A 72,089-nucleotide genomic window follows, 5' to 3' on the forward strand; every position below is an offset into this window, starting at 1 on the left:
ATTTGTCACAAAGTTAATTAAGTATACACAAACATGAAGCCAGTAATATAACCCCTATTATGTTATTTATACTACTATAAAATCTAAAAGTTACTAATTAAATATAAACAACATTGAAATATTCATGAGCTAGTCTATAAATCAATATAAGATAACATGATGAGACGGTGATTTGCTGAAACTAAATAACCATTTAAAACACATACAGAATGTCAACAGTAGCATGGTCTCCAATTCAATATGCTCAGTCCAGTACGTGGAACATGATGACTTCATTCCTGGATTAGTTTTAGTTTAATTTTCTAAGTTTTCAGAAATTGAAGCTTCAAGACTGTGTCATATGGTTCAAGGTCTTTATCTAATAAGGAAAGGTTATTTGCTTATTTGGTGACCCTATTATTTTCTCATTAACCCAAATCTATTTAAAAGCAAAATAATTTGTTGACTCAATGGAAAATAAACATGCAAGTAAATCTACTTAGAAAACTCAGGAAGTAATGTAGCTATTAAACTTATAATTATGTAGATATACAATAGTCACTGCATTGTTTGAGCATATAATCCTAGTAAATGAACATAGTAAAATACTCTCTGAGTATCTAATAATGTAAAAAAGAAACAGGAGGAGATGAGAATGAGGAGACAGAAAACATGAGAAGAAGGAGAGGGACATACTTAGAATATTCAGAAATATGTGAGTTCCCGAAGGACTTAGATTTTTGACTTGTGTATTTGTAACCAACATTAAGGTAGATCATATGCACTTTATCTGTAACTTCTAGTCAAGGTATTTGAACAACAAGTTGTCAATGGTAAAACTGTTTTGACAAACGTAGATATAGAACTTAAATATTTCCAATGTAATAGGCCAGGCTACAAGAGCAACTTTAGGATGAAGTTCAAGGGTACCGATGAAGGACTGCAAAGCAGAATGCCGATGTGCCATTTTAGTCACTAGCTTCTACCAACTATGATTAAAGATGAGCAGTTAATAGCAAACAGAAGAAATATAAAACAGCAGACTAAAAAAAAAATCAAGGAAATACGATTCTAAAGGTTGTTTATTCCATATTTTTAGTCCCTTCTTCATTATACCCTGTCTTCTGAATTCGATGAGTCATAATGGTGCCCTTAAAAGTATTAATTAAATATTTTAAATTATAGGTCATATTAACTTTCAGCTAAGTTTTCAATAATTATTATGGGGAAAGGTATGTTAATGCTAGCATAATGCCCATTGACATAACCCTTTATAACCCATCCTTGTGAAATGTAAGCAGTGACTCTGCAGTCATTTGTTCCACTTAAGTAGCCTATGTATATATAATAATTAGGGCAATATTTTACAGTCAGCTACAAGAAGCATGGAAAATGCTCACTCCTGATTGTATCCTCTTTATCTGTTAAGTTTTAAATCCACAGAGCTCAAACCATGACTATGAAAACAAAAAACACCTCAGTTCAGATCCACAGTTCAAGTGAAAAAAGCCAAGTGAAATTTTGTAGGCCTAAAATCACAGTCCTGGGGTGTGGATATTTGACCTCCTATATAAATGGTAGACACCAAGTACAGAGAGACTTAGTCTAAAAGAATGAGGTTTAGAGTGATATTGGAGTTGAGAACCCAGCCCCCTCTGGGCCCTAAAAGATGTCAGGATTGGGTATATACATCTGCATACACACATGTTCATACTTGACACAAAAGTAATTTTGTTGAGAACATTTCATTTCAACTCTAAATCACACAACAAATTCTAACATAATAAGGAAAAATAGCTTATTAGATTAAACTGACTTCATTTACAATGGAATTTGTTAATAGTACTTTTAGTAGGTGAAGAAAGATAAAAATAAATAGATCTGTCATATATCTGATATATATCATCATAGATCTATATTTTGCCTCCAAAATGAATAAATGATTTTCTTCATGAAATTTTTTATAGTAAATACTTTTGACTATTTTAAATATGCTTGTCACACTTTAGAAAGATCTTTGTACTATGTTAAAAATTAACACTGGACATAGAGTGAATAGCCATCATGAGGCATACTTTTGAGAAGAAAATATTTTCATGTGTGTCATAAATCACTTCTGTGGTTATGTGTTTACAGAAACCTGCTGCCTTACTATAAAAGTACATCCAAAGAGAAAAGGCTTTACTATTCTTGTGACAGGTCGTCAAAGTCACATTACTTTTGTTCATTAAAGTACATTCTTCAGTCCTTAGCCTTCTCTTGAAAAACTGATGTGTTTTGCTTTAAGTAATAAACTAAGCAACTCCATTGTGTCAACATGTTGACCAGGTGGCCAGAAGGATAACATGACAACTTTCAAAAGGCATTTCCTACTCCTTCATATTTATAAGCTATTTTTTTTTCATTTTTCTTCAAATGGTTGCAAATGAGCATGAATGGAAAATATCCATGAAAAACATGTGACTTTAGCTCTATCCTGCAAAATATGGCTAAAGATTTATACATCTTAGTCATTTAAGGTATAGCTAATATATGACTATTCACATTAAAGATAATTAATAGTCTTGTGACATATAAATTACTATGTAATATATAATTAATAAGGTATTGTTAAAGCCTAGGACTTTACACACACATACACACATACACACACACACACTGGCTTAAGTAACAAATTATTGGCAATACTTCAGTTTTAAAGGACCTTCCTGTATACTCGCATGGTACTTGAAAAGAAAAAAATAAATGGTTGAATTATGGAATTTTACTTTCCATTTTTCCCCATGGAATAGATTTTTTTCTTCACATACTCTAATTATGGATTCCCCTTAGTTCTAGAGAATGATGACGGTGCCTTCTAAAATGTCCTGAGGATATCAGTTCTTGATTTTCAGCTCATAAATTCAACATATTTACAACATAAGATCTTCCATTTGTTTTTAATTTTAATATGTTGTCTTCAAATTTGTATATGAGAATTATTAGAATTAACATGACTAGGAAGCAGAATGTCGACAACTTTTGACTAATAATGATTTTTTTCAAGAGATTCTCATTTTGGTCACTGGATTAAAACAAAAAGAAGACTACAACTGACATTCAGGATGAGGATTGATTATTTGAGAGAATATAATGTGGATTGTTTGTTTGTTTGTTTTGCATTAACCTTTCAGAGAAAGAGATAACACTAACAAATAGAACTGGAAGTTGGAAAGGCACAAATTCTCCCTTATGTATTGGAGATTGAGTATAGAATGACATACAGAGAGCAAATATCATGCTGATATTAAAATAGGGTGGTAAAATAAGGGAATTGTATGTTTGTGTGTGTGTGTGTGTGTGTGTGTGTGTGTGTGTGTGTGTGTAATTACCTCTGTCTCCTAGAAGATCAGTAAATTACTAGAGAAGGCAGCATGAAACACATAAACAGTATGTCCTTGACTGTTCAAAAGGTTGAAATAGATTTTAGATGTATATGAATTTTTCTGATGGTTTATTGGATCGTGGTGCATGAAGGCACAATGTCAATAATTTATGCAGCTATAATACTGAAAGGTAAGATCAAGTGAAAAGCAATAATTAGAGGTGAAGCATCTTTATTGGTGGTGAACCTGCTTCACATTTAGTCTACTAAAGGCGTGCCAATATTTGGAGCAGCAGAGAAATTGTTGTTTCAAAAGAATGTTGTTTGGGAGATATTCATACATGAATGTAGAAAACTTATATAATTTTCACCTCTTCCTCTTCCTCATCTACCTTCCCCTTTCTTATTTTCTTTTGTACTTACTACTTCTTTTCTGTAATTATTGTTATACACACACATTATACACACACATATGAAACTAAGTGTCTTTGGTGGTGCTCATATGTACAGTTCTTTGATGCTAGCCTATAAATTGACTCATTTTTATTGAATATTTATTTATTTTTGAATAAACTAGTTTTTTTCTCAGCAAACATTAGCTACCTTTTTACTGCTAATATATAAATGGTGCCTTTAAAAATTACCCTGATACCTTTTGTGATGTCCCTTGGTGTCCTTGTTATAAAGATCTTATTTAGGCAACCATATTGTTGAGTTTTCATGGATGCAGCTTCTCTGCAATTAGAAAGAGGAAATTTAAATTATTTTGGGACTTTATCTTTTTATTGGATATTTTGTTTATTTACATTTCAAATGTTATACCCTTTTCCGGTTTCCCCCCTTGAAACCTCCTATCTCATTCACTGTCCCCCTGTTTCAACAAAGGTGTTTCCCCACCCACCCTCACCTACCTCCCTGCCCTTGCATTCACCTACAATAGGGCATTGATTTTCAGAGGACCAAGGACCTCTCCTCCCATTGATGCCCAAAAAGGCCATCTTCTGCTACATATACAGCTGGAGCTATGGGTACCATCATGTATACTCCTTGGTTGGTGGTTTAGCACCTGGGATCTCTGGGGGGGGTGTCTGGTTGGTTGATATTGTTGTTCTTTCTATGGGGTTGCAAACCCCTTCAGCTTCTTCGCTTCTTTCTCTAACTTCTGCATCGGGGACCCCATGCTCACTCCAATGGTAAAACTGCTTAAAATAAAGAAAACTACTGACAACAAATATTGGCCAAGAGTAAAGAAAAGGGAATCACAAGTTTCTCATCTTCATAGTAAGTTATAGTTTATAAATGTTGTTGCTTCTGTGGCAAATAGTGAGGTAATGCCAGTATCTTTAAGTTTCTAGGAGAACATATGAACCATACTTCAGGTCTCATCTTCAAAAACAAATTACTACATAAATAATATAGAGTACTTGTTTATGTATAGGTAATTATCAGGTGGTTCAACCTTATATTACATCTCAGCAGGTATGAATGACAGATGAGAGTGCAGCTACTATGTCTGATACATTATGGATTGCTTGGAAGGAAAGAGCCTAGAATGAAATGGTATATAGATGGCCTGAAAAAAAGACTGGCTTCCACATACTGACAGGCTGAATAGAGCCGGCCAGTAAATGAATGACTGTGTAATAGTTTAATAACCCAATGTCACTTTTATAATGCTCATTACTGAAGTTTCTATACTAGAATAATGATGATGATGGTAAATGTCATTGGTCATTCTTCAATTTAATGTGAAAATAAGGACATAATTTGTTATTGTTTTCTATTAGATTTTATATGATTTTCCACAAATTATTAGTTTTTTAGGGAGAAATATAGTTAATCATTTTAGTGTAACTAGGTAGAAATTTTGATCAGAATTTGATAGATAATTTTAGCATTAATACTCCAATTACATTTATTATGAGATATATTAGTAACATTTAATTATACTATGGCAATAGCAATGAAAGAGTATCCTGCAATACAAGGTCCTAATTAACAATTCTAATTGCTCGTTAAAATAGAAATCTTTATAATTGGATGGTTAGCATATTGTGAAGGGATAGAAACTGACGCTAAATATAAAACCATAGAGAAATACATGGTCTATTGAAGTCTGTAGACTGGTCTTTGTAAGATAAGTCATGAGAACTGAACAATTCTGACTGGTTGATCTTTCTTAGTAATGAGACTGTAACTGAAGTTAAAAGGAGAAATTAATTGATTGGATTAAGTATATAAGCTGTACAGTTATGAAAAGAAGCCAAAATAACTTGATCACTACTTTTGCTATGATAATTTTATTGAACATATGAAATGTATATTGAGAAGTCTTTTTTATAATTAGGTTAGGTAAACAATATTCAAAGCTGTACTTTGACTGGCAGTTAGATTTTTTTCCATTGATATCAATGTATTTCAATTGGTTTATAAAACATAAATATATAAATATGCTCCAGATAGCTGACGATAATGGAAACATTAAATGATAGCTATTATTGAGAGCAAAACACAATCTAGAAATTTAATAATAAAAGCGGTAATATAAGACATAGAGGTAAGCTATTTATGGAATATTTATTAACAACAATATTGTTTGAGAGGCAAAACTACTGCCAATGGTAGTGGTATTAACTAAAATAAATCATATTCATCATTTGAGAAAAAGATTATTATCCTCTATATAGCTGTCAATATGCTGCTTATATTTTTGTGAATTTCACCAATACTGGACCACATATTATGAGAGACGTTCAACTGAGAAAATTCCTCCAACACGTTGACCTGTCATCAAGCTTATGGCAATTTTTTTGATTAATGGTGAATGTGGGATGGTGTAGTATATTAAGGGCAATACCACTCCTGAGCCAAGAGTTCCATGTTGTGTGTAAAAGAAAACTGCACAAGGTATAAAGAACAAGCAAATGAGAAGCATCCCACCTTGATGTCTATGTTAGTCCATGTCTCCAGGTTCCTGTTTTGAGTTCTTGCCCTGACTTCCTAGTGAAGGACTGTAGACAACAAGCTTAGTGACCCCTTTCTTATCTGTTTCTATGTGCTCATAATTTTTTATCATAACAATATAAAACAGGACAGGTGGGTACTAACTAGTATGACTAGGAAAAATCAGGCATTAATACACTACATGACATGATGACATGTTTGTAGACTAGAAGACAAGAATTTTGAGAAAATCCTGTTAGAAATGGTATACTAGCAAGTTCACTTGTTAATGAGCTAGACATAAGTGGTGTAAATAATATATTTATAAGTCACCTATTTTTCAAATGTCTTTTTAATTATGAATATTATGAATAATAGATCTTGATCATGGGAAAATATTGGTCTATGGAAAGCACTCAAACAGATATGAATAGAGGTTGATATGATTAATTCCTAGAGTAATTAATATTGGGGCTACTTGACTTGAATTTGAAGCTAGTGTAGGTTACTTGTTTTTCTTGAAACCTCGTAGCTACAAATAATGTCCTTAAAGCATCAAAATATAATTGAGGTTTGAATGGTTTTAATTATTGTTTTGTAAGGTGTGAAAATAGACTAATAGAAAAATTACCATGGCAACTGTAACTCCAGAGGAAACAGGACTGATTAAATGTTGGACTCCAAGGCAGAAGATCATCATGGGTGAGAGACGCATCATGTTCATTCACAGGTTACAGCTAATAAGAGACCACTTAAGGATTCCTTTTGAAATACTATTTTTTTCTTTATTACAACCATTTGCTGAGTGTTATTATCATGAATTAAGATTTGTTTTATATTATACTATCACTAGAACAAGCCCAATATCTCTACTACAGCTGTATAAAATGGCTCACAAACTGTCGTTTTAGTACCAGTTCAGCAATATCGTATACTAAATGATGTGACCATGCATATTATATCCAATAAAAATGAATTATGGACCTGGAGTGTTCTTCCGTGTTTAAGAGAACTAGCTATTCTTACAGAGGTTCGTAGCTCAGTTCCGTATACAAGAACGGTGGCTTAAAACCATCTGTAACTCTAGTCTCAGTGTATCTGATGCCCTCTCTTGCCTTTCATGAGCACTGAATACATATGTTATATGTAGACAAGCATGCTTTCAAAACACCCACACATATGAACTCAATATAAATTTAAAATTTTAAATATGTTTTTAGTGGTGACTAACATAGTAGTGACAAATACTTTGTTGGTTAAACACATAAAAGAAAACTACAATAGTTCCAAACTGTTTTCTTATCACATTAAAAAAAAGAAAAATTCACCACTTCCATTTGAATTTATTTGACCAACAGCAAAACAACTTCTGAATTCCTCACTTGTCTTCCGATGTCTTTTGTCTGTCCTGATAAAAGGCATTGCTCTGTATTTATTGAACATGGCAGGAAACATCTCATGGGACAGCAATGAGCTACAGTTTACAGAAATCTTTACCAGAGTTTTCAGATGTTAAGTTGCTTACTCTAAAACTTCATAACATTCAATACCATACACATGTCATTATCAAGTTATAATATCTACAAATGTTCTTTTCAATGTTTATGGTTGCATACTATTTTTTTAAGCCTGTTTTCTCCTTTCAGCAAACGATTAGCATAAAACATAATTAATACTTTGTAATTTACACTTTTAGTCTTCTAGAAGTGTGAAACAACATTTAGGGTTCTTTCCAGAAACTAGTGACAATAATTTTCAGAGAGTAACAAATGACTACAAATGTACTACCCTAATATGACAACAAACAAATCATGCACCTTCATGCTCATTAGGTCAAAGGCTGAGAGAGTTCTCACTGGGCTAAAATCAGGAGGAGATCAAGACTTATTGAACCTTAGTAGCTATGGTACAAGATGTTTCTTTGCCTTAGTAACTCTTTTGTTTGTTGGGTTTCCATTTCAAAATCATGGTGGAAGGAGATAACCATATCTCATAGGCATCCTCTCATCTCATATGAACACCTATCATGATGTATATAGCTGTCTCCCAAATTAACTACATGAGACAAGTTCTTTTTAATTAAAAATGATGCAATAAAACATTAAAAATTCATAAGTAAAAAGATTAATCTAGGGTGAATATATATGTTTTTACTGTTTAGTTTAGTACTGTTGATGTATATTTTCAAATTAAAAAGTCAAAGGTATGTTTTTCTTCTAAGATCATAATTGTTACTCTTGGTGTAGCCACATAATATATTTATCAAAGTTGTTACACCCTAACTGTCATTTGGCAAGTTGAATATGGAAGAACAAAATATGTGCTGAAAAGTTCTAGTATTGAATTGTTACCTAGTGACCTTTTATTATTAATCATAAGTGGGTATGAAGTTAATCTATATTTCATTGTATTTAAAATCCAAGTAACTCCATGTTAATGCATATAGCAGATTAAATATGATATATGATTTCAAACTTATCATATTATTATAAGCTTGATCTATAAGTTGTCCCAGCTCTACATAAGGTAATAGGACTACTTTGGTTACCTCAAATTATCAGAACACCTAATCACTTCTCAGTGGTCACAGGGATACAGAGAGAAATATGTTGAGACTAGCATGAGTAATAACAAGAAACTCAGTCTCCTTTTAAACTTTACTTGTCTTTAGCAATATTTTTTTTCCTAGTGAGTCAGTACTTTCTATGATATACTTTCTTCTTTGGTGCCAGTGGGAACTCCTGTAGACAAAGAACTCTTTCCCAGCATCATGGCAAGAAACAAAATTGTATTAGTTAAAATATGGAATGGTCTTCCCCTTGGGGACTGAAAGGCCATTCCGGGCAAAATCTTTTTGTACTATGTCATCTCCTGTGATAGTTTTAAGAATCTGAGTGTGTTACATTACAAATTTCACCTGATGGCACAGTATTGAGGTGACATATGGCCAAAGCATATGCACGGCTACAACATGACCTTGAACTGAATGAAAGTTGACAGTAACGATGAATGTTATTTACACTCCCATAGGTAGTAAGCAATTGGACTAAAATTAGATCTACTTATTATTCATGGAAGATAATCATGGAGTATTCAAAACACATGGTTTTTTTTATAATAAAGCTTCAATGATTTATGTAGTTCGCATAGGTAATTAATCCTTGTGAAACAAAGTTAATTTTCACATTTAATTATTCATTTATAGCTTACTCTCTACTGTTCAAAATGTTGCATCTCAGAAACAATGTATTACTAATGTTTATGTTCTCCACATTCTATGCCACTATCAAGCAATGTTCAATTTATCTACCACAAGTTAATAACAATATTGTTCAAGAAATAATAGGTCTTATCATAGCTAATTACTATAAAAAAGAGCAGTTTATTAGTAAATGTATTTAGTATAGTCAAGTAGTAGTAATTAAAGAAAATTGGTGAATTTTCTTATTATAAATGGAACATTTGAACTCTGACATTTTACATAAAATAATTCATTGATTGTAATTCAATACCCCATCATGTATTGCCATGTTCATTGACTTTATAAGATGAAGCTTACATGTTTTATAATTCCCACAATCATCAGGTGTTATCAAGATAATATATCTACAATTAAAATAAAAAGACATTTTGCATCTGGTACAGGGCTATAAAGATAATCTAGATTCCATCATAACTATTAACTATTAACTATTCCATCATAACTATTAACTAATTAACTATTGTCATCAAAATTTAAGTTCATTTAATTACCACTGCCATCTGATTAGTTTATATTTTGAATCAATTCATGATGTTTTTAATATTTTGTAGAGATTATCTACAAAAAATACATCGCTACTGCTCTTTCTTTAATATGAGCTCTTTTGTAGAAATCGTGTAATTAAATTTCCTTTTGTTAACTCACATGTCAAGTTTGTGGTTTAAACTACTATCAGTCAATATCTTGTGAGTTGGCAGTATTAACTATAAAATTCTTCCTTTGCATTGTCTTGTACAATATAAAAGAAAATTCAGGCTTCCTCAAAATGACCCCAAAAGGAATATATATGTATATGTATGTAACATGTAATATAAGTACATAATATATGTAATATATATATAATGTCTTATATTGTACTAGGACTAGGTTAATAAAGTCCATACCCACAATGACACACCTACTCCAATAAGGCCATACTTCCTTATGCTGCCACTCCATGGGCCAAGCATATACAAACCATCCCATTTCACCCCCTGACCCCCATAGACTTGTTTAAATATGAGTCTATGGGGGTCACACCTAGCAATAGCATAATGAAAAATACATTTAGTCCAACTTCAAAAGTCCCCATAGTCTATAGCAGTCTTAACAATGTTAAAAATCCAAAGTTTAAAGTCTCTTCTGTGGTTCAACCAATCACTTAACTGTAATTCCCAAAGTAAGACAGTAAAGCTGCTGGGCAAACTCCAAACTCGGCATCTCCATATTTATGTCAAAGTGGTCTTCAAATCTCCACCTTTTTCGTCTTTGTGGAATACCGCAAACTTCTTTCTCGTGGACTGGTTTTTACTACCTGTTAGCAGCTGTCCACAGCAGATATTCCACAGCTTTGGCATTTGAACATCTTGGGGTCTCTGAGAGCTTGAAAGGAACTTCATTGGTACAGCTTGTTGTTTCAGTGTCTAGGATCCACAAATCATCTCCTGGGTTCCTCCAAAGGGCTTGGGTCACTTCTCTACCTCAGCCCTCTGTAGCACTTTAGGCACTGGTGGACTCAAACCCACTGCTGCTGCTGTTCTTTCTGATCACCTCATGGTCCTGGCATCTCTAATACACTGGGTTCTTCAACTGCAACTAGGCTTCCCTAATTGCCTCTTATGCTATTGTTTTGTCCCAGGAAGGCCTTGAACTCGGAGACTTTCTTGACTTTATCTCCAGGGATTAAATTTGTGTACCAGAATGCCTAAATCTAAATTTGGCTCTCTCCATGATGCCAAGCCTCAACTACTTTGAATGACCCCTTCAGTGCTGGGCCATCAACTGTAACTCAGGCTGCACTTTCACCGATGGTCTTCCATGGCCTCTCACAGTGCCAAACTTCAGCTGTTCTTCATGACCCTTTCATGCCTTCAATACCACTACCACCTGTATGATTTTTATACATTACCAAGTACAGCTGCAGCATGAGGCACAACCTTAGCTATGCCTGGAACACAGCCTCTTTCTTCTCTGAAAATGCTTCTCAGATTTCACGCCAGTGATGCTGCTCTCTTCTTAATCACCACTAATTTCTTAGTCCCACTATCCCCTTCCATTTTTCCCTCTAAAACTAGAGCCACATGGCTGAAGATGCCAAGTTCTGCTGCTTGCAGGAGCTGGAACATGGCTGCTTTGTTTTATTAAATTATCACTTCCTTTTCTAACTCTGTCACTGCCTAAGACTGGCTGTCTTGGATCTTGCTGTGTAGAGTGTGAACTCAGAGATCTGCATGCCTGTCTCCTGGGATTAATGGTGTGTACCAGCATGCCTAGATCTAAATTTAGCTGGGTAGCATCTTGCCCCAAAGTTGCACTTCCTTAAAATGTTTCCCTCTAATATATAGGGTTCAGCACTTGATAATAGTTAAACCATACAATTTATATTTTTTTAATTTTTCAGCTTGTTCCTTTTCATTAAAATGTTCTTCATAAGAGTGAACTTTAGTAACCACACAACAGAATTTTTACCAGAATGTTTTGAAACTTCCTTGATCAAAGCAATTAATCTGAGTCTCTTCACCTTAGCCTCAGGCAGACTCTTGAGACAATGAAAAAGAGCAGCCACATTCTTCACCAAAATACCACAGAAACAGTCTCTATACCACATACTGACATTCTTCCCCATTGAAACCTCTGAGGCCGGGCTGCACAGTTCAAATCACTCTCAATTACAGGATTAGGCACATCCTTTCCCACAGAGGACAGACCCAGAAGTCCTTTGCTACATACGTGCTGGAGGCCTCAGACCAGCCCTTGCATGTTCATTAGTTGTTGGCATGGTATGTACTCATTGGTAAGTGGATATTAACCAAAGAGTTCAGAATACCCATGGTACACTCCACAGATGCAAAGAAGTTAAAAAAAGAAGCAAGGCCCAAGTTAGAACACTTGAATTCCACTTAGAAGTGGATACAAAATAGTCATGGGGGGCAGAGGGAAAAAGGCACATGGGTAGTTGAGGGGATTGCTCAAGAATAAAGGGGCAGAATCAGATATATAGAGAGAGACAGAAAAGAGTCCCAGAAGGCCAGGAGAATAAATAGAAATATGCAGCTACAGGGGTCAGTGGTAGAGGGATTCTCTAGGAAGTCTCAGAGGCCCTGGATGAGGGAGGCTCCCAGGAGTTAATGTAGGTGACCTTTGAGAAATGCCCAACAGTTGGGATATAGAACTTGAAGAGACCACCTCCAGTCACTAGAGAGGACTCTCAGTGGAGGGATAGGAACACCAACCCACCCACAAAATTTGAAACAAAATTGGTCCTGTCTAAAAAAAAAATTCAGGGACAATGATGGTACAGAGAATCAAGGAATAGCTGACCAGTGACCAACCCATTTTGAAACACATCCCAAGGGAAAGCATCAATCCCTCACACTATTAATGATGTTATGCTGTGCTTGAAGACAGGAGAGCCTATCATAGTAGTCCACTGAGTGGCTCTACTCAGCAGTTGACTGAGACAGATGCAAATACCCACAGACAAAGATTGGAGTGTGTTCAGGGTCCCCTATGGAAACGTTGGGAAGGATGAATGGGAGCTCCAAGAAACCACTGGCCTTCCTTTTATTATCAATCAACTGTCATATTGTGCAGAGAGAGAGAGAGAGAGAGAGAGAGAGAGAGAGAGAGAGAGAGAGAGAGAGGAGGAGGAGGAGGAAGAGGAGAAGAGACAAGACAAGATGAGAAAAGACGAGAAGAGAAAAGAGAAGAGAAGAGAAAGAAGAGAAGAGAACAGAAGAGAACAGAAGAGAGCTAAAATACAAAACACTATGGATATAGAAGAAATGGAGTCGGGGAAAATAGGAAGTAATAAAGGGTATGCCTATGATAAAAATAGGTACCACATAAATGGATGTTTATAATAATATCCCTCTGTACATCTTATATATGCTAGCAAAAATCATTTTATCATTAATGTACTTGTGCTGCCACAGTGTTGGTTTGAAACAAATCTTGCTTCTTCTATTTGATATAACTGAGCATTTTAAAAAGTTAAGTATCTTTTCCATGGTATGAGAAAAGTCATGGTTGAAGCAACCTTTCACACCCAGGTTAGTCCATTGCTGTTGTTTACCACAATAAAAACAAACTACTTTTTCAATCATAGCATGTTTACATCAGTTTTTGGAGTATTTTAAAAAATCATCAGTAACAAAGTTAGGATATGTAAAGCAGTGCATTAACTCTCAGTGAATCAGATATGAAAGTTCAGCTACGTAAGGTACCTTAGAAACGTAAGACATTGTCTGAAATTAACATGGTTGTGAAATTGTTGATATCTGCTGTTTATAATGAAAGAATACATGTTATACTCTGTGCACTTAACTGATTAACTCCTGATATTAGTATCGTGTCTGTATTCATAATTATGGAAACACAACTTAGCAAAGGGATGAAAGTACATAATGAATACACTGCTATAATATTAATTTAATTACATCAGGTTTCACCTGATTATTAATTGTACCATCTACTTTTATTATCAAAACTACTACATCTCCTAAATGCAAACAAATTGGAAAATGGAATGGGACAAAGAAGATGTTCTGGAGGTGAGAAATGAAATATTTAGACACATTGGATGCATAATAAAGGAGATTGCTACATAGAGATAATAAACAGAGAATAGATGTGAGATATATCACCGACGTTTTAGCTCCAGTTCTTGGTGACAAATAAGACAAATGAAGTGGATAGAACATCAGCAAACACGTGCTTAAGTTCTGATCCTATCAACAACTCTTGCTTTTTTAGGCATCACTGCCAGATGCATTGAAGATACATGTATTTTAGAATTCTGAAAAGAAGCTAAATTCAGAATAGTTACACAATTTCTTTTCAGTTCACTTAAGTCATCGTAAGCCTGCTTCAACAGAAAAAGCTGTATAAAAAACATATTTTGCTCCAGGCACTTAGAAAGTAGATTAAAACAAGGAGTTCTTTCACTTTTCATATCCGGGTTTGCATATTTTTAGGTTTTAATCCCTAAATCAATCACTTAATACTTTTGATTTTTTTCCATTTATAAATAAGTGTTTAGCAAGTATTATCACACATTTCCTTTTACTAATAAAACTATTAACGTTCAAGATTAATACATGTTTAACACATCTTAAACTATAATTTTAGTGAAAATCAACTAACTATAAATAATCATAGGATTTCTTTGTGCAGACTCCATTAGCTGTTTTTATGGAGCTAAGTGTTGTAAATAATGCTTACCATTTAAGCATTCTTCTCATACATCCTAAAATATAAAACCAAAAACAAAAGGAAAGCTATAGATCTTTTTTTTTTTTTTAATGTCTGAACATATACTGCTGAGAATACTGATGGTTTCTGAACTTGAAGCAACACATAAAAAAGACAGTAAATAAGAATTTGAATTGCTGCTATAGATTCAGCATCTCTGTTTTCTTTAATTCCAAAGTTAAATTGTTTTTGGAGATTGAATAAAACATGCAATTATCATATGCAAATGAAAGCGAAGGGATGAGAGATAGAGAAGAGACTAAAATAAATGGAAAAGAGGAGTAGATAAAATTTCTAAACTTGCCTGTACAACTTTTAATCATGACATGAACACCCTCTGTCTCTTTTAGGTTTTGCAAAGCAACTAAAATAAGTGACCTCTCATTAATGGCATGCCTAAAATAAATATTCATTGGACAAAATGAGGGCGGATATGAACTTAAGAACAGTTCACAAAACACAAAGTAGAAACGGAAAGCAGGGGTTGAATAGAGTCAATTGCATTCCATAGAATATTTCCCTTAGTTTAAATGAGTTCTGGAAAACTAAAACATATTGGAAAGTTCTTCCATGGCCCAAAGTGAATACTTAAATACTGTTTACTTACCCAGACTGTGAAGATGATAAAATACATACCACAGGCTTTAAGAACAAATGGTTTCTTCTTCAAACATTAAAGCCTCCAGTGATGGGCAGTGCTGTTTGCTTTCTGTAAATTGCAGGATAAATGAATCAGACAGTTAATGAAACCTAAGTTCTCCAGAGGTCCATACTCCCTGAGAGTTTACCATCAGAGATGACAAATGGAATTCTACCCTCAGATCCCATTAAAATGGAGTAATTTCACTGATTGTTTTTCAAACGTTGTAAGAATGCTTTTGTACAAAAGTTTTTTTTTTTTAAAAAAAAAAGAAAAATATTAAAACTAAAAACCATCCACAAGGTTTATATGGCATCCTTGAAGAAAATCTTCTCTGTCCATTTAAAATCCAGATTTAACATCTGGTCAACACTGAGCTGTAGGATCAATATCAAATTAACTTAACTCATAAATAAGTGATTATTTATTTACTCACAGTCATATGTGTAACCTTGTAATTAAACTTTACTCCCAGGTGGCATAGCTACCCAAATTATAGTATGACAATGAGCAAGACTCAGACATCTTATAATGCCACAGTAGAGTATTGACATTTATGGCCTGGAATTCTCAAGTCAATACTGTTTATACATTCTTACTTCACCTTTCTCTCTAGTGTAGGTTAAGGATTTAATGACCTCCTTAAGAAATTTTCAATAATTTCATCTCTCCAAATGAGTATTCTTAAAGATGATTATTCATATAGATTTCCAAATCTATTCAAACTGCTTAATATTTATTAATGTTGGGTTATAGCAAAGACCCTTTCCTTCTTATTTGCATGAAGATGTTTCAAAGGTAGCAAATATTGTTAATCCCCAGTTCCTATTGCACAACAACACAAAACTAACTTGTCCTTGAAATGTTTAGGCCTTCCTTTCCAAAGCAAGTTCATGTCATCCTTTAATACTCTTGGTCCTATGTTAACTATACACTATAACATCTGAATTAAAACTCAAGAAGTAAATATAAGAATTTAGAGATATTTTAATATTTAAGTTACTTAATTGTAGTCTAAACTTTCATAATGAATTTTCGTTTGCCTAAGTGATACATTCAAATGATTAGTCAATAAAAATGTGAACAATTTTATCCCTCCCAAAGTCCATTCTAATTGAAAGTAAAAGCCCATTATTATTGGAAGGGTATGAGGAAAAATGAATGTTTCTTAGTTGATTTGGCATTCAATTAGTTTACATCTCAAATGATATCCCACTTCCAGGTTACCCCCTCTACCAACCCCTCCCCCATCTCATGATATTCCACTTCCTGATTACCCCTCTGCCATCCCCCATCCCACATCTGCTCTCTCCCCTCCCTTTTGCCTGTATGAGAGTGCTCCCCCACCAACCCACATTCCCCTGCTCCTCTGCTCCAGCATCTCCCTACTCTGTGGCATTCAACCTCCTCAGGACCAAAGGCCTTCCCTCTCATAGCTGTTGGGCAAGGCCATCCTCTGCTACATATGAATCTGGAGCCAAAGTTCTCTTTAGGTACACTCCTTGGTTGGTGGTTTAGTCTCTGGGAGAACTGGGTGGTCAGGCCAGCCTATGTTGTTCTTCCAATGGGGTTTCAATCCCCCTCTGTTCCTCCAGTCTTTCTGTCACTTCCCACCAGATTTCTTCGGTTCAGCCTGATGGTTGGCTCCAAGCATCTGCTTCCCCAGGAACTGCCACATTTGGTTCCGGTTTGCAAGCACCTCTTGACCACTGCAACAGTGTTAGATTTGGTGTCTGCAGACATGATGTATCTTCAGGTGGGGCCGTTCCCCATCCCCAGTTGGCCTGTCCTTTAGTCTCTCTTCCCGTTTTTTTTCCTTCCCTGTTATTCCTTTGGATAGAAACGTTTCTGGGTTAAAAGAACTTTGAGATGGGCATGTGGCTCCATCCCTTGACTAGGGGCCGTGCCTATTTACTGAAAGTGGTCTCCACAGGTTCTAGTTCCCCCATCGCTGTGCATTACAGCTAATGTCAGTCCCATTGGGTCCTGGGAGTCTCATGTTTCTCTGGTATCTGGGACTCACCAGTGGCTGTTCCCGGTTCCTCATCCCTCCTGCTACCTATTTTTATTGGATTTCCTGACCCTCTGTACATCTTTCAAAGATTTGATTGAAGAATTGAGGAACCAATTCAAAGAAAAAGGAAGGAGTATTTGCAGACTTATGATAGTGTCCAACCTGTGTTTTTTTATTATTTTACTTTAACAAGATGCAAAAGCCATATTTATTCAATAGAAACATGACTTTGAATTTTAAATTTTTATCCTTTCTTAATATGCTAATAAGTGACCTGTTTTATTTCAATACTGGCAGCAGTAGTAGCAGATTCTCCAAAACCACATGTAGAACATCGTAAACAGTGGAGAATCCTGTGTAGCTAAAGCACAAAGTACATCTGGTGTTTAAAATACATTACTAGTCTTGATGTTTTATCATGAGTTTATCAGTACATAAACATTTGGAAGAGGAATGACATTTACACATCTCTAGGTTTCAACACCAAGCACTCCTGAACACACAATATAGAAAAATAATGCAGTTAACTCTAGACATCAAATAAAACATATAAGAAACACATGCAATATAGCCTTTGGTAGCACATTTGAACAGAAAATTTTTAATTAGAGTTTGTTTATAGAACCAAGGCCCTTTCCTTCCATTGATGCCAGATAAGGCCATACTCTGCTACATATGCAACTGGAGTCATGGGTCTCTCCTTGTGTATTCTTTGGTTGGTGGTTTAGTCCCTGGGAGCTCTGGGTGCCCCAGCATAGGTGAATGCTAGGGTGCTGAAACAAGAGTAGGTGGGTGGGTTGGTGGGGGAACACCCTCATAGAATCAGGGGGAGGAGGTTGTATAAGGGAGTTTCAGAGGAGAAACTGGGAAGGAGGATAACATTTAAAATGTAAATAAATAAAATAACCAATACAAATTAAAAAAAAGGAGTTTGTTTTATTTTATGGGATATAGGTATGGGTAAGTTTGGAATGCTGGTAAAGCAAACTGTACAATGATGTGTTTCTTAACCTAAGGTGTTTATCTTTAACTCTAAAGATGTGAGCATAAGACGAAGGTAGCAACACCTTCATTTTTTGATGTTTCCTTTATTGGCTTATAATAAGAAGCCATCTTATGTGTCTTCCTTACATATTCTTGGTATACTTCTATAAAGAAAATGTAGGATTTCTTATGTAAAGGATGCTAACCCTATTATACCAAGCTCAGCAGTATGACATCTCTTTAAGCCAGAGACATCATAGAGGCTTTTTATAGACATAATTGCATTAGAAGTTAGAACTGTGCCATAGAAAATTGGGAAGATTATGAACATTGAGTCCATAGCAGGAACCACATAGATTCTATAAAAGGGGAGAGCACACATGTAGTAGGAAGAAATTAGGATAAACTGGTTGTCCTTAATCATTGACTTCATTCTTTGGGACATTTGAAATATCTAATTATGTTTGGAGGATTTTGAGAACCTACTTAATCTCAGAAAACCACATTCCCTAGCTAGCAAATTCTTACATTAAGCCAAATTGAAGATTAAGTAAATGCAACTCAGCATAGCAATACAAATATTAGATAGCCCCAAATAAACTTTTATTTTAATCTGGTTTGATTCTTTCAGTCAGCTTATATCAATGCACATTTTCATATGGCTTTAAGCCACTTACTTTTTTCTAATATTATAAAATGGATGATTCAGTCACTGAGGCAAGCCAAAATAATTTGTAAATTGGTTGGGGAATCTTAGTCAAGAAAATTACTTAAAAAGATAAATTATTGAAAATTGGAGCCAATGCATAGAAGCTACTAGGAGCTACTCAAGAATATAAGAAATGGGTAAGATTTGAAGGCAAATTACAAGGGGAATGTAAATCACTGTAAAACCATAATCCTTGGCAATAAGGATCAAAAGCATAGGTGGCAACAGTCCAAGATTTTGCAGGTAGATGTTGGACAGTACTCTTACAAAAATATTTTCATGTAAAGTGTTTTGTTTATCCACAGTTATGAATCAGATCAACTCTTTTGTGGTTGATGAAGCAGGTGTAGGGTAAACCATCCTTTTGACCTTCATGTTAGTGTGTCATTTAAGGAAAAGGACCTTTCACAAATAACAGTGTTGTTATTTTGACAACATATCAACATACATTGATATGTATAAATTATACTACATAAGAATAGCACCTTTCTTATGTAACATATTCCTTCTATTTACTATCATATTTGTATTGAGGTTTTTAATAAATGTGAGTATAAACTCTATGGTTTTACTGCTTAGTGTGTAGAATTTGAATACTGATTCTGTCAATAACCTCTAAGCTTTTATAATCATCATTGCCACTAAATAAAGATGTGGTTTCAGTTTCCTCGTTTTTCTTTAGATAACACAGTTTTTTTCTGGACTCTAGCCCTGAAAACAAAATCACAAACTTAGTTTTTTTTTTCTTTTTAAAAAATGCATTTCTGGCATGTGTAACCTCCATGGTATAAAGCGGTCTATGTTACACTCCATAGTTCCCAGTAATTCTTACAAAAGATTGCTAGGTATGGTTGACTCACCACTTGGCAAGCAGTTCCTGAAGCCATTCAATTCCCCATAAATTAATAGAAATACTAAACACACAGAATATATGTTCAGTCTGTTCACTGTGTACTTCGTATTACTAATCTTAAAAGTGTACCATTTTTCCACTTAAAATTCAGCAATAATTGTTTTACATAGAAGGCAGTTTGATATCATGCCCCGTTAAGAAGATGGTAGAAGTATGTTCTCTCCTGTGGTCTATGAGATTCCCCAGAGAAGGACTCTTGGTCAGGGTCACAGTATCAGACATGGGTTTCCTCCTTTAAAATGTTCTTTACATTCAATTTAAAAACAGTTGTTTACATCAAAAAAGTTCAGACAACTCTCATTCAAATAGACATATCCTGACAGGCCAGTTGATGTTTTGTTTTACAGAGGTCACAACTGCACACGATTCCTGATGGCTTTTCTCCTTTAGAAGCCTATGTAGAATCTACTGCCTCTAAGTGAGAACTGACAGGATTTTCAAGAATAGTTTCAAATTTGATTTCTCTATATCCTGGTAGCCAATCATGTGGTGGTGTCCTCAGATAACAGTCTTGCCATCAAGTTCTACTTGGTAACCCAGAAATACAACAATAGCCTCTTTTGTTTTGAGGGTCTATATGACTCTCCATTGAAAAACTAAAAGATAACATCCCGCTCCAAGCACTGGACTTTTCATTTAGTAACCTATAGTATCAGCTGAAAGCTTTATACCTTATATAAGGTAATTCTATTTAGTGTACACAACGCACACACACACACACACACACACACACCTGCCTAAAGTATCATTTTCATATGGCTTTTTCAAGCATTCTCACCAGTAGTTATTTCTAATTCTCTTTTATTTCTGCCCTACTTTCCATCCCCATACTCACATAAACCACACCATTATTTTCTCTCCATTTCTATATCATTTGTGTTCTTTTTTCTCCTCATGTAAACTATCCTGATTGTTCCCCTTTTCTAGTTTCTCAATTTCCAAATATACTGTAAGTTAATCATGCATCTCGAAAGATTCAAGGCTCAGATCCATCTATAGAGGTGAAAATGTACCAATTATTTTATTTGTCTTCATAGGTTGATATATACTTATAGCTATACCCATGGATTGGGAAAACCCTTCTCTCCACAGGAGGAGATTCCCATAAAATAGTGTTTTCTGATCTGACATTACCATAGCATTTGAAGATACATAACAAGACCTACATAAAACCAAGCCAGTAAAATAGCAGGACAGGGATATAGAAGAGACTCACAAAGCTTCATACCTATCTTAGAAGCTTTGACAGTTGACGGTTGGTGGGAGAATGAGACTAAGATCACTTGAGGGAATTGCCCTCTGTTAGGATGCTCTCTCCAAGAGATGACTCCCTACACCTTTGCATATAAGGAAAGCAGAGAAAGGACTCAGTGGGGTATAAAGGGGCACACAACTTTGGTAAGCAAGCTGGCAGAGAGTCTAGGAAGAATTTGAGGAGAAATCATATTATCAAAATACATTTGTAAAATTCCAGAAGAATAAATTGTAAAATAAAATTACTTTCCTTAAAAGAAAGACGTATTTAAATTAAATAAAATTGTTTTCCTTAAAAGTAAGACGTATTTAACGGTTGTATATAATAAACACTTTGGTAATATGAGTAACTCTTACAAAGAAACAAGTTTCTTCTCTTTCCAGAATCATAATAAAGGAGACAAAACACAAAGTGTCAATACTGAAGGGTGTTTTTCTAATGCTAAAAAGTTATGGCTTAAAGTATTATGTTCATCAAAACATTTAGAAAAGTTAATCTCTTTTTATCAAGGCCTACCACAAAGCCTTGACTGCAACATTCATTTTCAGCTTCTAGCAATCAAGGCTTCTTTACCACATCCCAGGCCATTTCTCTTCTGGCTAAATATGCCATTTTCTGAATTAACTGTCTCTTTCCTTGATTGACACAGAATATAAGAAGATAAAGTTAAGAATCAATAGATTTAAATTTAGTTATTACTTCTCATTAGCAAAACAACCTAAATTGTCTTAGTGTTAAATTCTATGCAAAAGTATATATTTACTTTAACAATACATCTCTTAGTTTTATGCAGTGCTAACAATTGCTGGTCATAGGTAGTAAACCTCCAGTATCCTAGATACTACACATAACTAAGTATACAGTACTATTGTTATGTTAATAATCATCCAGGATACCAAAGGTACATAACACAATAATTACATAAAACACACATAGACCCAAAACATAATGTAAAAATACATCTTTCTTTATTTCCTATTTAATCTTTATTTATTTATTTATTTATTTATTTATACTCCAGATTTTATTCCCCTCTCGGTCCACCTTGCAACTGTTCCACATCCCATACCTCCTCCCCCTGCCCTGCTCGGTCTCCACGAGGATATGCCCACGCTCCATCATCACGCCACCAGATCTCTAAACTCCCTGGGGCCTCCAGTCATTTGAGGGTTAGGTGCATCTTCTCTGACTGAACCCGAGCCTGAAGTCCTCTGCTGGACATGTGTTGGGTCCCTCATATAAGCTGGTGTATACTGTCTGGATGGTGGTCCAGTGTTTGAGAGATCTCAGGAGTCCAGGTTAATTGAGACTGCTGGTCCTTCTACAGCGAGACCCTCCTCCTCAGCTTTTCCCTAATTCAACCACAGGGGTCAGCAGCTTCCGTCCATTGGTTGGGAGCAAAAATCTGCATCTGACTCTTTCAGCTGCTTGTTGGGTCTTTCAGAGGGCAGTCTTGATAGGTCCCTTTTGTAAGCGCTCCACAGCCTCAGTAATAGTATCAGGCCTTGGGGTCTCCCCTTGAGCTAGATCCCACTTTGGACCTGTCACTGGATCTCCTGTTACTCAGGCTCTGCATTTTCATCCCTGCAGTTCTTTCAGACAGGAACAAGTATGAGTCAAAGTTTTGACTATGGGATGGCAACCACATTCATCACTTGAAGCCCTGTCTTTCTGCTGGAGGTGGACTCTATAGATTCCCTCTCTCCACTGCAGGGCATTTCATCTAAGACCTTTGATTGCTGAGAGTCTCTCACCTCCCAGGTCTTCAGTACATGCTGGAGGGTCCTCCACGCCCCAACATCCTACTTCCCGAGTTTCCTTGTTTCAATTCTTTCTGCTGATCCTCAAGACTTCAGCTGTTTTCTCCCCACCCAATACCAGATCATGTTCCCCTCTTCTCCCTCGACACCCATCCATTTTCCCTCCCAGGTTCCTCCCTCCTTCCCCCTTGTAATTGTTTTCTTCTCTCTCCCAAGTAGGACTGAGGCATTTAGAATGATAAGAAATTGGGTTTATTTTACTAATTCTAAAATGTAAATAAGTAGGCAAATATATACATTATGGTGAGTCTAGATACAAAAATTCTGCAAAAGTAATATATAAGGGTAAAAAAGTATGATATTGATGTCTTCCTTAAGGCCTCAGATACTAAATTAATGAAGGCAAATATTATACTCTAATTCTTGTACTATTTGTTATACTACTGAATCTTAATAAATATTTATTTATATTAGGAAGGGACAGAATGACAAAGTCATTAGATGCATCTTATTAACTGAAGTCAGCAGCTTTAGTGATAGAGCCAACATGGTATGTAACTATAAAATTTGGAAGTATAATATTGAACATGCTTCCTCAGCAATATCTTCATTAGCATTTAAATGGAGCAGCATTTTAAAACAAGCATCCATGTTGAAATAATATGGTAGATTATTACAAAACAACTTGTTAAGCTATAATGTGACACTTTTTAATATGATTCATAAACTGCATACAAAAACTTGCTAAAAATAGACTCAACCTATTTTTATACTAATTCTAATTCCAGCTAAATTTTCTACTTGTCACTCTTCAGAAAATTCCCTCAAAGCTCATTTCTCATACAGCCAGGCAAATTTATAAATGTGTGTGTGTGTGTGTGTGTGTGTGTGTGTGTGTGTGTGTAATATTTTTACAAATGTAGGTGTAAGAATGTAATAACCAATTTATGAAAATTTGTGTTAATGAGAAAGGGTATTGAGCACCAAAATTAGAGACATTACAAAATGAGCTTAAGGTGATTTGTAGAAAACTAAAGTAATGGTTTGTCCTTTATTTTTATTTTATACTTTTACCTTCAACTGATGTTTACATTTTCTTCATGTAAAAACTCTTCCTTATTTGTTCTATACTAAATGGCACATAGTATCCAAATTAACAAAATCAGAAATAAAAAGGGACTCATAACAACAGACACTAAGGAAATCCAAAAACATGACCAGATCCTACTATAAAATCCTATACTCAGCAAAACTTGAACAGCTAGGTGAAATGGATTATTTTCTAGACAGAAAACACGCACCAAAGTTAAATTAAGATAAAGTAAACTATCTAAGCAGTCCCAGATCCCCTAAGGAAATAGAACTAGTCATTAAAACCCTCCCAAGCTAAAAAAGCCCGAGGCCAGGTGTCTTTAGGTTCAAAGAAGAGCTAATACTAATATTTCTAACACTATTCCATGAAATACAAACAGAAGGAACACTACCTAATTCATTCTATGAGCCACAGTTACTCTGATACATTCTATAAGCCTAAACAACACAAAGCTACCCCACCCCCCAAAAAAAAGAGGACTCAAGACCAATTTTGCTTATGAATATTGATGTAAAAAGGCTCAATAATTGACACAGGGGAAATTTTCCTGAACAAAATACCAGTGGCTCAGGCTCTAAAATCAATAATTGACAAATGGGTCCTCATGAAACTGAAAAGGTTCTGTAAGGCAAAGGACACTGTAAATAGGGTAAAATGGCAACGTACAGACAGAGAAAAGATCTTCATTAATGCTACATCAAATAGAGAGCTGAAGAAGATGGCAGCCCCATAGAAAGAACTACAGTATCAACTAACCAGGACCCATCAAAGCACCCAGAGAATAAGCCACCAACCAAAGAACTTACATGGGCTGGTTTGTGACCTCTGGCAATTATGTAGCAGGGAACAGTCTTGTCTAGCCTCAGTGGAAGAGGATGTGCCTAATCCTATAAAGATTAGACCCCAAGAAAGTGGGATGTTAGGGGTGGGGTTGGGTTGGTTGGTGAGGGTCTGTGGGTGGGTAAGGGGCATGGGTGGGTGAGCAACTTCTCAGATGCAAAGGAGAAGGGCGTGAAGAACTCTTGGAAGACATACTGGGAAGGGGAGCAACATTTGGAATGCAAATAAATAATTTAATAATTAAGTTTTTAAATATCTAAGAGCCCGAGGATGGGGATTCTGTTAAAGTTTTTGTAGATGTGAAATGGCTGTTGAAGACATTCACTCATAGCATCTGTGGTTATTTGCATAAAATTTAATCACTTAAGAAAATCAGCAAAGATGAGAGAAGATCTACTGAGTTCTCACCCTAAGCAGAGGGAGATAGAGACAAAAATTGGCTTTTAGTAAAGGAAGAATTAAGTATCCTTAGCAAGGTCATTGGTAGGTTACTTATGTCTTTGTGGATGTTGTGCATGTATGATACTTTGAGTTCTTCCTTTTCATTTTGTATTCCCTTGATCTCCTTTAGTTGTCTTATTACTATAGACAGAAATTCAAGTACTATATTAAATAGATAGGGGGAGTAGACTATACCAACTCTTGTATTTTTCTTCCTATACCTCTTCCCATGGAGTTATCATTATTTTATTATCCAGCTGAATTTGTTATTTTCACCAGTGATGGAGAATATACTGGAATATACTGTTATTATTCTTTGGGTAATATTAAAGATATTCAGTAATAAATTTATTTTATTGATAACCAGAGCAGAGATATTGTCTGAAAGAGCCACCTGGCCTTTACTAAATTGTGACATGAGTAAAAATTGAGTTTCAGTTATTGAGCCCCTAGGAATTTTATTTAAGCAATACACAGACTGTGAGATATCCAATGAACACATGGGCACATGCATACAAGTATCCTGCTGATAGAATATACTTCCTGAAAATTATAAAAGTAAATGAAATACTTTAACATTTGAGTATTTGGAGAGCTAGAATTCTCATCATATCATAAAAGGACTTTCAATCAAAAGGCATCTTCCACCAAAAATAAAACCTGACCATGAAGAGCTTGGTTTCGACAAGGTCATCAGTTAGAGGTAAGAGAAACTCATAAGAAAACAGAGTATTAATGTACGAAACTCAAGACAATTCTTAGGGCTGTAAGATTAAAAGCCCAGTTCAAGTCAAGGATTTCTAATTTTGTGTTCATCAATGGGGACAGGAAATATGAAAGCCTACTGCCATTAGTACTGGGTGAGAACTTGATGGTAAAACCCTAGTGATGAAGACATGATGTGCTTTTGTTATAGGACAGGAAGAACACATACTGATACCAAACTGGAAGCTTCATTCCTACTAAGTTGGTTTCATATTGTAGTGCTTGGATGTTCTATGAATGCTACCAGGTTGATAGAAATGCTACCAATAGTCTTTCTTGACTGTGAATCCTGTGTTTTATACTGACCAGTCAAGGTATGCTCACTGGTGCAATAATGACACTAATACTATAGGAGTAAACTACGTGCTCTCTAATTAGTTTAAAGCTCACTCCACAAGATAGAACTCATTTATGTTCTGATTATATGGACCAACAACTTGTGGTCATATGTGCTAAAGGAGATCCTATAATTCTTATTCTGCTAAATGGACATAAAAATATACACAAAACTGAACAAATAACAGCAAATATGGGACTATGTTGTGTCAACTTCTTATTGGGACATTTGTACCATACCACTACCTCCAAAGTTTAGGGAACATCATAGAAAGAAAGTAGAAAATTATAAGTCCCAGAGGGATTATTGTGGCAGGAAAATAATACTTGCTACATGTAATAAATGTACGTGTGAATTCACAACTACTGAGACTGCATGGAGAAGACTTATATAGAATGGAGCCAGTGAAAGTCCCAGCAAGGGTTGGAGTAAGGAATCCTAAAGTCCCATCCCACCAATGAACAACTGGAAATAATGGATGATGGGAAATAATAATACATTTTCTTTAAGAATGTGGAATCTGAGAGATCATTCAATTTCTAGTGTGCAGACCCACACATATAGTTTCTCTTCCATTATTTTTATTTCAATTGAAAGCTGTGATAATGACTATCTCCATTCCCTCTGTGCTAATAATATAGTGTGTAATGTAGACCCAAACACATTATTACTTAGGTTTCATTACATATTGTAGATTGTTTTGGACAACTTGGAATGCCATTCTTCATGATCTAAGAAATTTTGCGAAAGGAGAATTTGCAAAGCCACTTACAGCATCAGAACTAATGCCATTACCTCTGTGATAATACTGTGTTGCCTGGAAGAAGGCAAGTAATTCACATTTTTGCTCTTCGGTCTATAGTCAGACTCCTTTAAAAATGCAAACATTGGCTTTGTTTTTAGGTTTGATGTGGGAATGGAGTGGGGTAAATCACATGTTCAGCTCATTGGTATTATCTATAGACACAAAGAAAACAGAACATTAAGTTTAATACTGAAGTAATTAACCACAAAATTATTATTTTAATCTCTGAGATCACCATTTTCAGATAATTTAAAATGTTTGTAGGCAAAATAAGTATACAATTTTGGAGATTTTGACTCTTTATTTGATTTATGGTGACCATGTTTTATTGTTTAGTGCTAGAAAAATTGTACACCACCATTATTTTTGAAGTTAAAAACTAAGAGACTTTTAATTTACTATCTCATTTTCCCCCAGGAACTGAAATGCCCTCCAAAGATGTTATTCTTTAGTCCTCATTATTATTTTGTCTGCTATGTAGAGATGCCAAGTGCTCAGTAAGGGGAAAATTTCAGAACTCAAGGCTTTTTTGTTTTCCTACCAATAATCCTTCAAAAATATTGGCTGAAATAGTGGACTGACAATACCATAATACTACACTTATTTTTGAAACAAATTTTTGAAATATAAAACTTGGAATCAAGTGGCATAATTTTTTATCATAAAATTTCTTTTCAAGAAGCCTGAGGGTGGAAAGAAAATGGATCATGAGTTTCAGAATGTTGGTGATTTAATGTACCATCTGGTTTAAACACAAACATGAAACCCTAATCTTTAGAAAAAGCCATTTAATTGCTGTGATGCAGGTGTCTAGCAATGTAGTTTTGGATATTTAAGTTCCATGAGGGCCTAAATGTAATATTTTGTGAATTTTATTTTATTTTCATATTCACAAATTTTAAATTAATGGACAAAATTATATGCAAGCTAAACTCAATTTTAAATGAAAAGAGGTTGGGTTGTTAGGAAAAATAATGTATTCAGAGACTCTGTAAGTTGGGAGCTATATAAAACATTTTTGCAAACTTTATGAGTCAACTGGGGTAAGATACTTTCTATGGACACCGGAGTTTCCTGATTTATAAAATGTGAATTCTAATCTACTGTTTCTATGGTAGCTTTCAGTACTAAGTATGGATTTGGCATTGGCCCAGTTTCTACACTATAGTATGTAGTTGACCAGGATCTGAGATTTCTAGTGGATTGCACAGATTCCATGAAAAATATATTGCTCATTTTCTTCTGTTGCTCTGTTCAAGACTGTATTTATGTGTCTTCATATCCCCTTAAGAATCTTTACATATTACAGAAACCAATAAAGCTTTCCGTAAATTACATATAAAAGCTTATCTTGCTCCTCCCCCACTCTCTCCTTTTTACTATGTGAAGAATGGAAGTCGAATAGATGTTTTTCTCTCTTGCTAAATCCTAAGAGTGTTTTAAAAATAGCACTTGTGTTGATGAAGAAACAAACTTTTCTCAATAAAAGCTAACCCCATGTACTTGAGGGATATTAGCCCCAAAGACATATTATTTAGGCTTCTTAAAGTAAAGAAAAAGTGCATTTTTAGCCTCAGGAAAAAAAGTACATTCTTTCAAATGGATTAATTTATTCATCCATAAATAGTTTATTGTACATGTATAGTGATGAAGAGGGTATTTTTTATAAGTTTACATAAACTTTATTTTATATTTATTTTACCAACTAATTCATTACTATTTGCTACATAAGTAATGAGATAGATGTTACGATAAAGTTATTAACTTTACCGAATTGGCCATGTTGCAGAAATACAGGTTAGCGTGTGTATGAGATAAAAAGTATTTTAGAAGTCCATTCTCCTATTTGTCAATATGTTCACAAGTGTATGAACAGAACTAATATATATTAATCACACTTGGAATTAAATATTTAATATGTGTTTTTAAATTCTTTTTATTGGATATTTTATTTATTTACATTTCAAATGATATTCCCTTTACAGTTTCCCCTCTGCAAACCTCCTGTATCCCATCCTTCATCCCCCTCCTTCTATAAGGGTTCTCCTCCACCCACCTCCCTACTCCCACCTCACTGCCCTGGTATTCCTCTACACTGATTTTTGTTTATATGTATTGCATAAAGTAATTTTCTAAAAGGTGACAAGAGAAAATTTTTTGATTGAAACAAACCCCAAACTGGACTTTATCTAATTGTTTTTAACTAATCAATGCTGCCAATTAATTTGAGGATATTAAAATTATGAGACAGAAAGAATAACATTGCATTCTAGGTAAAATACATTTTACTCTGACTCTCATTTAACAGTATTCTATTTGATTTTTAAAGGACTGACATTCTTAATCAACTTTGAAAATTCAATTTTATTATTAAATGTATTTCTTAAAAGTGAATGAGTTATTTGAATCTTAGGGAATATTTATTTATTAGAAGGGGTTGAGTTGAGCTTTTCTACATTTATTGAACAGTTTTAGTTTTAGTAGCTCCACAGAGTAGGTTGTTTTCATAGAGCTCACTCCATGTACTAGAAATGACATTTCTTATTGACTTCATTTCCTTTGCATTAAAATTTAGTTAAAATCATCTTTAAACTTTCTTTTAACTCTAATTAATAAAAAGGGTATTTTTGCATAGTATAGGCTTCTAATTGTTTGCTAGAAGACATGGCTATTCATACAAGTTAATATTTACCTTTAAAATCAGTGAGGGTATATATATATATATGACAAAAGTGCTGACCATGTATGGATTCACTCATCTCAGAAAAATAGATCCTTTGGAGAGCAACCTTGAGGCAAAAACATGATTCCTAGGACATTTTGTAATGTTCCATTCTGTTGTTTCTTCTTTTTAAATTACAACTGTTTTCTTTACCCACTCAGTTCTATAAATCTCAAACCCTACTTTATTTATACAGATATTCTAGTAAAATAAGCTTTATTGATTTCCCTCAGATGAGAACTTTCTACCAGATCATTTTCAATATATTTTGAGTATAACACAAACAGACATTTTTTTCTTTATTATATATTTTAATCACAGAAACAGAATGACTGATCAGTCAGAATTAAGATTAAAATTAGAAATATGGAGACTCAGAATTTTACTTAACCTAGGACATCTTAATTATCAATTAAAATAACCAAACATTCACAGACACAAATTTCATTTCTGCAATCTTTTACCAATATTAAGCAAGTGAAGGGGATATTAATTTTATAAAAATATAAAAATAATATAAGTAGATGTTAATATTTTATTGATAAGTAGATTCAATTACATTCTTAAATAAACATGAAGAGATGAATAACTGAGAAATTCAATTTGAATAAGTATATATTTTATGTATTAAATATCATTTGTAGTAAAACAATCACAAACATTTTTTTCATTTTCAAAGATATATTGGTTTCAATGCTTTTCTTTTATATTTTTCTCTGGTTTATTACTTTTTGGTATTTATCTAATATGATATATTTCATAGTTTCATTCAAAAAAACCAATTTTGTCCATATAAGTGAAGTGTATCACAACTTACTTAAAATTAGGAATCAGGCCTATACAAAGAATTATTAACAACTGAGAATGTCTGAGACTGGGAGCAATAGTATTTCCCAGTGAAAGGTACACTAGCTCTTTATCTAATATCAGTGGTCAGCCCTGAAAATATGGACATGCAAGTAACATGTAGAGTGTGTGGGTCATGATTTGAATATGCATGCCCATTCAAGTATTCCTGTACCAACAATCAAGGAAAATGGAGACCATGAATTTGATGTAAAACATGGAGGGATGTATGGCAGGTTTTTAAGGGAGAAAAGAGATGGGAAAATGATACTATTTTATCCTAATATTTTAAAAAAGTAACAGCAACCCAAAAAGAACAAGAAGCACATATCCTAATGAGAACATAAACTTGATAATTGGAATTCCCGGATTGAAATTCTTGTTTGCTTGTTGCTTTGACATCTATAAAAAGTAACACTATACAAGATATGTTTATATACATGAAGTATTTTTGAGAAATTGTTTCTTTTCTTTTTATTCAATTGAAAATAGAGTCCTTTCTGCAATACCTGCCAATCACACTTTCGATACTACTCCACACTAAATAAATAAAATTTTCCAAAAGTTTAAAAAAAAAATTACTGAACTCACAAAATCACCATTTGTTTATGTCTTTTTCTCTTCAAAAATTGGCTGACATAACACTGGTGCTGCAATCATTTTTTATATTAAAATCATGAACATATGCTCTAATATCTTGAGTAGTTTACACAAATTCAAAAACTTAATAACCACTGAAAGGTCATAAAACCCTTGGAATTTACATTGTTAACCATTCCATGACCTACTATTAGTAAACCTTTCATTCATCTACTGGCATACAACTCTTCTCTATCCGATAGGTAAATCAGGGAGCTCCAGCAAGACCTGTAGCTAATAGAGGTAGTACTTGTGGCCCAGAGATATAGACTGACTAGTTCCTGCATAGAGGCTCTCCGAGAGTCAGAAGTATGATGTTTCATACAAGTTACAGCTTAACCATCACACAGAAGGTTAAATAGCAAAAAGAACAATAGTGATATCGGATACCAGTACTATATCATCAGCACTACTTCTGACAAATAAAAAGTCATTAGTTTGTCAAAATTTTTAATGAAATCATGATTAATACATGCCTCTCTAAGGTCTGAATCAAAGTCACCACATTTGGGTGATAAATGCAAGCATGCAGACCGTGCATCGCCAGTAGCTGTGTGTTTCACTTTCACAGTTCCTCAGATTGATCTGTCCATTATTCTAATACATAATTTATCACATCAAGAGGGACAATTCATTATGAGCACAGTATAAGCAGGGAGTCCTAAATAGCAAACTCTTTGGAGACTCAGAGTGTTGCCTGTGTACTGAAATTCTTGCTGCTGTTATTATTTGAAAAACACAATTAAATCAGATTTTAAACTCCAAATATAATAATAGCATTTATATAAAGTGAAAAAGGATAAAAAGACCGACTCATAAATTGGGCTTACTTGAGAGCATGCTGACACATTCTTTCCTGAGGTAATATTTTCATTGACTTCACTATTTCCATTCCTTGTGAGGCATTCAACTGTTCTTAAAGCTAAATCAATCAGAGATGGGATGCAAGGAGAATTGTGTAACTATCTTGCTTAAACCATAATGGAAGTGTGTACCATCACTTAAAAGCTCATTGAATTAAATTATCGATACAGCATTTCTTTCTACATGTAAATGTGAGCCATTGAATAGAATAGTGGTTTGATTTCCAATCATTCACTATTTGATGCAGTCATCTGTGTGACTGAAGTCTGCTGCAATACTTTGATGTAATCTAGAACTCAGAAAATGAATTTAACAGGTCCCATGAATATCTTATTAGGAAAAATGATCATTTTGAGGACAAAGAAAAACCCAAAATGTTGGTGATAATGGGATATGTATGTGTACTTAAATTTTGGAAAGCTGATTCTCCAAGGAACATTTATATGTATGTGTGTGTGTGTGTGTTTAAATATATAAATACCTTATAATATATAGACCATATATATATATACATTAGATTATATATATATATATATTAGATGATAGAGACTGGAAGGAAGCATATTCTAGACCTTCATGACCCATACTCACCTAACTGTACATTTTTTTGCAGTTAAAAATAATTTATTAGTGTCTACATTTAAAACTTTTTGTACATTAATGTGACATGTACTTTGAAATTCAAACTGCAATAATGAAACTGTAATTAATTCTATAGAACTATGAGTTTGTGAACAATTTTTTAAATTAAAATACACTTAAAGCCATATTCATCAGGAAAAGTAAAAACCCAGAATAGAGAAAACAATTCTCAGAAATAAAAGAACTTCATGAGGAATAACCCTCCTTGACCTTAAGCTATATTACAGAGTAATAGTGATAAAAACTCCATGGTATTGGTACAGAGACAGATACCTTAAGGAGTGGAATAGAAATAAAGACCCAGAAATAAAACCAAACACTTACAGACACTTGATCTTTAACAAAGAAGCCAAACATATACCATGAAAAATAGAAAGCATCTTCAATAAATGGTGTTGGTCTAATTGGCAATACATATGTAGAAAAATGAAAATAAGTCCATATTTGTCAGCTTGCACATAGCTCAACTCTAAGTGCAGCAATGACCTCAAACAAGGTAAACTGAGTCTAATAGAAGAGAAAGTGAGAAAGAGTCTTGAACTAATTGGCACAGGGGTAAATTTCTTATACAGAACTCTAATGGTTCAGGCACTAAGATCAAGAATTGATAAATGGGACCTCATGAAACTGGAAAACTTCTGTAAGGCAAAGGACATAGACAATAGGACAAATCGGCAACCTACATATTGGGAAAATGTCTTCAATGACTCCACATCTGATAGAGAGCTAAAATCTAAAATATATAAAGAACTCAAAACTAACCACCAAGAAACCAAACAACACAATCAAAAAATGGGGTATCAAACTAAAATGAGAATTCACAATAGAGGAATCTTGAATGGCTGAGAAACACTTAAAGACATGTCCAAAGTCCTTAGTCATCAGGAAAATGTAAATGAAAACAACCCTGAGATTCTACCTTACACCAACCAGAATGGCTAAGATATCGAAATCTCAATTAAAAGCACATGTTGGCAAGGATGTGGAAAAATAGGACTCTTCCACTGCTGATGGGATTGCAAACTTGTAAAACCACTCTAGAAATCAATCTGGATGTTCCTCAGAATACTGGAAATACAACTACCTGAAGGTCCAGCAATGCCACTCTTGGGCATATACCCAAAAGATGTTTCACCATGCCTCAGGGGTAGGTATGTGTCCCACTATGTTCATAGCAGCCTTATTTGTGATAGTCAGAAGCAGGAAAAAAACCCAGATGTCTGATAACAAAAGAATGGATACAGAAAATATGATTCATTTACACAGTGGAATACTACTCAGCTATTAAGAAAAAGGACACCGTGAGTTTTGCAGGTAAATGTATGGAACTAGAAAATATCATCCTGAAACGTATTATTAATCACACTTATGAATATAAAATTTGTGAGCTCTTCTTTGGTTTAGCATTTCCAACTGCAACTCTAAAACCTAAGATGCCTATGATAGAATTCACTTTCACTATCTTGTCCATGTGAAAAACTACAATTTTAAGTACTTCAAATTGATGAACTTAGTATATTAAAATTATGTCTTTTCAACTTACATCTACACATAGTAGGTAGGCACCTCTTTGGTTCCGGAATTTGTATCCTTCTTGCTCTTTTAGTCTTGTTTTTAATTCCTCCTTCTGGCCTGTAATCAGAATGCCTAAGCTTCTTAGAGCATCCCTTTGACTCTTTCTCTCTATGATAATATAAACTGTTACAAAGCAGCAAGAAGACTAATCATAACCTACATTGAATTTAGAGTAATAAGAAGTTTATTGTATAACTAGAATATGAGTATCATAACATAAATATAATTAAACTTAATTTGTTGTCTTTAATCAACACTTTCAATTGTCTATTTATTTATTTATTTATTTATTTATTCATTCATTCATTCATTCATTTACATCCCAAAAGCTGCTCCTAGTCCCAAAATCCTCTTACAAAGTCCCTCCTTTCATCTCCCCTCCCATTCACCCCCTACTCTCCTGTGTCTCCTCCCACCCCATTGGATCAAGTTTCTATATGATTAGGTATACCTTCTCCTACTGAGGCAGGACAAGGCAGCCCTCTGTTACATGTGTGACAGGGGCTTGGTCCAGTCCATGTAAACTCTTTGGTTGGTGGTTAAGTCTCTGAGGGCTCCAAGGGGTCCAGTTTGTTGACACTGTTGGTCTCCTTCTCATCTTCAGGGCCTTCAATCCATCCTTCTCCCAACTCTTCCATAAGTGTCCACAACCTCTATCAAATGTTTGGCTGTGGACATCTGTGTTTCAGTCAGCTGCTGGGTAGAGCCTCTCAGAGGGCAGTTGTGCTCAGCTCCTGTCTATAAGCATAACTAACAGAGTACCATTAATAGTGTCAGGGCTTGGTAAATGCCCATGGGATCCATCTCTATTTGGACCAGTTATTGGTTGGCCATTTCTTCAGTTTCTGTTCCATCTTTATCCTTGTATTTCTCTCAGACAGGACCAATTTTGAGTCGAAAGTTTTGTGGATGGGTTGGTTTCTTTATCCCTCCACTGAGGGTCTCTCCACTGAGGCTAGAGGAGGCCTCTTCAGGGTCTCTATGTCACCACTGTTAGACATCTCGTCTAAGGTCACTTGCATTGTCTACTGGGAGTTTCCCTCATCCTAGGTCTCAGGGACTACCTATGTCCCACTCCTGCAGCAGCAGATTTCCACTCATTCTCCTGGCCCTCTGGGCTTCTCTCCTGTCTCTTCCCAACCTGCTCCAGTCCCCAATTTCTCTCTGATCTCCAACCCAAGTCTCTCCCTTTCTTTGTCTTTCATTACCATTTTGTTCTCCCTTGTAAGAGGGATTCAAGTATCCTCACAAGGACATTCTCTATCTTCTTTAACTTCTTTGGATCTGTGAGGAATATCATGGATGTTCTGAAATTTATGACTAATATTCACTTGTCAGTGAATACATACCATATATGCCCTTTTGGTTCTGGTTTACCTAATTTGGGTAATTATCTACAATTACTTAGGATTACGTCCACTTTCCTAAAAACTTAATGATGTCCTTGTTTTTAATAGCTAAGTAGTATTCTCTTGTGTAAATTAACCATTTTCTCTACCCATTCTTCTGTTGAGGAAAATATGGGTTGTTTCCAGTTTCTGGCTATTAGGAATAAGGCTCCTAAGAATATAGTGGAATACATTTCCTTGTTGTATGATGGAGCATCTTTTGGGTTTATCCTCAGGAGCACAATGGCTGTGTCTTCAGGTAGAACTATTTCTAATTTTCTGAAAAAAATATCATATTGATTTCCTGAATGGTTGTACAAGTTTGTACTCACACCAGCAGTGGAGGAGTGTTTCTCTTTCTACACATCCTCACCAGCATGAGGTTTTGTTTTGTTTTTTTGTTTTTGTTTTTTTTTTTTGTTTTTGTTTTTTTTTTATCTTAGCCATTCTGATTAATGTAAGGTAGAATCCCAGAGTCCTTTTGATTTGCATTTCCCTGATGACTAAGGATGTTGAACATTTCTTTAATTGCTTCTTACCCATTTCAGATCCTCTGTTGAGAAGTCGCTGTTATGTCTGTACCTCATTTTTTAATTGGGTTTTTTGGATTGTTGGAGTCTAAATTCTTAAACTTTTTATATATTTTCAATATTAGCTGTCTGTTGGATGTAGGGTTAGTGGGGAAAAGCCCTGAATGCATTGACAATTTTCTGAACAGAGCATCAATGACTCAGTCTTAGGATCTAAATTGATAAATGGGACCAAGACTAACTGGAAAGCTTCTGTAAGGCAAAGGACACCATCAATAGGACAGAATGGCAGCCTACAGATTGGAAAAATATCTTCACATTTTCAATTTTAATGAGTTGCATCATAAAACACTTTTGGACTTCACAAATAGGTTTCTGTAGTAAGACTCTGTGGTAGAGCAAAGAAAATGATGGGTTAAATCCTTGTGGTGCTCAAGAAATAAATATCCTTGATCCCTGAGTTGATTTCTTCTGAAATCCAGTGCCTTTCAAATGAGAGGTTAACTTTATGCCACTTCTAATATTCTTTAAATGGCAAACATAATTATGAGTTAACGTTTCAAATGACAAGTCTGTGTAGAAAATGCACATTGCATTTATTTTTACTTTTCTAAAGAACTAAAATTCTATTTAAAAATAAATAGAAGAAATTAAATATTGGAAATACCCCCTTTTCTTTATACTTCTTATAGTAACAATAACCAAGAAGCAATAAGTACTTTTGACAAGAGAATTCTATTGATTTTTTTTTCTCCAATTACATTAGGCAGATTGAGTTCACCCACTCTTCTCAATGGATATGAATATGAATTGTCAGAGGTGTTTTTAACAAGGTTTCAGGGAAAGGGTTCCATATATTGTACCAATGGGATTTGCATACAGTTGACAGCTGCAGCCCATAAATTAAATAAAATTTTATTGATGTGTTAAAAACATGCCAGTTACATAAAACATGGCAAAGTTAATGTTTTAAAGGAAAAGAAAAGAACAAATGCTATCCTTGAATAAGTATAGTCCATGCTAGTACAATATGCATTTGTTGACTCATATTTTAGTTTTGAATTTGTGCTTTCAGCAAGGAAGAAATAAACTGATTTATTTGAGCCATTGTGAAATAAATGTTTTTAAATCACACTTTGAAATGGGCTTCCTTGAAAAGGAGTTTAGTAATAAGCCAGAAAACATTCAGAATTCAAAAAAAAAATTATATACTAGTCTTAACTCTTTTTGCTGATTATTTTAAGTGAGTGGTAGACTATTTTCCTATTTTTTTCTGATTGTGAACATATATGGTTTCAAAAAAAATAAAGGTTGAAAAGCTGTAGATAATCACCATTGGGTTTAACTCCCTTGATTATTTTAGAGCATTTGATATGTGCCAAGTGAATTTTTAAGCATAATGTGTCCTGCTGTCAGAATTATAGTTCCCTTTCCTTAGTCCTCAGTGTCTTTCTTTCTCCTTTTTCTTCTTCTCTGAATTAAAAACTGCTGTGATGGTGTATGGGACTTCCTTATAAAGCAGCTCTCCTTTAATGTGCTTCTTTTTAGTCTTCCTTCTCTTCTTTACAGATGGCTCCTCTTCTATTACCTGCCCTTCCTCTTCTGCAGCCTCGTACCCCACCCCTTATTTAACTTGTGCTTTAATTTTAATCTTGGCTATATTTTTTGTTTTGTTTTGCTTTCTTTTCAGTCTTATTCTCTTCATCTACATTTTATTTTTGTGATTTTATTTTAGAAAATGTAAACTCAGTAGAGGGATCGTAAGTCTTCATTTTTCTGGTTTTACTAATGTCATTCCTGTTAAATTTATTTTTCTTATAAAAATATAGAATACTTCATGAATATAAGATAAGGTTTACAATTTTCCCTTCAAATTATAAAGTTATGCAGGTGTATGCTGATTTAAAATTGAACAGAATCTTATTCCCAGAAAAAAAAATATTTCCATTGGAAATACCAGAACGCAGGAAGCATCTGGATAATAATTCGTTCCTGCATTTGCTGTCATCTCCTATGCTTTCTGCATTTTCCTCAAACATGACCCATGCTCTTATCTCAAATGTTGTGATCTTCTACTTTATGAATCAAAACAGAATTCTACTTCAGTACCAAGCAGGACTGTTCAGTGAATATCTCAAAAAAAAAAAAAAAAAAAAAAAAAGTAAATCAGAAATCCTGAGTTCTGACAGTTCATCATGTGATGTAGTTAATATAATCAGTGAAGCTCTTTTGTGTTCAAGCTAAAAAAAGACAAAACATGGTGGTTGTGTAGAGCTTCCTTGCATTAACCCATGTTATGTACATGTCTGCAGTCAAAAAAATGAATTGCTAATAAATGAAGAAAATATTTTAGTATTAAAATTGATATATGATAAGACTAAATACCAGTTTTCAGCATGCCATTAGACGAGTATGAGATGATAAAAGTGATAAGGTTTGATTTGAAGTAACACTTGACTGGCTGACAGAAGTTCAGCTAATGAGGTTGATAGTTCTTATTTTATAGCTAATACACTTGGGAGAGAATAATGCAGAGAGTGTCACACTCAACTTATGAACAGCAAGATATAGGTAGCAATGGTTTAGCAAACCTGTTTACTCCAATTGTTAATTATAAGCATGATGCACCCCTTCCCCCATAGGTGACAAGGATACTTTTTTTTTTCAATGTTATTACTAAGATAAAATCAGGATTACTATTTGCAATGCTTCTTATATTTTGAAGTGTCACATCAGAGAGCACTGATCTTGATTGTCAGTGTGGTTAAGTAATTGTTAAGAAATAAGAGTGAACCTTTCAATAACTAAAGCTTTTTATAGTCTTTTTCAAAGGAAAAACTCAGGCTCAAAGAATAAAAATGTAAGGATATGGTCATAGTTGTTAATAAAAATACCTAGAATAAAATCAAGTAACACTTAAATAATCACAATATTTTTATATATCGAATGGCCTTGAGTATTTTATAAAGTGATGTTACTTTCAAAAATGAAGCATTAATTCATAGTTGAATTTAAAAATGTTTAAATATAATTTCCCTGGATATCAATATCTTCTTAGAATATTTAACAAAACATATACTGTACCTATATTTTTATTTTTTATTAGATATTTTATTTATTTACATTTCAACTGTTATCTTCTTTTCCTGTTTCCCCTCCACAAACCCCCTTTCCCATCCCCCCTTCCCCTGCTTCTATGAGGATGCTCACCTACCCATCCACTCCCAACCCTCTGCACTGGCATTCCCCTACACTGAAGCATCATGCCCTCCCAGGACCAAGCTCCTCTCCTCCCATTGATGCCAGATTTTTAAAAACTGTTTAATTAACCATGGTTCCCAGAGTGTAAGATATGCTAGTATGATGATGTAAAAATTCTGTCAGAGTAGCCAATCAGTAGCTTGTTTGACATTCTGTCTATTCCATGAGAGGGAATCCATATTTGACCCCGCTTGCTTGACAACAATCCTGAAACTAGATTGCCCAGAGACCTTGGGAAAACAAACAACAAATACTTCTGCTCTAAAACAAATCAAAACTTTAAGAAATGTACCAATAAAATAACCCTTAAAGATATTCTTCTAAAGTCTTCCATCAGTACTTTCCTCAGACAGCATCAGAGAAGCTTTCTCATACAAGAGATGGAAACAAACACAAAGGCCCACACCTGAAGAAATGTGCAGAGAATAAAAGACTTTGGAACACATAAATGGCATGTCTCTATCAAAACCCTTCCCTCCATTTTCTGGGAACTATACCAAACTCTACAAAAACTGAGGCAGAAAACTATATTAGCTAATGTGAAAGGCAAACAACAATACAACAGTGTTTTCCAGTCACAAGAGGACTGATGCACATGTGAACTTACACAGATTTTAGCAGAAAGCACTAGGATGGACAGGTCCAAGCCTTGATAAGATGTCTAGTAATTAATATGATTTATAATTGCAGACAAATAGAGCATAGGACACATAAGTTATAACATAAATATAAATACATTGTATGGGACTCAAGAGAAGGATTGAATGTCTTTTTGAAATAAATGTTTACAAAAAGTGTCTAGTAAGTGATAAATAACAAAAAATGCTAGAATTAAAAAAATTCTATATGTTGGTGAATTCTATCACCCCGTTATGTATTTTTCCATTTTATTTCTATTGAGTCATGAGTTATGGTACACAGGATTTTCTGAAAAGCTTTGCAGTGCCTCTGCCACCTTATCAGGAAGGAGTACCACTAGGTGTTTTGCTCTTTGTGAGTTTTGCTCTCAGCATGAACTCTGAAAACTCTAAAAGCTGCTCTTTTCAAACACCACTGGTACACTTGTAAATAAGCAGCGTGTTCTTTACTACCTATGCAGCTGGTCATACTCTCAAGCTGTTTTCCTACAAATACAATGTCACAGTGGTAATTTGTCATGAGCTTAGTCCCTAATTCCAAGGTTGCCATGTATATTTTGGAAAAAATCATGAAGACAATCACTGAAAATTCCCCTAAAATTTAATGATGTAAATGGACCTCAGCCACATAAAATGGGTGTCTCTTGCATTTTAACTATAATGGGGATATGATAGATGAGTAGATTGGAACACTGAAGCATGCATTTGTATTGATCATTTTGGAGGACTTAAACTGAAAGTGTTCAGTTGCCAATGGAAATACAGACACATTTGCAAAAGTACTGACTGAGCTCTAAAACACCACACCCATAGTCTAAACATAGACAGTGCTGAAGGAGGCAGGTTATAAGTTCTGGCTTCTGGGCTTCATAATGAGACCACTTTGGGTAACTAAAATAAATAATAGAGGCTGGAGGATTGACTCCATGGTGAGAAGAGTACTTACTCTCTAGAGGACCTGCACTCAGTTCTGAGCTTGTACATGGTGTCTCACAGTTGCACATTTGTTATGCACTGACATATATGCAGGCAAAATATACATACATATAAAACAAATATAAAAACATTTTTAAAGAGAGAAAATTGTTTCTATTATAATATTGAGTTACAGATAAGATTCAATTAGGAAATAATAAGTCAAATGAAGAAGAAAGACAAACCAAGACTAACCCAAATAACAGTATCAAATAGAAAATTAATTTGTCATTGTTTTCAGGTGATGATTTTTGTTGTTTTTGTCTCTTTTTTTGAGAAATTTCATTTCTCTAAAAATAAAGTGACTTAATGCTAGATTTTTTTTCTTTTCTCCTCTCAGATCCTACTTATCCACTCAACATGGGTTTCTGTCTCATAAAAAGAAACTATGAAACAAAACCAAAAAAAAAAAAAAAAAAAACCCTAAAAAGAATCACAAAACAAAATGAAATAAAAACATGAAGTTTGATTTGTGTTTCTAAATATTCCTGAACAGGGGGCCTTCAGTGTCGTGTGGTTGATAGATCAAGTGTCACAGCATTAAAGAAAACAGATTTTTCCTTTTAGCAGCTATTAGTTGCTAATAGCTTCTTTGTAGACATAGGACTTGTGCTCAATTCCATTTCTCCCTGATGGGGAAACGTAAAATTCTGTGTAGATATTACATAGGTCTACTGTGTGCTGTCATTGTCTCTGTGCATATACATGTGCACCAGCCTTGCTGTGTCTGAAAAACTCAGTTTCCTTGGAGTACTGTCAGCACCTCTGCTTTCTACAATCTTTCTGCCTTCCCTTCTGCAGATCCTTGAAATCTAAGGGGAGAGGTATAAAAAAGAGTAGCTATTTAGGACAGATTAGCTATTTGACCCTGTCTGTAATCTTTTCATGTTGTCCACTTGCTGATACCAGTGTTAGTTACCATACCTCCAAATGAGTGCTAAGAATAGAAACTATTTTGTTGTTATTTATATATGGCATTTGCACTCCCTTCTGTAGAATTAGTCCTCATTTTCCTACCCCTATACTCCTCTGTTTTAAAACCTTTCCACATTTCTTTACTTTTGTGTCACCCTCTCTCCATTATCACATCGGACCCCTTTCTAAAGCTACTAGTGCTTCAAGTTAAACACATAAAATGAAATATTTGTAGCTACGGTGCACGTGAGAGAGAGAAACTGCATTATTTGTCTTTCAAGGCCATGTTACCCAATTCAGTGTTATTTGCTCCTTTTTCGTCCATTTACTACCAAATATCTTTATTTAATTAATTATTACAGGAGAGAAAAATTCTACTGTCTATATGCACCATCCTTTTTATTACCCATCTGTTGATGAACAACTAGTTTTAATCCTTTTCTTAACTATTGACAATGGGACAGAAACCAACATGAATGTGCAAGTGTGTCTGTGTCATATTATAAAATGTACTGGGCATATGCCTAAGACTGGTTCATATGGCAGTTATATTTCTAGAGACTGGAAATTTCAAAACTGATTTCCAAAGTGGCTTTAGTAATTTACATTATTACCCATAGTTTTTAAGATTTTCTTAATATTGTTGAAATATGCAAAACAATCATCCATCATGATCAAGTAGGCTTTATCTCAGGAATGCAGGGATGGTTCAATATTCGGAAATCCATCAATGTATGTAATCCACTACATAAAAAACTCAAAGAAAAAAACACATGATCATCACACTAGATGCTGAGAAAGCATTTGACAAAATTCAACATTCCTTCATGTTAAAAGTCTTGAAGGCCCATACCTAAACATAGTAAAAGCAATATACAGCAAGCCAGTAGCAAGCCGTTTCACTAAATGGAGAGAAACTTGAAGCAATCCCACTAAGATCAGGGACTAGACAAGGCTGCCCACTCTCACCCTACCTATTCAATATAGTACTGGAAGTCCTAGCCAGAGCAATTAGACAACAAAAGGAAGTCAAAGGGATACAAATAGGAATGGAAGAAGTCAAAATTTTACTATTTGCAGATGATATGATATTATACTTAAGTGATCCTAAAACTTCCACCAGAGAACTCCTAAACCTGATGAACAACTTCAGCAAAGTGGCTGGATATAAAATCAACTCGAACAAATCAGTAGCCTTCCTCTATTCAAAGGATAAACAGGCTAAGAAAGAAATTAGGAAAATGACTCCCTTCAAAATAGTCACAAATAATATAAACTACCTTGGAGTGAATCTAACCAAGCAAGTGAAAGATCTGAATGACAAGAGCTTCAAGTCTCTGAAGAAAGAAATCGAAGAAGATCTCAGAAGATGGAAAGATCTCCCATGCTCCTGGAATGGCAGGATTAATTTAGTAAAAATGGCCATCTTGCCAAAAGCAATCTACAGATTCAATCCAATCCCCATCAAAATTCCAAATCAATTCTTCATAGAGATAGAAAGAGCAATTTGAAAATTCATTTGAAATAACAAAAAACCCAGGAGTGCAAGAACTATTCTCAACAATAAATAAACTTCTGGGGGAATCATCATCCCTGACCTCAAACTGTACTACAGAGCAATAGTGATATAAACTGCATGGTATTGGTACAGAGACAGGCAGGAAGATCCATGGAATAGAATTGAAGATCCAGAAATGAACCCACACACCTATGATCACTTGATCTTTGACAAAGGAGCTAAAACCATCCAGTGGAAAAAGGACAGCATTTTCAGCAAATAGTGCTGGTTCAACTGGAGGTTAGCATGTAGAAGGATGCAAATCAATTCATTCTTATCTCCTTGTACAAAGCTCAAGTCCAAGTGGATAAAGGACATCGACATAAAACCAGATACACTGAAACTAATAGAAGAGAAGGTGGGGAAGCCCCTCGAATACTTAGGCACAGGCGAAAAGTTCCCTGGTGGATAGAGAGATTATCACTATTTAAAATTATTTCCTAGACATTTTCACTTATTTCCTTGAGAATTTTCTGATCAGTACCACAGCCCCTTTAAAAATAGGCTGCTTATGTTCTTAATACATTGTCTTCAGACTTCCTTGTTTTGACTAATTATCAGCCAAATGAATTGCTAGCAAGGATTTTCTCCCATTCTTATGGAGCTCTTATGGAGTGTCTAGTTCCATAAGTTCCTAGTGGTTAATTGATGGTATTTCTTGTGCTACCAGAATCTTATTTAGAAAGATTTTACTTTTGTGTATGCTTTGTTTTATTTCATTATTCACTTGATACCTAGATTGCAGTCCTCCATTTCTAGTCTTCCCAGACTCACCCTCACTCTCGCCCTCCCATTACCCCCTTCCCTTCTTTTCAGAGAAATGGTGGTCCTCCTGCAGGCACCTACCTGAGGAGACATTAAATCTAAACAGGACAAAGTGTATCCTCTACCACGGAGCCCAGACAAGGCAGACCAGGTAATATGAAGGGATTCGAAGGCAGGAAACAAAGTCAGAGAGAGATACCACTCCAACTGTCAGGGCACGCTCAATGAGGACCAAGTTGCACATCTGCTACATATGTGTAGGGGGTGTAGGTCCATCTAATCTATGCTGTTTGATTGGTGGCTCAATCTCTCTGAGTTACCATGAGCCCAGGGTAGTTGACATTGTAGGTCTTCTTGTGGTGTCCTTGTCCCCTCCAGCTTTCTCAGTCTTTTTTTCCAGTCTTTCACAAAACTCCCTGACCTCTACCAATTGTTTGGCTGTAGGTCTCTGTATCTGTCTCCATCAACTGCTGGAAGTCTCTCAAAGGACAGTTAAGTTGGGCTCCTGTCTGAAAGCATGACAGAGAATCATTAACAGTGTCATATGTTGGCTCTCTCCCATGGGGGTGTGTCTCAACTTAGAGCAGTCATTGGTTGGCCATTCTTAAAATCAGTGCTCTGTCTTTATCCCTGCACATCTTGTAGGTGAGGCTAATTTTGGATAGAAGGAGTTATGTGTGGGATTCCCTCTTCTCCCACTGGAAATCCAACCTGGCTACAGGAGGTGTTCACTTCCGACTGTATATGTTCCTGCTGCTGGTAGCCTCAATTAGGGTCACTCCCTAACCTCCCAAGATCTTACCTCATCCCAAGTCTCCAGCTTGTCCCAGAGATGCTATCAACAAATTTCCATTCTCTATCCTTGCCTTTTCCCCGTGCCCCCAGATCTCTTCACACCTGATCCCCACCACCCTTCCTATCCATACCCCTTCTTTTTCCCTTCATTTCCTCCTGTTTCCTCTGTAAGTTTCAGGTTATCAGCTATTATTTTTAAGACCTTGTCCTTTTCTCTTAAGGTCAATAGCTATATGTTTTCAACCCCATCAGAAATCCAGAATGACTGAGTTAACTATAATTGTGGGAAGCACAAATCATAGTTTCTAAAACTTAGACAATTTATAGAGACCTCTGAAAACCTGGACACTTGCTCTACTTCAAAACGTTGGAGAATCGGTTCTTCTGCCTTCTGGCCCAGGATCATCTGAAAGACCTTAGTGCTGCAGAATTATTAAGGGCTGATTACTCTGTCTAGGCAGATATAATCAGTCGACTATTCTGCAAGTGTGTCCTTTTCTGGACAATAATTTGTCTGTAGGAGGAAAGTGGCAATTCTTGCCTAGCTGACATTCATCCTAAAGCCAGGTTCATAACTACATGTTTTAGTTAGAATAGATGACAGAGGAGCTGGTTAGTCAACAAAAGGATGGACTGGGTATTAGGACTATCCTGTACCTCACTGGTACAAATTGGCATAATTATGTTCTAATTGTATTTTGAGAGAAAAGTTTCATTTTAACAGGAAGGGTGATGTGTAGGAGGAACTAAGGTAGGAGGAGCACTGAGAGGAAGAAAAGGAGTAAGAAGAGGAGAAGAAGAAAGAGAAGAGAAGCTAGGTGAAGAAAGAGAGAAAGAGGGGGGAGACAGGAAGGCAGAGGTTCAAGTATCTCCACCAGTCAAAGATAGTTGTTATATCTAGGTTGGTCAGTGGGTTACACCTCTGATTGAACAATTCCAAACTTATAAAGCCTATCATTAACATTATTTTTTAAAAAATGTATAAATGCAAAAAGGAAAAGGGGGCATGGGATAGGGGTTCCCTAAGGGTGGTGGAGGGGGAATGGGGAAAGGGGATGCCATCTGAAGTGTAAATAAAATATCTAATAAAAAAAATAAAATACAAAAAAAAAAAGACCTTGTCCTATTTGAGGTCATATTTGTGCATAGTGAGAATTAAAAAAATCTATTTTCATTGTTCTATATAAGTATTTATTTTAATTGTCTCACCATTACTAGCTGAAAATGTTCTTTCTCTAATGCATATATTTGTATTTGGCATACTTATTAAAAAAATAAGATGACTGGCATTTCATAGACTTACAGCTGTTTCAGCAAATGTATTTTATTTATCTTTATCTGATTTTGTGCCAGTACCATCATGTTTTTATTCCTGTATCTTTATAGTATAATTTGAAATCAACTTGCTAACAAAGAAACAAATACATCAATGCCATTCCCCTATACATAAGTGTTATAAAATATGAGAGAAAAAGATGGATAGAAAAGAAAACAATAGAAGTCAAATTAAGTAGAAAAGTAACTGTTTTAAAAGAAGGTGAATGATATCCATTACATTTTCAACAACTTTTCCAGCTATTGAATTTTATTTTATCCATTTGTGTTCATATAAAATGCAAACCATTAAATAAATTCTTCTATATATGTTGAACTTTGTTTTGAGTTTTAATATGTGGTAAATTTTAAAGAAAATTCCTAGTTTGCTGAGAAGTTTAAGAATTATTTGAGGTTTGGGTGTAATATTCTTCAGATGTATGTTAGAGTAATTTATAAATGACATTGGTAAGTAATGTTAGGATAAAGTATTATAGAGGGAGGATGGGTGGATCCAGGAAAGAGTAAGACTGGGCAAGTTTTAAAATACCTTATGGAAAACTACTATTTTATTAGCTGAGCAAAAATATAACAGAAAAACACTGGGTGGAATGCAGGCCTCCAACACACCTATGATGACAATGCTCCACTCTTAAGAGTAAGTTTAGAGATTAAAAACAAAACAAAACAAAACAAAAAAACCCAAACGCACTAACTTCAGAATAGGATAACTCCTTTGAGTTGATGGTAAGGTAGATTCATAGATCTCTAAAATGATAAAAATCTATTGTCTTTTATATTGCTAATTTAATAGAATTAATCTTAAAAATAACTTTGCTCATGATACCCTACTCATGAGTAAGAGGATACAAGGAAATAAAGCAGGAACTGTCTTTTACTATTAGGACTAGCTTTTACTGCACAAAGATAACTATGTAGGAAAAAAATCATCAACAGGTTTACTCATGTGTGGATTTTGCAAATAACAATAATAACTTGTTTCGCAACATAGGTCATTTGGTGAATTTGTAGGATGAATGTAAGGGGAGTAGAAATTTATACTTCCATACCTAGGTAATCTATTATTCATCTTTTGATGAATATGTAAAAATTAAAGAATTATCTCATAGGACCTAAGATTAAAAAAAAAAAAAACTATGTTTTAAAATTGTTTCTGATGTTGTTGTTGTGGTTTTTCAATTAATAGCCATGGAAGCAAATTAATAAGTTCTTTTCTAAAAAATAGAAAGTAAAGACTAACAAAAAAGTACCTATCTCTTTACTTGTATAATAGGCACATTTGTGTGTGTGTGTGTGTGTGTGTGTGTGTGTGTGTGTGTGTCTGTGTGTCTGTGTGTGACACAGTAAGAGACATAGAGAAGGGGTGTATACCAGGTAAACAAGGTGTTCACTGAATATTATACATAGGTATGACATTTTCTTCAGATCACCTTTGGAGTAGTTTCCCAAGTGATTATTTTATGGAAATATATACTAACTCTAAATACTTCAGACTCTTTCAAGGAAATATTTGGACCAGAAATATCATCAGAAATTGTTTCACAATTTAGTTTTGTTTTTAACTCACCTATTACTTTGTTACTGCCAATGTAAAAGTTATGACAAGATCTGTTTCTTAAATGAATGAAGTTGTTCTACTTATAGTTCTTGGATAAAAGATGTTAATAATTAGTTCCCTGGTCAAAAACAATGTACAATCAAAGCTGATTCTCTCAGGCTTCTCTGAAAATGTATACATGTCTTAGGAAGAGGAGACAAAGAATTTTAAGAACCAGAAGATGGAGAAGGTTACTATTAAATACTGACATCCTGATATTTCAGCACATTTGTTTCCATGAGCACAGAACACTAATTGATAATCTGAGCTGGGCTCCTCACTATATGGATTAGAGGATTGGCTTATGAGATATCAATGGTACCTGAGGAGCTACTGACTGAAGATTCTTTCTGGGGGAGCATTGGTGCCTTTGATGCTTTAGTCACTCATGTCTTATAGGAAAAGATTTCAGAGGGAATGAGGTGGATAAGAAGATAGTGAGGTTGAATATAATCATAGTATATTGCATAGGTTTCTGAAAATGTCAAAAAAACAATCACTAAAAGAGCCAAGCCAATTTCCTTGAGATTATTTTATTAAACAAAGAAGTGATTTCAGGCAGGAATCTAAATCTTAGACTAGAACAAAGGCTAAGGCATGAAAAAGACTTGGGCTAGGACAGGGAAGTAGGCTCAGATATTTTGGTCATGCTGATAAGCCCTTAGAAACAGGGATCACTGGACTTTGTATATTGCCTTTCTTGTTCTTTGACTATTTGTGTTTATTGTATTGCTTGTTCCTTGACTATTTGCATGTATTGTATTGCTAGTTCCCCAACCTAGAGCTGACTTTAATACTTGTATGTAATTAAAACAGTATAAAAGTAGATTGGGAAAAAATAAAAACTAAAGAAAATAAAAATAAAAATAGAAGAAAAATTATTGGAAATTTTATTAAAATGAGATTGAAAACAACAAACAAAAGGCAATAAAAATATTTTCATGGAGGGATTAATTTTCAAAACTATCTTTCACCTATTAAGATAAACTCAATAGTGACCATAATAGCAAACTAATATAAATGATTCAGATTTAAAAAGAATATGCATTTTAACATTATAAAATTATAGTACTCAATGTGTCTGGTAGCTAATATATTTATTGTCTAACAGAGTATAACTAAACATGTGATTAGAATAACTTTGAATAGTTTCTTCTTTATAATTTGGCATGGTTATTCTAATTTCTTTAGTCATCACAATGTGCATAATCCAACGTATATATATGCATATGTTTGTGCAGAATAAAAAAATCATAGCAACATAATTCATTTGTTTATACTTCATTTTTATTAATGTTCTCTGCGATTTTTATTTTTTTATTTTTTCTATGGTTTTTATTAAATGATTCTCAAAGTAATATTTTAGATAGCAATTCTCCTTTTTAACTCTAAAACTTGTTAGAAGTAAACTACGGAGAAGAGAAAAATGACATTTGAGTAAAAGAATATAGATTAAAAAATTGGTTGTGACCATTTTCACAAGACACTATGGATTAATTTGGACTTTCACATCATAAACTTTATATCCAAGCCGAGGAATTCATTGTGTTGCAGGTTAGGCAACATTAAATTTTAAAATACCACCATGATTTCATCCTATGAGTATTTCAGAAACTTTTATATTTTAGCCTAGTTGCATATTTAATGGGCTATACTCCGCTAGGCAGCAGCAGCATTATGAAGCTTCTGAATAATTGAGGTCTGTGGGAGTGACATATAGAAATGTTATTAGGATTTTTCATTTTTTATTACAGTCAATTAGATACTGATATGCTAATAACTTTGGAGATTATACATTTATCTGCTTAAGAGAGCAGGCAGCAAAAAAATTAAAAAAAAAAAAAGTTATGTGTATTCTCTGCTATTGAACATTGAAGCACAGCCAGAAGTTCCAACACCACGTTCACTTGGGAAATTAAACTAACTCGGTGACAAGAGGCACAAACGGTTTGTTGTTTTCACCAATCCCCTAAAACATCATTCACAGATACAACATCTAAGCCATTACTCCTAGTAAATCTGTACTGTTCTGATGCTGTGTGTCCTTTTAGGTAAAATATAAGCACGTAATTTCAAGGCCGAATGTAAGGCTCTTACTTTCCACACCCCAGATCTGTAATCAGTCTTAAAGCTGTTGAATCAGTGCTGTGCAATGTGCTAGTGGGTCAGTTAACCACTGAAATATATGTTGGGAGTTTATAGAAACAATTAACCTTTATTCATCAGAAATTACCCACCAGGTCACATTCTGCTCTGGCTATCATGAAATATTATCCTTTCTAGATATCTTGAAATTAACTCCAAGTGATTTAGGTGTTTAAATCTTCCATTCTAATTTTTTTGCCTGTGTTGCCTTTTTCTCTCTTTAATAATTTCTTGATAAGTCTGGCCACTACACACATATATCACTTCAGTGATATCCCATATAGGAAGAAGTATATTTTAGTTGATTAAAAAAACATTTCTTAAAACTTCTGGTAGCTCATCACTAACTTGTGTTTCTCTGTTCTGAGAAAAGATCACTGGCCCTGCTGGGTTAAGTAGCTGAAGATTATTTTGATATTCTGTGTTCATTTTCTCCATCTCCCTGGTGGTGGGATTACAGGCTTGGGTCATTATTCTCAGGTTCATGCAAAACCAAACATATAACCCATGCCTTTATGATTGATAGGCGCAAACCCTACCACCTGAACTACATCCCAAGACATTTAATACTTTGTTTCACTCTTTTGGAAGGCTGTGCTTAACACATTGAAGTAGACTTCGTTATTCTCCTGTATCCTAAAGACACAGCCCAAAAATTTACTTAATATTTTTAAGGGCCACTGATTGAACCCACGTTTCGATTATTGTGAAACAAACATTCTACTACTGAGAGATATTACAAACCTTTTAGCTTATTCAAAACAGAAGAACAAACAAAATTACTTGAAATATTATTCCTCTAAGTGTCCAAGGCAGCTCTTTGAACGTAAAGCCTTCCTTCAGCCTTCTCCCCAGTAGCCAGAATGGCAAGAGTATGATGTTAGACACACCTACCGTTATCATGACTTAGATGGGCACACTTCTCGTCAACTTTACCACTACTCTCCGAAACCATAATTTTACCCTAAGCCATTTGTGATGCTGCTCATTGCTGTGATTTTACTTTATACATTCAAAGGTAACTGAAAAGCTGTGATGTCCTTAGTATACAAAGAAAATCTTAAAATATGATTAAGATTTATTTTGTTAGAAACATATGAAGATATATAGAAATTAGTCATAAGAAGCTAAGAGAAGTTGTCCCAACATGGCTTCTTATGTGAATACTCAATTCATAACCTTTGTCTGGATAAGTGGTTAACAAAATCTGTGTTCTGTTGAGGACACAGCCAAAATCAGCCAATTTTCATTTGTTATATCATATTTTAGCTGCCTCTGTTGTACCAAGTTCAAATGATAAAGTATAATAAATTTGCAATTACAGTTTTCCACCTTTAAAAATATAGAAGCAAATCATTTTTTTCTTTTATTCAATTGTTTCTGACCCTTTTCCCTACTTCCTCCCATTTCCCATAGTCTTCCATCATTCCCCTCACCCATGTGTGTGTATGAGTTTCCCTCTAATGATGTAAATATAACAATTGCATCTGCTTTCAGATTTGCTTTGTTTGCATCTTGAATCTTTTCACATTTTTTCCATTGTCCACTGTGCATTTTCTAAGACGTTCTTCTCTCTCATTGAAGACTTGAGTGACACCAGTAATCAGAATCCATGCCAGACTGAAGACCAGTAGCAAAAGCTGCAAACCATATGGTCAGGATTACCATACTTCTTCATAAAAAGTATGTTCATTACCTTGACAAAATGCCCCAAAGCAATGCAACTATAGGAAATGTATGTCTATTTTGGCCTTCAATAATTAGACAGTACTCTATCACCATGGACACCTGAAGGAAACAGCAACGTAATTGCTGGCCACACCACATCCCTAGTCAAAAATAATGAAAGAGGAATGTTAGATTAAAAAATTACTGTTTTAATTATTTGATTTTTTAAAGTGTAAATATATGTGTGCATGTATGTATGTATGTACGTATGTATGTATGGGTGTTACATGTCTTTGTGTATGTACATATACATGTATATATGTATGTATGCATTTATGAAATCATGTGCTCATGCATGTGTCCCTATCCAGATAAGATTTGGATCATAAAGAAAAATTCTTCATGTTATTGTTTTTATTTCTTATTTATTGTTTTGAATTGGTTCAAATTTTTTGTATATAATTATTTTCTTCCTATAAAGCAGTTTTTAATCTTGAATATTCATAATATGTAAGATCTTTAAAATATTTAAGGAGAGTTTTAAATATATACCTATTGATCATGTCATGATTTTGTTTGTTCAAAGTATCATAACAAGTAGCTTGTGTGACATTTAATGGTATTTAATTATTGCCAATTAAAATATAATAGTTAATGGTGTATTATATATGTTTATATGTATATATATTTGTAAAAATATATAGATGTATGTGTATATATTTATCTAAGTTTAATAATCTACTTCATAGATTTCCTTTTAATTGTTTTTATCTGAAAGTTATAACAATTTTGGCATTTCTATATACTTTGCATATTTTACTTCATTTATTCATTTATCATATTTTACTTCATTTATTCATTTATACAATGAGGTATGAAATCTAACTGAAATGTACCCTGGCATCTTTACTTTGCTTTTGACCTTTTAACACCAGTTATTTTTGTTATTAGTAACTTTCCTTGCCATGATGACAAAGTACCTGAAGAAGTGAACTTCAGGGAAAAAGGCATATGTTTGCTTACAGTTTATGATATATAGTCTATCTTACAGATGAAGACATGGTTGCTGGACCAGATTCTATGTCAGCAACAGCCTTCCACATAACTTGACAATATGTTTATTGGTTAGGATATTAAGATGAGATCAGAAACTGGGCCAGAATATATTCCTCAAGGATTACATATCATGATCTGTATCTAAAGTTAAGCCCTAGATCTTGTTAGCCTTCAACCCCAGAAGCAGAACAAGGCCCTAAAGACTCAATAATAAAATAATAGTAGTATAAGATATTTTAGTTTCTTTTTGAAAATATGCCTTTTTAATTTTTCAGAAATATTTTCTATATTTGCCTTTAATTTTTTATTGGATGTTATATGTATTTACATTTCAAATGTTATCCCCTTTCCTGGTTTAACCTACAAACTGCCTATTTCATCCCCCTTCTGCCTGATTCTATGAAGTTGCTCTCCCACCAACCCACCCACTCCCACCTCAACACACTGGCATTCCCCTACACTGGGGAATCAAGCCTTCACAAGACCAAGGGCTTCTTCTTCTATTGATGCCAGACAATGCCATCCTGTTACTTTTGCAGCTGGAGCCATGGGTTACTCCATGTGCACTCTTTGGTTAATGTTTTAGTCCCTGGGAGCTCTGTAGTGTCTTGTTGGTTGATATTGTTGTTCTTCCAATGGGGTTGCAAAAGCCTTCAGCTTCTACAGTCCTTTCTCTAACTCTTCCATTGGATACCCTGTGCTCAGTCCACTAGTTGGCTGTGAGCATCCACCTCTGTATTTCTCAGACTCTGACTGAGCCTCTCAGAAGAGCTGTATAAGTCTCCTGGGAGAAGCACTTCTTAGCATCCACTCTAGTGTCTGGGTTTGGTTTCTGTTTATGGAATGGATGCCCAGGTGGGGCATTTTCTGGATGGGCCTTCCTTCAGTCTCTGCTACACACTTTGTCTCCATATTTCCTTTAAACAGGAGCCATTCTGAGTTAAAGATTTGGAGATGCATGGATGTACCCTTCCCCCAACCAGGGGCCTTGCCTAATCTCGGGATATGGTCTCTACATTTTCTCCCTCCCCATTTGTTGGGCATGTCCACTAATCTCATCCCTGTTGGGTCCTGGGAGTCTTTTGCTTTTCTGGCATCTGGGAATTGCTGGCAGCTACCCCCAGTTCCCCATCTCCCATTGCTACACATATCTGTTCAATTCCTCCATATATCACCCCTATCTCCTCCCACACCTGATCCTGCCCTGCTTCTTCCTCCTCTCTTCCTCTGAAGCCCCTCCCACAATCTACCTCCCAGGAGTATTTTGTTCCCCCTTCTAAGAAGAACTGAAGCATTCATATTTTGGTCTTCCTTCTTCTTGAACTTCATATGATCTGTAATTTTATCTTGGGTATTCGGAGGTTTGGGGCTAATATCCACTTATCAGTGAGTGCATACCATGTGTGTTCTCTTGTGACTGGGTTATGTAACTCAGGATCATATTGTCTAATTCCATTCATTTACCTGTGAGTTTCATGAAGTCATTGTTTTTATAAGCTGAGTAGTACTCTATTGTGTAAATGTATCAAATTTTCTGTATCCATTCCTCTGTTGAAGGACAACTGGGTTCTTTCCAATTTCTGGCTATTATAAATAAGGCTGCTATACACATAGTGGAGCATATGTCCTTATATGTTGGAGCATCTTTTGGGTATATGCCCAGTGGGTATAGCTGGGTCCTCAGCTATGTCCAGTTTTCTGAGGAACTGCCAGACTAATTTCCAGAGTGCTTGTACCAGGTTGCAATCCCACCAACAATGGAGGAGTGTTCCTTTTTCTCCACATTCTTTCCAGCAAGTGCTGTCACCTGAGTTTTTGATCTTGGCCATTCTGACTAGTGTGAGGTGGAATCTCAGGGACATTTTAATTTCAAACTACACCATGGTTTCAAAGTGTTTTCAACTTAGTTTTGATTCATGATATTTCAATGCAGCCCCTGCTGGCATGTGACTGTTCATCCACTTTTGTCAGCTCCGCTGGTACTGAGATTACAAGCTCTCCTAGCTATGCTAAACAAATAATCATTCTCTTGATACTTCATAACTGAGCGTAATCCTTGCCTCAAATATTTCAATTAATAATTTTATTACTTAATTATTCATACAAGGCATGTCATTAGGATAAGTTCACTCATACGTATATTTTGAGAAGAGTAACTTCTTCTATGATCGAATATGGTACCCCATCCATCACTCTTCTTATTTTTCCACTTCTTTGTTGGCAATAGCCCACCTGTACTTTCCTGGTCATTCCCCTTTAAATTCCACATATGAGAGAACATAAGAAATATCTGTCATGGTAGTGTGGCTTATTTCACTAAACATGATTATCTCCAGTTCTATCAATTTTTCTGCAAACAAGATAATTTCATTCTGCTTCATGGCTAAATAAAACCTCTCTCTCTCTCTCTCTCTCTCTCTCTCTCTATATATATATATATATATATATATATATATATTATATATATATATATATATAATCATTATCCCTTCATAAGCTGAAATATATCTGGCTTGATTTTATAGTCTGGGTATTGTTAATAGAGTTAAAATAATAGAGGAATGTGTAATTAAGTAAATTTCACTAATACTTTTTTGTGTACACTGGAATAATTATAATTCTATTGCATGATGGTTTTACTTTTTAAAAGAAGCATCTTTCATGATCATTGGAGCATTTCTAAAGTACAGACTCTCAACATTATATATTGATTCAATTTTCCTCATATTTGTTTGTTTTATCGACAGTAAATATCTGAAAAATACTGACAACTTCAAAGTAGTTTGAGTATGTGTATTTCTGTTAATTTGGTGTGTGTGTGTATGTTTATGTGTGTAAATAGTTTTGTATTTGTGAGTGTCTTACATTTTGGCACGTATCCTGAAGAAGGTAATATGATTTATAATTAACATTACATTCATATATTAGAAATATCTTACATATATAATAATATATTATATTATTTTTCATTCATAACGTATCTTTAATCACATTCAATTCTGTCTTTTATTATTTGACATTATTTTAAATATTGATTTTGCATTTTTCCCAGTGATTCTAACTTTGAAGTTTTTCATTGCTTTTTTCTTTTACCTGGTGTTTTACTTTCTTCTTGTTTTATTATTCAAGGTTTCCACATATATACACACACACACACGTGTATATATATATATACATATATATATGTGTGTGTGTATGTGTATACATATATACGTATATATATGTATACATGTATACATATATATATACATATATATATATATATATATATATATACATATATGTGTGTATGTTTGTGTGTGTATACCATATTCAAAACAGGATTTGACTAACTAAATAACAGATTATATTGCCATATTGCCCTTGGCTTTCACAATATTCAGAATGTGAAATTACTAGGGCTTTCAGACAGTGATCTAATCTTAACAAGGTGTTTCTGGATCTTACCCAGAATGCAGGAAGGAGTTGCAGCCCTTGCTTGTCACTTACATCATGGCTAAAAGACCAGTGCCCTGGCACTGCATTCCTTAAGTAACATATCCTAACCTCTAAACACTGCCAGCCACTAGATATTCTTTATAAACTTGATGTCTTGATATTGGAAATTTGATATGGAAAACTACAGTGAGTTTGACACTGATTATAAAGCAAAAGAAAAAAAAGAAGTGTCTGCCTTTAACAATCAGATTGTTTACACTGAAATCTCAAACTGTGATGGGAGGTTAGTTTACTAAACTTTAGTTGCAGTTTAGCATTACTAAAACAGAGTTTTAAATAAAAATATGCATTTTGTAAGAAAATATGTTATTAGATAATATTAGCTTAAAACACTGATGACTTTTACTTGAGTTTCCTCCTTTTCTAACATTGGCTACTGAATGCCAGGACAGAAGCATCCACAATGATAATTTTAACATGCTTTGTACTGACAAATATAGAATACTATCATTAGAGCCTGAAATAATGAATTCTCTAGGACCCTTTATATACCTCAGTTAATTGTGCTATGTTTTCCACAAGTTGACGTTTGACTGACATATGTGCCACAGTAAGTTACAGTCCACAAATGTAATTAAAATCTATAAATACAAACTTGGGATAATATAGTATCTACAAAGATAGCATTCTTCCAAACTAAAGTCTCATTTCTTACATTTGTGATCCATGTTATTTTAAGGTTTTCATTTCAGTTTAGGGATCAAATCTTTGTTTATTTGAAATTAGCTTCACCCAAATTCTTAAGATACATTTTCCATTCATAGAGGTCATGGCAAAATATGGTCACCTTTGAAGTATAAGAAAATTCCAGTCCTCAGTTTTAAAGGATGGTAATTTTCCTTGAGAGCCTCAGAGGACTTTTCTTTCTGCTTTGAAAATTTACCTTTGAGATATAATATATTTATACATTTTTGCCATCCACTAGAATGTAAAACTGTATTACTATTATAGACTTGTATTACTTAAGAGTAACACCTGAACATTTTAGTGAGAAATGTAGTTGCATGGAGGTATGAATACATTCTTAGAAATTGCATTCTTGTGAGCAAGTGAAAAGTAAGATTCTTTGCAGGAATAGAAGAAAAAGAAAATTATCAGTAAGAGAAAATTTAAGAGGTTCCTAGGGAAAAGCCTCTCCAGTACTAAAAATTGTTGAAATTCAGTAATTATTATAATGCAAAGTTGTTTCCTTAACACTTTCTATGGGATTATCATTATTTATACATAATTTTCTTATGGATTTCTCAAGAGAGCAATATGAAATATCCATTGTACCTGCCTAACATTTGGATTTTAAAGCATAATTTTCACACTATAACCACTATTCTAAATGTTTTTTACACATTCACAAGTATGTGTGTATGCTATGAAGCCTGAGTCTACTATTGATTTTAGGAAGCCTTCATTATTCCTAAAGCATATATTTTTAAGTTACCACACACACTATAACCGATACATTCAAATATATAAATGAAAAACCTTATAAAAAGTAGAATGTTTAATTAGCACTCATGCTTTGAAATGCATACCAGTTTTTATAAAACTTTTGGAACTCTCTAATATGTTCCTGTTCATGCAATAATAGCACATATACATGACCATGAATGCTGTTCCTAACTAATACAAAAATGAGATTTGTACAATCCATGCTTTGGTTCTGGGGTTTCTCTACTCTCAATGGTACTAATGCATAGAACAGAGCCAAACAGGCACAAATAAAAACATTTTCTCCGAAGTTCCATTCTTGTTTATCAAACGTTCAATTTCCTTTTTGTTTCACTTCATTTGATTCCATTAGGCGTCAGCTGTAGCAGCCTGGGGAAGATTGCCAGCGGTTCTTCCCTGTGGCTACTTAGGTGTGATGGATAAAACAGGAACAGCAATGGCAGAAACAAAATAAAACTACGGAAAACAAACAAACTAAAACTCATTCCATTTTAAGTTTTGCTTTTCTGGTTTTGCTGTTTCCATGTGGAATATCCCCTGAAGCTAAATTTTCTCAGGATGTAAATACTCAAAACTGCATTGGTTGAATAAACTGTAGTGCAAAGCCATTCACCTAGAGAACATAGAGAATGAATGGGAGGAACAAAAGTCTGCAACAGAAGAATTGCATTTAATTTGCTCAGTCACCAACTAAGCAAATTTATTTACCCCTCACACTAAAAATGTATTTAATTTAGCGAAATTACAGAAATAAAAATGAAGATCATCATTCTTGAATAATCATGTGTATTTCTTATCTTCTCAAAGAGAAAGTGAATAGGCTGACGCAGAGGTTATCACTTGTTCTTCATGAACTGATGTCAGAATTTTAACGACAAAAATGTTGTGCAGATGAAGATAAAAATGAATTTTCATATCAAGAGTGATTGCACCACAAAATTTGTGTTATGTAATTCATGAAACTAATTTTACAGCAAGACAATTAATAGCTCCTCCTTCTTGTCAGTAAAACATTATGAGTAAGAGTACTTTTCAATGGTTTAGGGTCTTACTAACTTCAAAAGTGGCCTTGGGGAAGGTGTTAATAAGGTACAGCATTTGCTTTAGCAAGGCCTTGAATCTGATTCCAGCATGTACATCAGTTGCAGTTTTCTGTATTTGTCTCCCTCTATTACAAAAAGAACATTCCTTGGTGACTAGCAAGAAGTGCACTTCTCTATGGGTATAAAGGCAAATATTTAGAATATAGATAGGAGTTATTCTTGTTTCCTACATACTGATCTATAAAGAAAGACAGAAACAGATAGGCCTCGCCATCTGTCTGTTTTGCAAATAAGTATGCATTTCTCTTTTCATAAAGTTATATGTATGTTCCTCATACACAGATGAATACAGCAAATAGAAGGTTAAGGAGCCATGAGTCTGCCATTCTACTAAATAGAATCCTTAATCTAGAGGCAAAAATCCCCTTCCTTTCCTTATTTCAACTCGGAAGAATAAATTAATCTCCATGAGTCTGATTTAAGCGTTTGCCATCTTCACTTTGCTCAGTCTTTAAATTATTTATACCTTCCTTTGCCCTCAGTGATTTAACTTAAAACCCATAATCTGAAAACTGTTTGGATGCCTGTGTTTGAGATGAACAACAAATTGAAGTTAATTCCACTTTCAAACTTAATCTGTAAAGAGAAAATCCCAAGTGAAAGTGTCAGAGAGAGATGCTGCCTGGACAAAGGCAGAGATGTACATGAAAATTCTGTGTTCAAGGAAGAAAGCCTGTAGAGATAACCTTGAGAAAGGGCAGCATGCCTCAGCAGTCAGAGATATTCTAGGTAGAGAGACAGGTACACAGACAAGGAAGCTAGAAGCATGCATGAGTGCTTATCCTGTACAAGTTTGTCCTGCATGAAGTTGGCCTTGACGAATGAAGTATTTCTGGTTTTGTTTGTTTGTTTGTTTGTTTTATTAATTTATTCTGGAAAAAATATTTGTAATTGTACTTGTATTTCTAAAGTCCATGCACAACTTTAGACCTGTTTCTGTATCCAGTGTATGGTAACCAAGATCCCAAGAGTGAGATCTGCTCTTGTTCTATTCTCTCGTTGGAGTTCTTCTGTTTGGGAAATCTTTACAATTTAAACACTCTCAAGTGCAGCCTGTGAACTAATGAACTGATCTTCATGCTGTTATATTTTTCTTTTCTATAAAACTCCTCCATATACAATTCACTTCCCTCTAAGTCAGTAAACTTGAACATTTTTAAAGCACTCTCCACCTTTGTCCATTAAACATTGCAAATATCGTTCGGCCGCATGTAAACAAACACAATGAGAAAGTGTTCCACAGCAAATACAACCTTTTAGAGCAAAGTTATGTATTATTATTTTTCCAGTTCTCTGTGCATATTTGTAACAAGATATACTTTCTAGATTATTCATGAAGGGTAAAAACAGGCTGAAGAGAAGACTCAATAAAGTACTTGCACCAAGAGAGCATAGACACAAGCTCAATTACTGAAACACACATAAAGCTGACAGAGCAGAACATGTTTGTAACTGCGGAGCTTTGAGAGTGAAATGGGTGACAATGGACAATAGATAAAGTTAAATGTATTTTCCTCTTTAGATGGGTACGGCAATGAGAAGGTTAATGAGTCATGAGTCTCCCGATCTACCAAATCGGATCTTTATAATCAAGAGGGGAAAATGCCTTCCGTTTGTTATTTCAAGTAGGAAGAATAAATTAATTTCCATGAGTCTGATTTAAGTATTTGATCAATTCCAGGATTCCCATATGCCAGCTAGGCTGATATACAAACCAGTAATCAAGAAACCATTTTTAAAGAAAGTATTAGTTAAGGTCTGATAGATAAGCTTGTTTATGGACCTCCCCACACTGTTCATCATTTATCTCTTCACACACACACACATTGCAACACAGAATAATTAATATGCATATGTAAATAAACATATATATACATATATATATATCCACATATCATATACATGTAATACACATACATACATATCACATTAATTGTAGAAACCATTAAAGAGATAATTTCTCATTGGTCTTTTGGTGGGAAAATCTAAAAACAAGTCCACAAAAGATTTCCATAATGTGTTGTAAGAACTATTTAGAAAAGTTTGTAGTGGTTTGGATGAGAATGCTCCTCTAGGCTAATATGTTTGAATAACTAATCTCCTGTTGGTAGAATTGTAGACTTACATTTTCAAAAGTCTTGAATTTTGATAGAAAACTTAGATTAGAAAAGCTACAAGGAGTTTGGGGAAGCAGAATATATGTTTAAAGAAGTAACATATGAAGAAAAATAACAAGAGGTCTTTCATGTGATATAAAACAAAGCTGTGAACAGAATCTTCTTACATGAAACCCAAAGACATATTGACCATAGATTACAAGCCTTCAAAATTAAGAGCAATACATTAATATCATCTGAACCACATAGTGTGTGTTCTCTTTGTATGGCAATCCTATACGTGAATGTAGACTTTAACATGGGATATTAAAATATGCAGACATAAGATTTTAAAATCTAGTATATCTTAGGGAAAAAATGTCTCTCTCAAACAAATGTCTGAATCTTTACCTGAGGAGAAAAATCATCTCAAATTTAAGCTTCTGTATGTAGTTTTTAAAGTAGAAAGGCAAAATGATGAAAAGTCACTGTTTTGTATTAAAATACAAGTGAACCTACAATAAAACCATGTTTGTTTGTACTAGAGTTAGATGTTTAAACAAGTCAATAAATTTTTGGAAACATAGAAAGGAAATGGTTTGTTTATTTTTATTTCCACACTAATTTCAGTATTGACAGAGGCTGGAAATGTGATCACCTTGGAGACCACTAAAATCATTTCATTCACAAAATGGTTGTTTTATGAGTAAGTGCTCGGCAGATTGCCTCCCTGTCAGGAGCAATGCAGAGGACGAAGCAGATGGCCACTGGAGTTTGAGAACATCTGTTCACTTTTCCTTCCTTTTATTGGTCCAGAATGTAAGAAAGATAAGTGTTTTCATATATAAAATGATATTGCATTACCAACACCAAGAGGCTACAGCTGGAAAGTGACTGATCATCAGGACATGTTGGTAAGTAAAACAATAGTGTGGAAGTTCTTTGACTGTGGAATAAATGCTACTGTACTGGAGAGAAAAGGAAGTTCAAGCTGTAAACTGAAAAGTGTTTGAATTTATGACGTGGGTTAAAGTTGGACAATGTTTACTTGTAAGCAGTGAATTTGTATTTCAAAATAAATTGGTATTTATTCTTAACCATGAAAAATAATTCTGCTAATGAAATATTAATAAAGAATCTTTCACCTAGCATTCTTATGTTAAATTAATATATCTAAAATGCAAATTTCAGTAAAACATATGAATCAAACCAAAAAATTATTAAGATGAAATTTTTTTTTGATGCATAGCTAGACATTACGGTCAACAAAAGTGTAAAGAATAATTCTACCTTTTAAAGCTTCTCAAGAATATTAATACAGAAAAACACACCAGAGGCCTGAGATATGGGACACCATTTATAAGTACTTGCTGCTCTTCCAGATGACCTCAGTGGAGTTCAGAGTGAATAACAACTGTTTGCAACTTCAGCTTCACATCTAATGACATTGGTTGGTCTCTTCTGGCAACTGTACACACATGGAATACACATACACAAATGCAAATCTATGCACATAAATATAATTTTAATGATATTCCCAAATGTAAATGTAATGGAAGTAAGAAGTTAAAAACTTGAACTTATGTGGATTATTAACTCATGTTTTCAAAAAGTTCAGACTTTGCTTAGTTGTATTTAAATATTTAGTTTTATATGTTTGTAAACCTAAATTTATATTTGTGTTTATATAAATTTGTTTAAATAAAATAAATTCATTAAATTTATCTTAATATACACCACACACACATATATACATACATATATATGTAAAAAAGGCATGAATTTTAAAAAGAAGAAGGGGTGTATATGAAATGGTTTGAAGAGAAAAAAAAGGAAAAGGGAATCATGATGAGATTATATTAATATTAAAACAAAACATATTTAACATTTTAAAAAGTTCCAGGAATCCTAAAAGAGCCCCTGATTGGCTTTTCAGTGATACTCACTGGTGTTTAAATTCCTGCTTTGTTTCAAGAGCCTTTCTCCTTTCCTTTATTCTCGAGTTCTTTCTGATAACCACCTGATCCCCATCCATTCCTTGCAGGGTTCTGCTTTGGAATTCAATATGGCAGCAGGGCCCAGTCTTACATCATTTTTCTCAATCAGGTTTCTCATTATCCCTGTCTTTAGGCAAGAAAAAGATTCCTATCAAGAAATGATAGTCTCACAGCTTCTAAACATTCTATGTGAGCAGAATGCAAACATATTTTTATTTTTTTGTGTGCCTATTGACATTATGAACTCATAATGATGGCAACAATATTTATTATCAATAATTTCAAGATGGATTTATGTGTTCATATTAAAAGACAGAAAGGCACTCTCCTTATGATCAAGTAATTATACTGGCAAATTTATTCATTAATAATAAAAATAGAAAACAATTTAATAATAATTCATAACTCCAAAAAGTCAATCTAATAATTGTAATTCAATATTTATGAAGGGGTTTTTATTTTTGAGGTAAAATTGAATTAGAATGAGCACAGGTTGAATGCAAATATTAAAGTGTATTGGCAACTTAAGTGTTGTTAAAATAAAACATCACTATATTCTTGGAATATTACTTAGAACCTTGACCTCCTACATTGTTACACCTTTATAACACATTATTTTGTTTTGACAATAGCAGGTAGCTATTGGGAGCAGTCAGCCAACAAGTTTTATGTCTTGCTTATTTTCTTTGCCTTAATTATTTTTTCCAAGATGCATATGCTTTCCCGCATTTACTAGCATGTTTCTTTTATTTAAAGATTCCCTTATACAAAAATATGAAATAAATACTCACTTTACTAATTTCTTTTGTGTTATTTGGCATTTAGATCTTTTTTATAATTTCAATCTTGACACTGTTTTGTAGTTTGCATTAGAGATGGAACTTTTATGATTTTGAAAATATTAATTCATAGACAGGAATTTCAGACTTATAATCACTTTCATATTTAGCATTTTAACTATTTTTTCCATTCTAATATAAACATAAATTTAAACAATTCAAAATGATAGTTATCTGGGCATTATTTACATCGAATCAGTATGCCCTTTTTTGTCAGTAAAGGCAGATATTCATATATTTACAGGCACACATTTGCATTAGAAATCTAATTCAGATATACCTTTGGAAATGTTTTGCAATTATACACATTTTATTTTGCTTATTTTACTGCATACATATATTTACTTCATTTTTTTTTTCACATTTTCTGCCGTAATTTTCCTGGATGTTTATCTGACCTCAAGTTGAAAAGTAAATGTTTATACATTTCATTTAGAGTCTCTGTGTTTTTCTATAATAATGTTATTATTATTAATACTATTATTATCAACTTAGGATTTTTGATTTGTTTGATTTTATTTTGCTTTTTATTGGATACTGACTCTGGCTATACAATTGCTCAGAGAGTTAGATCTCCAGTGTGTTGTCTTAACAGCTGAACTCTAACAGTACACATTTTGTGCAAGCCATATCTGTTATAGATATTGTTTGAATATTTCACTGTTTTCTATTTTGATGAAAGCTGTTTTATCATACTTTCTCTTTATTATTATCCTATTTATAAAACGTTCTATCAAAATATAATTTAGCTAAACAACTTGTAGCTACGTGTCTTTAAAAAATCAACTACAAATTTTTTTTGTAAGCTTCTAGTTTTTTAGCATTTATATTTATATATAACTAAAGAACTAAAGTTTCTATTCATCTCAAATTAAATGTCGCATTTGGTGGGATTAAAGCTTAGTTTATTCCATATGTTTATCCATATGTTTAAACAACCTCCCACCTCATTTAAATAACTTTATATCTTTCCAAAATGTTAACATATAATTCTTATATGTTCTGATATTGTATATTTTCCCATTCAGTCACTTTCCCCCACTATTCACATACAAATAATAATTTTTTAATTGTATGACTTTATAAGATTTTAAGTTTTGAGGAGGAATATGGTGCAGAGGGTAATCATGCTACTTTGAGAGTAATTTTTAAGATACGTACACCTACAAATTGTTTTAAATGAGAAGTATGTATGGTGGCATGGTTGTAGTCAAGGCCCTAGCTAAGTGAGGAGGTGGGATTCCAGAAGTAAGCTGGCTAGCTGTACTAGCAGCATCATTGAACTGTGGATCCAATTCAGCATCCCTGTATCAATAAATAAATTAGAAATTAATCAAGAAAGGAGCATTTCGTAGATATCTGTACTCAACATCTAAACACACATACACACACACACAAGCACACACACACATGTATGCACAAATGCACATGCACAAGCACAGTCACACATGAGTGTGTACTTGTGCTTGCAAGAGTGCACACATACAAACACAGAAAAACACAAATATGCAAATGCTTGCCCACCACACTTATACAGGTTAAAACAAAATATTTGAACTTTTTGAAATTTGTAGCTCTTAAAATATTTTCCATTTTACTGAGGATTTACCAATGAACACATAAGGACTCAGACTTTCCTTTACAAGGAACATTATAGTTTATGAGAAAATATCATTACATAGTATTGATTACTTGGCATCTCATTTCTTTGTGATTCTATAATATTATTTATACGTTTCTGGAAGTTTAACAATTTTTTCTAAGTTAGCCTGTGTTTGTACTAATACACTTTTTATTCGCTTGTATTTCTATACTGTCATATAAATATAGTCTCTTTTATTTATGTCTGTAAGTATGTATTTTCTTTTTGTTACAGCTAAGAATCTTTCAGTTTTATTTTCCAAAGAATAAGTTATTTTATAGGTTTTATGTATAGTTTCTAGTCTCTTTCATTAAACTCTATTATTTCTTCTCTTTTCTCTTAATTTACTGGTTTTCTGGATCTTCATTAATTATACAGATATTTAATGACAATGATTTGATGGAAAGTATTTGTTGTTAATGATTTCATGTTAGATTTTCATGTTAGACTTCATGTATCATTTTGGATACACTCTGCAAGTTTTGATACTTTAGGTTTCATTTTGTTGTTTCAAGAACATTTTAAATTCATAAATTCACCTATCAATATCTTTTTGGCCAATGGTTGGTTAGTGGAATGCTGTTTAGTTTATATATGTGTGAATACTGCAAAACTTTCCCTCTTTTCTAGTTCTAACTTCATATAACACTGGTCTGAAAGGCATTATTTCTGTATTTAAAAAATCCACGACAGAAGAATGGATACAGAAAATGTCGTTCATTTACACAATGGAATACTACTCAGTTATTAAGGACAAGGACCTCCTGAGTTTTGCAGGCTGATGGATGAAACTAGAAAATATCATCCTTAGTGAAGTAACTCAGACCCAAAAGGACATGCATGGTATGAACTCACCAGTAAGTGGATATTAGCCAACAGAAAAGTACAGAATACCCATGATACAGTCCACATAACTCAAAAAGGTCAACAAGCTGAAGGGCTCAAGTGAGGATGCTTCTATCCCACTTGGATGGGAGAAGAAAGCAAACACAAGGGGGAGGGAGAGAGGGACCTGAGAGGGAAAGGGAATGGGGATGTAGGGGAGAGGGCAACGTTATCTGGTATTGGGTGGGTGAAGAGGACTGAAGCCCTAAGGGCCAGCAGAAAGAATGGAAACAGGCAACCTCGGGAGGTTGGAGGGAACACTTCAGAATGCAACAGAGACCTGGGAAGTGAGGGACTCTCAGGATTCAAAGGGAGACATCCTAGATGAAATGCCTCACAGCGGAGAGGGAACTTGTAGAGCCCACCTCCAGCAAAAGACAAGGCTTCTAGTGAGGGATGTGGTTGCCATCCCACAGTCAAAACTCTGACCCATAATTGTTCCTGTCTGAAAGAACTACAAGGATAGAAATGGAGAAGAACCTGAGGAAAAGAATATCTGGCAAGAGGCCCAAAGTGGCATCCAGCTCAAGGAGAGACCCCAAGGCCTGACGTTATTACTGAGGTTATGGAGAGCTCACAAAAAGGGACTTATCATGGCTGCCCTCCTAAAGACCCAACAAGTAGCTGAAAGAGTCAGATGCAGATATTTACACCCAATCAATGGACAGAAGATGCTGACCCCTGTGGTTGAATTAGGGAAAAGCTGGAACAAGCTGAGGAGGACAACCCTGTAGAGGGACCAGCAGTCTCAATAAATCTGGACCCCTGAGATCTCTCGGACACTGGACCACCAACCAGGCAGCATACAGCAGCTGATATTAGGCCCGTAACACATACCCAACAGAGGACTGCAGGGTCTGGGTTTAGTCAGAGAAGATGCACAAAAACTTCAAGAGCCTGGAAGTCCCAGGGAGTTTAAAGGTCTGATGGGATGGGGGTGGGTAGGGATATCCTTGTGTAGACATGGGGGCGGGGAGGAGATGTGAGAGATGAAACAGTCGGAGGGTGGACAGGGAGGGAAATAAAGTCTGGAGTGAAAAAAATAAATAATTAATCATCATCATCAACATTCAACATTTTTGTTCTAGTATAGCCTATGATCTCTCAAGAAGAGTGACATTCTGTTGCATGAAATGGTTGTATATGTCCACTTTAGTTTAATGTGCGTTCCAGTCTAATATTCCCTATTGATTATATGTCTAAATAAAATTTCCAATTTTAGTTGATTATTCATGACACCACATTTCCCATCTTCCCTTACATTTAGTAATTATCTGCTTTGTGGGTTTATACAAACTGATAATTTTCATGCACATACTTAAGGTTATTTTATTGAAGATCCCCTGTATAACTTTGCATTTCTTTGTCTATATTTCATGTCTGTGTAAAAAAAATCATACTTTTGTCTTAGGTATTAATTTATGTTCAAGTTTTTTTATTCCTTCATTCATTTACATATTATATACCAAATGTAATTATTGTTATATGTATGTGGAGGTCTGTGAATAACTTGAGGGAATGATTATTTTCTTTCCACTTTATGAATATCAGAGATCAACACATATCATTAACTATGGCACAAGACACCTTTAATCTCTGAGTCATTCTCCAGGCTCATTTTTTGTGTTGTCTTTAGAGTAAAATGTGACTTTTGTAGGCAGCAATTAGCTACATTGCTTAAAAGAAACACTTACTCTGTTACTTGATGTGTCTCTATTAAAATATTTATCTATTTGTTTTTAATTAATTTATGCCTGATAAGATTTATGACACCTATGTCTCATTCCACTTTACATTGTTTCTGTACTGCCTTGCTGTCTTCCTGTGTTATTTGACACTATCTGTAGAGGTATGTATTTATTCTTTACCTTCTTCTCTTGTATCTATTTATATAGAGTTTTCCTTGATGGAAATATCAGTGCCTCCATACAACACTTTAGAAAAGTCTACTTAAAATATTGAAAGGGAGTTCTGCACTCTTTACTTTTATACTTCTAGCACATTTTACATTCTGATGTAAAACTTTATATCTTTTAAATAACTTCTTTATCCTAAAAGAATATTGTAGCCATAAGGTGTTAATCATTTTTAATATCTTAGTACTTTAGTCTTCAAATTGTAGGTTAAATCCAGTTTTGGATTGTGTGTGTGTGTGTGTGTGTGTGTGTGTGTGTGTGTGTGTGTGTGTGTGTAATTAAAAACATGTGTAACCCAACTTCCATTTAAAGTCAAGGCAAATCACAAGACAGACACCAGATAAACAAAAAATTTTAAATTCTTCAAACAACCTGCTACGCCCTTGATTGGAATAATTATTCATCAAAGATCCATTTATGTTACCAGACCTATTGTGTGAATCTTTGGGGAGGGTCTTTGGACCTGTAGAGGTACAGCATACTGTGAAGACCTTCTTAAGTTACCAGGAACATGTGTTTAAAAGGGCGATTTTGAGCCTATTATCTTCCATGTCTCCTTTAATAAACAATAATTAAACTTCACTTCTACTTTTTTCATTTTGAAGGCAGTGGAACCTATGTAAAACTGAGCATATCCTTGCTTGCTTCCCTAGGAGTAAGTTCTATTGTATGGCATTATCCTTGTGTATGTTTATTGAGGAAGTGTGTCAGGTTGCCTTTTTGCCTTAAGTTGATATAAACCCCTTTATCCTTGATTTTGGGTCACAGATATGAGTAGTTTATCATGGTAGGAGAAACAGCAAATATTCTGATGAAACCTGTTGCTAATAGTTTTCTCTTATGCTTACTTAAAATGTCCAGATTCTAATATTAAAATAAGATTATAGAAAAATTTGCACTCCTATGGTGTTTTTCTCTATCTGCTTGCTCTACTGAGGACATGCCCTTTTTGCAGTAAATTAATTTCCCTGAAGATATCTATAACAATGCATTTCTGAGGATATATCTTTGTAGCCCTTGGCATATATGAAAGATTTTTCCTTCCTTGTTACACAAATTATATAAAAATGAAATTTATAATTCATATTTATAAATGTTAAAGGAATTAAACAATATGTAAACAATAATTAAACAATAATCTGTTAATTTTATTTATAATGACTTAATTTTTATATAATTGTATGCTGATGTTGTAAATCTAGGATATATAACTACTATTGAACAGATGAAAAAATCAACGCTAAGAAAAATTGTGAATCACGTTAGAGTAATAAGTTCAGACTTTCATTGTTATTATATGACTTTTAAATCAACTCTTACTTCATGTCTCATATGTTCTTTGTTACATGATAACACTAATAAGTAGTAGTGCTTCATGTCCAAGTGATAATTCAGTATGTCTTTCACAGCAAGGGACTGTTTATCTTTGCTCTGAACTACCTTTTCAAGGATAGTTGTGTATGGAATAATGGTTGGGAATTCTGAAAAGATCATGTCTCTCTAAAAGAATATGGATACTTGCTTTACCTTCTAACAAATATAGATGTCCATTTAATTTGGGTATGTTTATTTCACAAAGACAACATTTTTCAGTTGTAATCCAAATCCACTCTGTCTATAGAATTTAACTTAATTTCCAAAGACCCTCCCCAAAGATTCACATAGGAGGTCTGGTAATTCATAAATAGATCTTTGATGAATAATTATCTCAATCAAGGGCATAACAAGTGTTTGAAAGCTCAAAGCTTCCAAAGCTCCTTGCACGGTTTTTTTTTTAATTTTATTCTTGAGATTATAATATTATTTCATTACTATATTATATATAGGCAGCTCTTATTTCCCAAATGTCCCATCTGTCTTCATTCAAACAATACCTTTTTTCCATCAATTCTTTTTATATGCACATATGTTTACACACTTTTAGTAGAACACAAAATATGTAATAGGTTAAAGGACTGAGTAAAGTAACACTCCAAAAAAACAAAAGAACAACAACAAAAGGTAAACAATGTCATCATTTTAGTGAAAGTCCAAGAGAAACAGCACAGAATACAACTATTCTAGTTCCTACCACTGTTAAGATGTGATTGTTTAACATGTGAGCATCGTAAATTATAGTAGGTCTTCCATTTTGGAGGTAGACAAAAATGCCATAAGGAACACAATTCAGATATATTAACTTTTATGACAGGAAAGAAAAAAAATGATTCAAAATTAGATTTAGTTGGGCTGAGAAATGGCTCAAAAGATACTAGGCACAGCCATTATCCACGTAAATCATGTGAATACAAGTAGAATAACACAAAAAATACTTTTTTTTTTTTTTTTGGTTTTTCAAGACAGGGTTTCTCTGTAAAGCCCAGGCTGTCCTGGAACTCACTCTGTAGACCAGACTGGCCTCAAAATCAGAAATCCACCTGCATTTTATTATTATTATTTTATGTAGTCAGAAATATAATATTATTAAATTTTATATTATGAATAATCAGGTACATAAGAAAGACTGTATTTGTAATGACTTGGTGAAATGTACAAGAGAAAAGTTACCTTTGAACAGATTTTTTTTAAAGTTCATGCATAATAGATTCTGGGTAACATTTTTCCGCATTCTCTGTTTGTATTTGTTTTCTTTGTATTCACAATTAGTTTACTGTTAAGAGCTCAAGAGGTATTTGCTGTATTATATAAGCAAACCTTAAAGAAATATTCATTCTTTCATGGACTGAGAATGCCGAGGCATTATAGTATATATAGAATATGTTGTAGTAACAATGGGTGATGAATAAATAATAAACAAATGAATAAATAAATTCTAAAGATTAGATTCTCAAAGGGTGTGATGGTTTAAATGAAATGTTCCTCAGAGTCTTGGCATTTGAATATTTGGCTAACAGTTGGTAAGTATCACTGTTTAACTAAACTAAAGTAACATAGCCTTTTTGGTGAAAGCAGTCACTAGAGGTAGACTTTGAAGTTTTAAAGACTCATGACTTTCCTTGTTTCCTGAGTTCTCAGTGTCTCTGAGTGATGTATATTGAAGAATGACATGTATCCTATTTACATAACACAAACATATGCATGTTACATACATTGATGTTTAGTATATCCACTCACTGTAGTATAAACATGAATGAATATGCACAACATTAACTGATTAGATCAAAGACAGATACCTCCTAGGAAATCTTTTGATTGTAGGTGGTTTTCAAATACAAGTTCATCACCATTTCTACCTGGAGTATTTCCATTAAATTTTTAGACATTGAACAAGAAAAGAGGGGGTGAGGACCAATAATTTAAAACAATATAAATTATTTATTTTTCACGGGGATAGAAAATGTTTTATAATGTGGTTGTTAGCCAGTAACTGTCTAGTTAGAGCATATTTCTAAATGGCTAGCCGTTGATGACAGAGTT

The sequence above is a fragment of the Arvicanthis niloticus genome, chromosome 19 (assembly GCF_011762505.2).
Source record: "Arvicanthis niloticus isolate mArvNil1 chromosome 19, mArvNil1.pat.X, whole genome shotgun sequence".
NCBI classification, from domain to species: domain Eukaryota; kingdom Metazoa; phylum Chordata; class Mammalia; order Rodentia; family Muridae; genus Arvicanthis; species Arvicanthis niloticus.